Here is a 72,089-nt window from a genome sequence, read left to right on the forward strand (position 1 = left end):
GAAAAGATGTCACTGCGTTTCACTGTTCACTTCGCACGCAGTCACCTCTGCAGGGATGTGAAAGTGCCGTTCTAACAGAAGCGGGGGAAAAAAAGTCTGCCAGGAGTCGCAGGCATCTTTACTTTAAGAGCATCTATCTGCCTATTTACTCATCCACCATATTCTCTACGATTTCCTCCCATGTCCAAGGGATGAATTGGATAATATCAGATGTTCATCAACAGACAAATTGTACAAAATAGCCCGTTTTTATATTAACTAGATTTTCTTGTTACAGGCCATCAAATAATCTCACACTTTCTATTTTAGTTCCTGAATAATGGTAATTCTGACTTCATTTCATGTTTTATTTTTGCTGCTAAATCTCATAATTACTGATGCCAGCCTCAACGTTGATGTTGGTAAAGCTTTGGGATATTTATTTATACCACTGGACTGTGGGGGATGGGCTCGCCCTCCGATATGAGTGTATGACAGATGGTCTGCACAGTTTACCGCTCCACCTCTGAATGTGTGTCAGTCAGGATCTTGTTTATATATGGCTGCACCGCCCAGACCTTTATCCCTATCAAATGGTGTTGGCACTATGTGTGAGAAAGAACCGCTTTCATCGATGATGATGGTTTTCATCAGCTGCCTCTGTATGTACATCAGTCCAGAAACAAAGGTCATCCAATGCGAGTTTTCGATGATGACTGGAAAGTGAATGGAGCTAGTTCAAATAGAGCAGCGGCGCTGCAGACCAATATCGGTCAATGAACCACACGGGTAAATATTATGTCGCAGTGTGTGTGTAACTATGTAATAGTAATCTGTCACTCTGGTCATGAATGAAACTCGACAGGGTCTGGGGCCACTGACAGCAGTGAAAACTCCTCAAATAATTGCTCCCCATTAGACACAGAGAGACACAGAGAGACACAGTGACTCCCTCCTCCCCAGGGCAAAGAGGCTTTTCAGGCCCTGTCTGTGAATGCTGACCTGATTTTGAGTGTGTGTTTTTGTGTGTTTCAAGCCCATGTGTGTTTATGAGGAAGATTAGGATGGTGGCATGGCCAGACAGTTGTCTGGCAGTGGTGAGCAATTCTCTTTGATTGTAGACACGTGTGTGTCTCTGTGGGAATGTGGGGCATTTGTAGTGGGTTTTTTTTCTTCTCTTTTCTTCTGTTGCAGAGTAACAGAGCTACATTATAACGCAACACTCCTGTCACAACTCTTCAAAGGTTGATCCAGTGTCTGCATTTCTACCTTTTCACTCACTGCAATGATGGAGCAGTTTATTTTTCTTTGGAATGAATCTAATTAAAAATAATGTTCTTTGCTGTGGCTCTAAGTTTCTTTTAGGACCAGTGGATAGTCTTCGGTACAAAGGTTGTGTAATTGCTTTGCCTTCCTAAGCAGATGGGTTTTCTGTTCACCACGCTAGCCATCTGGATATCAGCAACTTTTCAATTTATAATATGCTAACACTTGCCAGATGGATGAAGCGTGCAGGTGCCTCAACGAACTCATGTACGCTTGTCACATGGCTGATTGGATTTGAATGACTCTAACTATGACTGAGAGTAAACAACGGTGTGTTCTTCCTCCGTTGGCTTTACATGCTGTACATTCACTGATCACACAGTGCTGGCTACTGTCCCAGCACTGGTTTTTCTTTGTCCCCCAGGCCCTGTCTATCTGTGTGCCCATGTTTATCCTTGGCGAGGCCTGTTGGCGCCAAATACTTTGAAATCTATGCCAGCAACAGGTCATGTCATGCGGGAAACATAATAAACGCCGGGTGTTAACTGGCTTTTCCTAATATCTACTGTTTTTTTTTATTAAAATTTTAAATTTTGTAAGTTTAGGTGTGACAGTTTCCTTGCGTACAAATAAATGAGAAATGGCAAGTAGTTGTATGTCATTGTTTTGTGTTGTTTGTGGTTATGAATATTTCTAATTGGGATTTTTTTTTTTTTTTAAAGGAAAAAGACAGAAGCATGAACTTGGTAATTTAGCCTTTGTGTCTCTCATGTGACCACATTACAGGATCACGGAATCTTGCTGGGACAAAGGCTCAAGTCACACTGTGAATGCTGTGAGCCTTCCAGATTAATCCTTAATGCTACACAGGGTCACCAATCAGGCAGACATGCAACTGCTGCAGCAGGTGGACAGGACTATCCAGTTTTTCTACAGTTCTTTTGTTGTTATTGCCGTTTTTCTATAATTACAATGCCATTACTGATGGGAAGGTGTGTTCACATGTTAGTGATTTTTAACTACTTTGAAATTTTAGTGTGTGCTGATGTTCTGAGCTGTTACACTATATTATACCATACTTACTACTGAAAATGAAAAAGTGAACTGATCAGGCTCGTGCTCCAGATATGTTGGACTGTGTTTTATTTGTTGAAATTGTGGAATTTTCAATAACGTCATGTGTCAGTGCCCTAATTTAATCTGAATTTAAATTATGACTTCAGATCTCATCTATTCTTTCTGTTCTTTCCCCAGTTGTGAATAATTCCATGCTCCTCCATGCCTTTGTTGGCATCTAATGGAAGAAAAAGCACCCATCAAGTCTGCCATGGTGTCAAGACTGCCTAAATTTGGTGGACGCTCCACAAGTAGTGGCACGAGCCCCCTGACCAATGGATCCTCTCAGTCAACCACTCCTTCCCAGGATGGGAAAACAACGCCTCCAGGAACACGCTCAAATGGCGCAATCCGAGCTTCTCCTTTTTCCCTGAAGTGGAAGAAAGATGCTGGAGTGACTCCCTCTCGCCCCACGACTCCAACCAGTCCCGTGGATGGAAGTGAAGACAGGGCCCAAATACTACCCTCACTTACAAAGGAAGTGAGAAATGGTTCTCCAGCAACGCCTAAAATGCGTAGGTCGGGTTCTTTGGCGGTGGCTGTCTCCAGCCCCAAAGCCATCCCTAAGTCTTTAAAAATGAGTCCTAAAGCAGGTACAAAACTAGGCCAAATCCCACTAAATGGAGGGTCTAAAATGAGTCCCAATGGCTCTATTTTGTCCATCCGAACCGCGTCGGAGTCTCGCCTTGCACGTCCAAAATTAAGCTCAATTTCTCCCAGAAGCAGTTCACAAGACAGTCTGTCCCAGTCCAATGAAAGCTTGAAGATATTGGCACTGGACAACATGGTTCGTTCAAACAGCTTCACTCATTTTAAACAAATTCCTTCGCCTACCAATGAGCCTATGACACGATCTTTCTCCTTTAATCGGGCTGTGGAGCTCGCCAAGCCTCTAGCCAATACTCAGCTTCAGCCTCCTCGGAGTAGTTTCCTCAAACCCCCCCAGCTGAGCAATGGCAGAGTGGGTTTGGGACTGAGTGGCAGCTTTGGAGGTTCAGGTGGTCTCAGTGGAGGACTTCAGCTCAGCAGAACTCCTCCGGCAGCTTCATCTGTATCCAGCTCTTCGATTCCTCCAGCACCTAACACTCCTCGGGCTCTAAAGAAACCTCTTCTCCCTAATTGTGTGTTGGCCAAATCGTTGGTTGGCAGCGTAGGATCATTGGGTTGCAAGCTTGCTCGACCTGGACAGAGCAGGCAGCAGAAGCCCCTTTTCCCAGGTGGTATCGCCAAGGAGGATGTCACATCTTCACCTGCCTCTGAATGCGGATGGCTGCTAGGAATAGCAACAGACATCGAGACAACTGGTGAGCCAGGTAGGGCAGACCCTCACAGTGACAGTGATGGAAGCTCTGGAGATAGAGGTGGAAAAGGAGGAGCAAGTGGCATATTTAAGCCGCGCTCAAGCCAGGCAGCAGGTGAGACCCTGGAGGACATGTCCTTATCTTCAGCCTCGTCGTTGGACAGAGGCGACACAAGTGAGGAGTTTCTAGATGACTTTGACAGTGGTGGCGACGTCCTCAGTGACGGAGACCTGCCGGATAACAGGAACAGGATGACGAGCAGGATTAACCAATTACCCCTGGAGAATTTTTTTGAAGAGACCATTGACTGGGACTCTGTGGATCAAGATGGTACATAAAAAAGCCAAATCTAAAATATAATTGATTCATGTTTAAAACGTGTGACTGTTGTTTAGTCCTGTTTATTTATGTCTACTCCAGAAAATAAAGACGACAGCCCTATGCAGGACTCCCAGGGACCACTGGTCAGTGACGACGCCCCCCATGTCTCATCTGTGGAATTGTCACCATCCAACAGCTCTGGTGGAACCTACATGTGGGACGAAGAGGGTCTTGAGCCCCTTGGGGGTCCTGGAACCCACCCATTAGACAGCTACGATGACTCAGACCTGAACAGCATGGTGAGTCTTCGTTTTGATGCATTTTGACCTCAAAATGTACAAGAAAAAAAATTTACATTTTTAATTCACCACCTTGTGATTTGGTCTTTCTTAAAAGACTGACTTGTCTTCTTCCGGTTTTGGGTTTTGATCTTGAAGTAGTCAAAGAAATGGTATATATCTTGTTTTATCCTCTGAGCAAATGCTTCAAAGTGGTGGAAAGTAAACAAACTGAATAAATTTGAATCAAGCTTCAAAACCTGTGGATGTATTAATAGTAAAGCCAACAAGAGTGCTAGCTCATACATTCTTATTTAAAAATGATATGAATTGTCTGTAGTGAACAGACCTTTACAGAAGACCCGCATTTGTTGCTTCTGCCAACAAACATTCATACTTATAACTCTCTTTTTTTATGTCGTCTTTGCTCAGAAGCATTTTTAGAAAATGAAAATGGTGGAGAGAAGCCAAAGCCCTTTAGCCCTTCTTTACTAAGGCTAAAAACCTCGGAGAACACTTCAAACCACTGTGGCTTTAGCTGATTGCAAGTTGGCAGAGTATGAACTTTGTGTGCCTGAAAACTGGGTTCATTTCCAAGAACTACTGTTTCAAAACAGGAGGGGATTAAATGATATGTGAAGTTTATGAGACTTGAGGTATGATCAGCTTAAGCCAAATATGTACTGCTGAATACAGACCGATTATATACATAAACGTGCTTAATATGCTTCATGTTGTATTGAGAAGGGTAAACCTCAGCTGAAAAATGTTGTTACTGTATAATATACAATGTTTTATATCTACAGATGTAATTGTCGATATGAAAGATCTTCGTCTGAATTTTATAATATGCACTTATGTGATCTCGACAATGCTGCTACACTTGCACTAGGCTTGAGGCTATCCTCTAACGGATTTAGCATCACTGGGTTTTTTTAATCAGTTCCACTTTCAAAATAGTTCCTCCTTTTGTGATTCGTGTTTGAACATGATGAACAAAAGCTGGACAAAAAGCAGCATTATCTGTCTACCAGTGTAATGCCAGGGCCTCTTTCTCTCCTTGAAAGGAATGCTGGCCTGCCCACCAACTGTCTTATTAGTATCTCTGGCCTTGCCTTGGTACATTATTCACCAGGGCACCTGATCCCAGGAATGCACAAAGAGCTTAAAATAAGCTGGATTAGAAATCATATCATAAGCTCTGTATGTTTACTGCTTTCATTATGCGTTGTTGATGCAAGCTTTGAGACATTGGAAATGCAATGTGGTTATCATGCAGTAATGAATTTGTAGCAAATACTAAAGCAAAGCATTAAGAAGACAGCGTGTTTGTATTTGTTCAGTGCTGTCATCCGTCCTAGCATGTGTGCTTTAGGCATGTGCATCTCATTAAGGGGCATTCAGTGTGTCTGTGTGAGCTGTGTTTGTATAGTAGATTAACTGGTCATGTGGGGGATTTGCTTAAGGTTTTGAAAAGCCATGTAAAATATACGTACTGTCAAATCTCTGCTTTTAAATTTCACCAGAATGTCACCTCCTCAAATCTGGGCTTGTTTACAGCATTTTAAATCAAAATCCTGTAAATATTTACAGAATTATATCAACACAGACATGTTAAACAGTGATGAAAACCTCTTTAACAGTCCTTGAACAGGATGTGTGTACTGTTGCTAATAATACTTAAATTATTCTACGAATAATACTTATACTACTGCTGAAGCTTTTTAAAAAGCTTCTCAATAGAAGACTCTCGCACTATTAGAACTTCAATAAATTCAAGTAAGAAAATCCCCCCCCCCCCCCCCCCCCCCAAAAAAAAAAGCAAACAAACCCCAAAACAAAAAAACAATAACAACAAAGAGCATTGAATTGAACAAAATATTAGTCACCCATCCATCTTCTCAACTTTTTCCAATTCATGGTAATTGGAGACAAACTGGAAGCGAAGGCAGGTCACATCCGCGACAAGTCGCAAGTCACACACATCACAGGGAAAACACTCACATTCACAACTACATCAATTTAGGATCATCACTTAACCTCACATTCCTGTTTTTGGACCGTGAGAGGAGTGCACAGGAAGAACATGTTGCTCCACACAGAAAGGCCAGATTGCAACTCCCAGCCTTCTCACTACTCCACGAAAAGCGTTATAAATGTGAATTATTGTGGGAAAACTACATGTTTGGTGTTCGTATGATGTTGTGTATCGAATGTTGTGTGCCTCCTGGTTCAAGCTGACTTTCTGTGTGAAGTTTGCATGTTTCTCTCGCCTGTCTCCCACAATGCAGAAAAACCTGTTTGTTATGTAATTGGTTACTACAGATTGCCTCTGTGTGTGAATGGTTGTCTGATCCTCGAACTGTCTGGGCTGTACCCTGCCTGTCACCACTTGCTCCCTAATCTGAAAATAAAAGCAGGCATAAATGAGGTTATTACCAGGGTGCACATAAATGTAACTGCATCAGTTTAAGCCACAATTTTCACCCTTGATTGCCGTGCTGAAGCTCAGCCCGCATGAAAAACCCATGGAAGTATATAATGCAGTGGCATATCTGGTTAGAAAAAAAGGGAATCCAACTCAAGCCTTCTGTTTCTGCCTGTCGCCTCCAAACCAGCTCCGTCTTGGACCACAGAGCAAAAGGGAAAGGACAAACCTAAAAAGGGGAGAGGGTGAGAGAATCAGTGGCTGATTGCTGATGTGTGAAGATTAGCTCCATGGGGACTCTGCCTTTGAGATATTTAACTGAGCTATTTGATTAGAGGAAATGAGCCCACTTACTGTAATTGGACGCACTGAGCTCCCTCTTTGCCACCTTTTTTTTTTTCTGCCATTTCCTCTCCATCTGTTTGTCTCTCACTACTAATTCTTCCCTTCTTCATTGAGTTCCCTGTAATGCGGTGGAGAAAACCCACAAACATAATCCTGTCACAAAGCAGCGTCCAAGTCCAAAATGATTAGTTGTTCATGGAGAGTCATCCTCCTTAATCTATGTGGCTTGTAGCAGCATCAAATATTATGTATCACAGTTTGCATAATGGCCGGTTGAATACGATTGTCATTCTCATCAGGACCTCATAAATAGCTTTTATCTTGGTTTTGCCTCATAAAGTAAAGCTGCTCTCAATTAGACGCTTAAAAAAAAGCAGAAAAGCAGGGTAGTTAAGCTTAATCTTAATGACAGATAAAAGCAACAGGCATTCAATCATAGTTCTGAAACAAATGCTGTTTGTTTGTTGCCCGTGTGAGAGGATGTGTGGCTCCCGTCTGGTTCAGACTGCTGCACTGCAGTAACAAGCTCAGTCCACTTGGTGGCACTGTGCATCCTTCACACAATACAATGTGGGAGTGCTTGCAGCGTCCACCCGTTTGTGTATGCCAGTATTTTTTCTGGCTATATGTGGCTCTCGCTGCATTCATATGCTTCTGTGCAGAATCGAGGAGTGGCTGCCTGAGCTCATAATAACATTCCCATGATGCACCGTGCGGCTCAGTACTGTGCCAGCTTTACAAAATCAGCATTGTGAAATGGAAGGCCACTTCTCGCAGTTAGTGTTTTTCCAGTCCCCAGCTCAATGGATCATAGAGAGCAACAGCCTCAGTATACCTGGGACAATTTTTATTTTTGAGTTTATTTTTATTTTTTTTTCAGATTTTCTCACAAACAATCATGAATGCAGAAGACAGGGCAAAAACGGAAGCTGAAATAGAAGGCATTCACGCTGAGACATGGCGTTTGCTATTTACACAGCAGTGGACACAATAGTAGCAACACCTGTGCTGTGTAATATCTCTCCAATACCTTAAACCTCTGTGAAGCTCAAAATATTCTCTGTTGCAGCTGTGTCAAGATGAGAAATTCCTCACTCGGCTTTTGTTTTGCGACTCGACTTATTTATCTCTTGTCTTTGGCTCTCCAAATACTTGATGCAAGTCCTATAGATGCACAGAAAAACAAAACAAAAACAAAGCACTGACATATGCCGAGATATATTTTCTTATCAATTATTAGCACATTAACCTTTGCAGTTGTGTCATGCGTGGCAGTTATTAGATTGTGTCTTCATCACAATTTGTTAAGATGTTATTTGGTTTAATTCACATTTGCATGAACTTTGCGGTCACATTTAAATGAATAAGTAAACTACTCCATTTGTTTGTCTGAAGTTCGGCTGATTCTATTAACCACGAGCCTTGGATTTTATTCAACCAGACTGAAAAAGATTTTTGTGACCCTGCACAGGATACGTTGTGGAGGCAGATGAATGGATAGATGGAGAAAAACATATTTCTCCCCGCTTGAGATTGCAGCCAAATACTTTCTCACAGGGCACGAAGCCTCAAACAAAAAATGTCTCACTGTTTACCTTTTTGGCTCTTATAATTAGTGCATTTATTTTCCTTCCTCTCTTTGGTTGCTTCTTATTGCAGTCCTCTTCATCTTAACTTTTATTTTTTCCTTTAAACATCCTGTCAACATGGAGCCTCTTCTCCCTCCCGAGTTTGTGTTTATATTTTCAAAGAAACTCCTGGTGGTTCTGTAATCCTTTGGTTTTTCCCTTTGCTTCCTCGCAGCAGCAGAATTACCTCCTTCTCTTATCCCTGATTTGTTTATTTTGCCTCTGATATGAGGTCTTTTACTTTTGTCGAGCCAAGTTGAGACAGGTCAATTCATTAGTGTTTAAATAGGTGAGGTGCTTAGGCCCTTTGCCTGCAGAGTGAAAAGCCATTTATGATTTGCTTCTGCATCCGTGAGACTCATAGCTCATCTGCTTTTGATTGTTTTGACTTTGAATTGACAGCAGCAGAGTTTAGTCGAGGAGAGTGGGCCAGATCAGTGAATAATAATCTTTAAATCACTAGAACTCCAAATCTGTTTGTTTTCATGCAACAACACATTACTATGTTATTAAGAAGTTCACATTTAATGAACCACGATTTTACAAAACACGACAAACCTGCAATTTTAATACAATAATTGCAATTTCAACTATATTATTCCTCAGTTCACCATGCGTTTCTTCAAAGGCATAAAACATTAAGCCACTGAATGCAAAACTATAGTTGGCTAGTTCATAATATGATAAGAATAACTCATCAAATTTGAGAAATTATCATTAATGTAGACACATTTATACATCTGTGTGGTGATCCTGATCACCTGAAGGGACTCACCACATCATACAGACTAAAGTGTAAAGAACATAAGTTATACATATGCTATATATTATGTACTTACTGTCATAGTTTCTGATGGTAAATTTGAAACACACCCCTAATGCGTTTTCACAGGGAATATTTGAATATGATGGAATACAGCAATACTCTGCCTTGATAAATGTAGAGGTAGTTTTAGTGTGAGCTCATTAATAAGAAGTTTGTGACACATTACCAACTCTGCAACTACACTTTCTCATCACTGGAAACTGAATGCTATAATGAGAGGAACATGTTACAAATATCACTACTGGTAAACATCAGTGTATTGTTTGTACTCGTCCATCAGTCCATTCATCTCATGCTGCAGTTTTAATTCTGGACATTTCACACACAGTGAGACTGACAGTCAAACACACCAACTTACACTGATTAGTGATTTAGAGTCACGATTAGCATAAAATGCCATGTTTTCGGACTGTGAGAATTATTACCTGGAGTAAACCCTTGCACACACAGGGAGAACATGCAGACTTCCAGAGAAAGGCCACTAAGCTCAGCCTCCACTTAAACCAAAGATTATGTTAAATGGTAAATGGACTTCACTCATGTAGCACCTTTCAACTGCGCGAGCAGTCCCAAAGGACTTTACATCATTAATCACTTTCACACGTTCACACACCAATGGAGGCTGCTGTCAAACCATTGGGAGCAATTTGAGGCTCAGTGTCTTGCTCAAGGACACTTGTGTTGCATAGAATGCTTCATAGTTCCTAAAAGTTGATTGGTGTTCTTTGTGATTGCTTTTGCACTATTTTGGACTCGACAAGCATTACCATTTCCCTTATTCACATATCCAAGTGAAGTGTGTCATTCATGTCATATCTTGTCTTCAAACAATTATTTGAGGTGAAATGCATTTTTTCAGCTGCAGGGTTCAAACTGCATAATAGTATTTTTTTTTTTTTCCTGGCCTCTTTCTGCTGCCAAGACATGCAGCCTTTTACATTATACAATCATGCCTTTTCTACATGAGGTGAAGCTGTGGTTTAGAACAACATAAAAAAAAAACATTTTTGACCTCAGTTTTCTCAGTTGTTTTGTTACATGGTGTAAATGATGCGATTGGAATATTTCCAAATTCTGGAATACTTCCAATATCCAATAATTCTCCAATTGTTCAGTGATTTTGAGAGATATTTTTCTTTCTTTCTCTGATCGTCTGTACTCTGGAGACTCTTGAACTCTGTAAGATGTTTCTATCCAAAGTCATGTCTGACATTCAGTTTTTTTCTTCATTTTATTTTGAGCGGTGCTCCGATAAAACGAAAAAGTAAAAAACATTCTTTATATTGCATGATAATACATTTTATAAACTTTGACATCTGGGACATTATATCCATACATTCTGTGTTAAATTTCTGAAAATTTCCCTTTATAATTATCATTACCATGTATCAACTTTGATGCAGATACCTCCCAATAATTTGGCAGTAATTTGCTTCTTTTTTCTTTCACTTTTCAATTTGAGCGACTGAAAGAAGGAAAATGCAAGATAACAGAGTAAAAATTCAAAATTCAAATGTAATTTTTTTTTTAGATAATTTCCATCCTGTATTTCTATTGTAAAGTGTGTAACTTTACACTAAAAACTATGTTTATATACAGCAAATCCAATAAAGTGGTAACTCAGGTGGGTTTTTATCACGTCTCTTTATATGCAGATACAGTTTATACATTATGACACACGTACAACTAATTGCTACTGAGTCAGCAATATAGGTGCCGTGAGCACCAAATGATATGAGAAATAGCTAATTCTCGGAAAAATATACTGCTGATTCTTAGAGTCTCCAACACTATTTTCTTCTTTTCTGCTCCTGTCGTCCCTGTGTGCATGCCTCCTCCACAGTGCCATCATTACTGTTTCTGAATGTTTACAAAAATACACCACACATATTTACATAAAGCACAATGCCATCTTTCGCAATACCTTTGTTTCTTTGACAAATGTGAACAGCCCAAATCTAAAATATATTGTGCCTGCTGCAACAGGCAGTTTTGTCAATGTATTTCAGTAAAGTTCAGTCCAATTATCTCTTAACTTACCTCACTGAATAATTGGAATTAATTAGAGTTTCCCCCTAAACATGATCCATTTGCAGCACGTTCCAGTAAGGCTTGGAGTGGGTGTACCAGATGGAAACTGTCCTACATTTCACACACCCTGCAGTTTATTCAGAGTGGACTTGTAAATGAGACTGACAAATGGATCACAATAGCTCGTGGATGATTAGAGGAGAGGACGTTTTCTCCATCAAAACCACCAGTAAGTCCCAAGATATAGAAGAGAAGGAATTATACTGCAGAGTGGGATTGTTAATGTCACACAGGAGACCGTCTGCTCGGCATCACCGTCTCTTTCTAACTCTCTCTCTCTCTCTCTCACACACACACACACACACACACACAGTAATATCGCAGCATCCAAACCACGCTTTTTTTCTGAGTAATGACACTGTATTTTGTACCATATTGAGTTGTTTATAGAAAATTTTGGGGGGAAGGTATTGGATCTTCAAAACCCAGTAACCCTGTCAGAAAATGTATATTTGTAAAGTTGTCAAACTAAGATTTCATTGGAAACAAATGGTGACATCTTGAGTTGAAAAGAGATTCTCATTTCATACAAGTTGGGAGAGAAGGCAACAAATTATCTCTTAGCAAGTACAGTCGGGATAGAAACTTCTCCCTGGCATGTATTGATTTTAGACTTTCATCTCCAGATCAAGTTTGTGCTTCTTATAGTTGCGCCAACTTTTTGCCTGACAGCGTGCCACAAAACTCATTCTATTCCGCATGACGTTTCAAGATGAATGCAGTGGCTGCGTTGAAGGTTCCTGTAATGAGATTTTGCTTAGTTTTGCGAGCCTTTTGTGAAGACATCACTCGGGTCGTTTTAGGGTCAACTGTAAAACAGAGTATTGCCCTGTGAATTTCCCTTTGGTTATGAGGGTTTTAATCAGTGTTTGTTTGGAGATTCAACCGAATCAGCTAATTATTAAACATTTTAAAAAGTGAAATGCATTCAAATAATTCACTTTTTGTGCACCAGCTTTTTCTTTCTCAGAGATGGACCAACTTTGTTCATGTCTTCTTGATGTTCTCACTCACAAATCTACCAAGAAACTAACCTGGGTTTTTAGACGCTCTAAGCTGTTGTTGTGAGACAGTGTGGAAAATAATTTCCTCTGGAAGCTCTCACACAGCAATGTAAGGACAGTCAATAAAAGGCAAAGCCCGAGACAGAAATTCAGTTATGAATAGAGCAAAAACACAGATTATTAAGTGGTTTCATGCCAATTTTATGGAAGTGGCTCACTGCAGGGTGCAACACTGTATTGCAATATTGAAAAGATAAATAATGGCTGCGGCGCAGCTCCCAGTCCCTCATGTTTGCATGTTGAATTGTCCTTTGGCAAGCGCTGATCCACAGTTCACTTCTGTTATTTGTTGAGTATATCAGGGGGAAACTTGTTTTATGTGTTGGACATAAGTAAAAAATAAAACAAAACAAAGAAATGCCATTAAAGTAGAACCTACAACCTTGATTGTTACTCAAAATAAGATACTATCACACCACGTTTGTGGAAAGTAAAGGCACCATGACAGGCGATTTGCAATAGTTAGTATTATTATTGTCCGTCATTATCTGGTAAAAGCATCCCTCAAATGGCAAATTTACTGTCATCACAATCACATTACATTTAGTTACTGGCTTTGTTTTAGGTTTTGGTGAATTTTCAAGACAAATGGGATATAATTATGGACATTACTGCTCAGATTTTGACAAAATGTATACACTGAATGTGCTTTAGTGCCATTTATGACAGTAAAAGGCGCAATTGATTTTAAAGCATCAGCAACATTTCCACAGGCAGCAGAGGTCCTTATGATTTATATGCAGGAGTTTGCCTCACTTTTTTTTTTTTCTGTAAGATTTTGTATTGAGTACTCTATCTGAACAAATCAGGGTAAATTCAGCTTTTGTTTTGTTCTTGGTGCAATTTAAATTGGTTCTTGGATCTTTTTTTTCCACACAAGGGAGCTGTGACAGCTAAATTGCTTGTAATTGTCCAAACTCAAGGATGGACATGGATACATCAGTTCTGGATCCACGTGTTCAAATTTCAATATCAATATTTTACACGATGCAACCACAGCATTGTGTTTTCTAGCATGGTTCTGAGAACTCTGCATCTTTTCTAAGAATAAATGTTTCTCAAACACATCTTGATTTGTTTCATCAAATATTTGTCTTACTTCTTGTAAGTAAGACAAATAGAATTTTTATTCAGAAGGTAAGAGTCATGACATTCAAGAAAAGAGAGCAACAGAGTGAAGAATAAAACCCAAGACAGAAATCACAGGATCTGATAGAATAAAAGAGAGGAGACAGGTTGATTTGTGCAAAGACTCTTCAAACAACAAATATTCCTCCCACGTCTTGGCTGATAATGTCTGGAAGACTGCAGATGTATGTTTTGTTTATTCTCTTTCCTTCATTATTCCTTCCTCATTAAGTCTGAAACACTGAATACTAGTCACTTATTGTGCAACGCATGAGATATTCAATAATGAGTATTTCTACGCCTGTGTGTTCTCGTCAAAGCCCTGTAAATTTAGTTTCGTAAACCACAAAATTGCTTTGAAAAATAAAGCTTTGAACTATCGATTCTTTTCTTTGCTGGTGGGTATGCTTTGAAATATTTGGTAGACAGCAAGGCAGCACTCAGAGTCGCTCCATATTTTGAGGTATGAAGTGTTTTTGCTGGGTTTTCCTGATGCTCTTCAGCTTTACCCTTCATGATTGTGTTGCCTTTCTCTAAAATCCCGTTACGGTTTTTGTGTTGTGATGTATGGAACGAGAGCGGCTTCTTCCTCGTTCAGGAGATGAAGAGAGAGGATAATCTGAGTCATCATCATAAAAAACAAACCAAAAATAAATCCGTACATGGTGTGTGCGATTGAATCACTAGGAAATAAACAAAAACACAGATGAGAGCTAACGTTTTAATGCATTTCACACCACTTTATATAACAACCTGTTGCATTTTTTCCCCCATTTATATATATTTAAACTCATTGATATGTTACTTCTCACATTGTGGGAATATGTATCGATTGATCTTAAGTTTAAATTGAACTGTTGTTCATGAGCTGCTCTCTCCGTCGTCCCCAGGATATCCTGAACAACCTGGACCCTCCGGGAAATGGAGAGTTGGATGATGACGACCTCATGCTGGATGTTGATCTCCCGGAAGACGGCTTGCATGGTCAGCAGCCACATTACACACATTCATCTACATGAACACACTTCGCTCTTTATGTAATTGAAGTTATCTGCCACAGGATTTACATATGTGAGGTTATTCTGTGGTTCATGATAGCAAATATTTCAGGGTCACTGGCTGAAGTTGGTCTCTTATTTCGTGTATGAGCTTGTACCTCCAGCAAATCATTGTCTGATCTTAATTGTAAATTAATGCCTTACCAAGGTCTTTGCTTTCTATTTTTAGCCGTATCCTCATATGCCACATATTGGCTTGAATAAATTGAATTATGCATGGCCTTGGGTGAAGATTTGCTTCTGCAACATCCATTAAACTCTATAAATAGGTACCTTATTGTCAATTATATGCTGTTTCTCTTTTACTATTTTGTTGTTGCAGAGTCCTTGCATTAAAACTCCATATACCTGCCACACAATTGGCTTTTGCATAGAAGCTATTCATTCAATTTGAAATATTGAGCCAGCTGTCTGTCTCTGTTTTCATGAACAGATGTGCTCAAGCTTGTATATGGAATCAACACCGCTTTGTGAAAGTGGCACATGCAATTGTTTTGCCTCACAATATGGGACATTTGCATGATAGTCCACTCAGTTAATATACCCCAACTTCTCTGTTATCTGTTGTAGAGTTAGGAGATTCTCACTTTACAGATCCAATCAAGTCCCAATCTTATTAAACCTGAAGAAAATAGCTTCTTTGTAGGTGTTGACATTAATCAGATGACATTTACACCATGTGACGGCAGAATTGACAATGTTATTAGGGTTTGTTGTGGCAGTCTTCTCACATATACGACAGCAGTTGGAGGAAGGAAGAAGGGATTGCGGTATGGGCTCTGCTGTCATGAAATGGAATGAATTCTCGGAAATGAAATTTTGCCACGTCGGTCTTCAAGTTAACCCTATCTAAGTACCAGTCAAGAGGAGACTATTGGAATCAGCACCAGAAACTGAAATGACACTTGCAGATATGCATGCTTTCTTGTACATGTACTAATGTGCTCACACATTCATGCAGATGTATTCGCACATGTTCCACAATTAATGGGTTCATAATAATATCTGATCATGGCGGCATAGAGCAGGCAATGTTGTATTAGTCTGCCTTTGTTTTAGCTTGGTCTGCCTACAAACCCTGCATCTAGGTATACTTGGTCTGTAAACACTTGTCCTTGTTTCGAAGAGAGACCTTGAGGGAGAGGAATGTTCGCTCTGGAGGAATGTGAATCGGAACGTCGTCCTTTCCGACTCCTATTCGGGAAGCAGCCATATTTATAGCTCACTATGTCATGAGAGGCAGAGTGAAAGCAAGATGGGCTTGAGAGCTCAGTTAGACCCAGCCCACAGGGCAGGCCGTGAGACGTGGACTAGAGAGAGACACCCCAAGTCTGCCACAAAGCAGGAAGAGGGACAAAAAAAAAAAGAGAGGCCTGGAAAAAAGGAGGGTTAAGGATGTCTTTGAGCATTTCTGAAAGCAGCTGCCCTATCCCCAGCTTTCCTTCCTTGACCGTCTCAGCTGGTGACTTTGAAGCTTGGACACAAACCAGCCACCTCGGCTGGTCTCCCACCACAGCAGTCCTCGCTCTCTCTCTCTCTCTCTCTGGCTCCGGCTCCAGTTCCTAGGGAGTTCCCAGAAAAACAAGGCTGTCAACAGAGACGGAGGCCGGGCGGGTGGGAGCAGGGTTGAGTCTCTCTCTCTGGTCCTTTAACAGTTCACCAGCTGACTCAAACAAGGAATTTCTCCCCGCTTATCGTCTAAGTTTCTTTATGGACCCCCCCCATTTGGAACATATTCTTGTACTTTTTGAGACTTCCTGACACAAATAGAGTCATCGGTAGCTTTTTTTCACTTTCCTGGAATGTACCACTCTCGGTATAAAACTGACACTGGCTCCTGTGCTTTGCAGAGACACTCTGGGTAAAGTATTTTTACCGGCACCATTGAATTACTATGTATTGTTCTTTGAATTAGCCAGTGTCTTATTTATTTCCCTTTGCCCTCTGTATCTGCTTTTCTCTCTCTTCTCTTTCAATCTGAGAGGTATCTGGCATGTAAATAGCGTCGGGCCCATTTGATTTCCTGGGGGTCGTGCTCTGTTAGCTGTCAATTTTGTTGCAGTCATAGTTCATTTCACAGCTATATACTATTGAGTGTTGCCAAATGCTGTCCTTTTACCTCCCTAAGAACGAAATGAACTATGACTGTGTATGTGATGGTGGAAATGATGCAGAGAATGAGATGGATGAGATGGTGATTTTTATGCCGACGATACCGAACCTCTAAAAAAAAACTTGGTAGGATTAATTCCCACAAGGTATTTGTAGTCGCGCATTATATATGCCTCTGAACCTGTTGTCCTCATGTTGTAGGGACATACATCGTATACACAGATTTGGTCACAAAAAAAGTAGTCGGTAATTATTTTAGTATTAAAACATGATTAACACAAAGATATGGGATTAGTCGGTCAAGCAGGGGCTCTCTAGGAAATGTTATTATTCATTGCATGTGACTGAATGTGTATGCATGTTTGAATTGTTGTAAAATAATAATTTAAAGGGCAAAACTGACATGGATCTTCCTCTATATCTCAACTTACAAACAGAGGTTTAAAAGAAGCGTTTTATCCACACAGTATAGATGACATCACATCACTATTGCTTATCTGCACAAACAATTATTTCTTTTTACAAACCAATTCAATTCTTTTAATTATCTTTAAGTATCTCTCTTGAACTTTTTTTGCTTGTTTTGATTAAGGAAGTCCTCTTTTATGATCGGACTATCTTTCATTTTGGTACACATATAACATATTGGACAGTTTATATTACTTTTGGTGGCTCATTTTCTTCTATCTTGTTTTCAGCAATGTCTTTCTCTCTGTTCATGTAGATGTTGACAGGATGTCCCATATTGAGAGATCAGAACGGGGCAGTCGCCATGGGCAACGACGCAAACACCATCGCTGGAGTGGACCAGATCACCTCCATCATGATGGCAGGTTGGTCAAAATATTAACAGTGTAAAAATATCTGTACCTTTGACACGAAGCAGCACAAAGTGTCTTTACTAATTTCAAACTAAAGTACACGCTGCTTTAAAAGCAAATGAAGGGTGCCCATCTGTGCACGTCTGGGCCAATTGATCATCAAATGAAGTGTGATCAGGTTCATTGGTGTCACTCGTTGAAGTAATGGCAAGTGGTTGCAAATGAACTGCCACCAGATTTCAGGTCAAGAAGGGGCAACTGTGCAAATTGTGAGGTTCACAAAAAAATCCTCCCTACCAGAGAGCCACATTCTGACTCAGCACCTCTAACACAAGGATGTAGGAGAATTATGCCAACAATTTAATGAGAAGATCTCACTGTCTGTTTTCAAATTCAAGTTTGACCACGAATATATTTGATAAATAACATTAAAAACATTTTAAGATGAATTGTGATTGATTTCAGGTTCAAATGTGGTTAAAGTAGCCTTCCTTCTTCTATAACTCATGAAACCAATACTTTGTCGATTTTGGGGAAATAACCTTGCAGGCTGTAAAAAAAACTAAATGAGCAATTCAGATATTTTTTTTATTTTTTGTAATTTCCAAGTGCATAGCACTGTACATGTACACATTCATGACCTGGAGCATATGTATATTTGTTTTACACATAAACATCATCAAAGGATGGAAGTTTGTTTTCAGCCTTGTGGCTGTCACCAGCTGCAGAATCGTTATGTCTCCAGAGTGGGATCGTGCACATTTTCATATGTGGCAGCAAGAAAGCCGTCATTTGTTCTCCAACATGAGTGTAGGATCAGTCACCATCTGACAGCACATGATATTGTGTGCTTTCCCTCATTTCAGACAGGTGAGCTGTCACAAAGTTTGTTTGTTCCACAGCAGCTGTATTTATTAGGTGGTGGAGACTCTGGATTTGTTTTGGTTTTCTTGCCGTTCACAATTTTTTTTCTCATTCCGTGCTGCAAATGTAGTAAGTTTACTCTTGTTTGTGTTCAAAGAACTTTATAAACTTTGTTTGTTTCAACAAAAGCAGTAGATTGCCCTTTAAAACTATCTCAATTCAGTGTTTCAATCTCCCTGATTGGCCTGTTTCTCTGCCTTGACTGCTGCATTTCGCTTTCAGGTCTCATGTCTTCCAGCACTACGATGGCCTCAAATCTTCAAGGATCGCTTCGCGGCCCACCCCGTCTGACGGCAGGCAGCATGGCTTTGCACCGACGTTGGATGAACTCACTCTGGAACACATGACTCAGGACTGCAGTTTGCTAAAGGACCAGCTGCTCAGGCTAAGAATGTTACTACAGGTCAGTACCCAGGTTTGCAGAAACACGAACTAACAAAAGGGTATAACTAAATATTTGTCCCAGACGGAAACCTCTGTGAATCCTTATGTTTGTTATTCTTCTAATGCTGCTGGTATTATCCCGCAAATATGTCACCCAGGCGTACCATGCTGATAATGTCGCATTTCGCAGGCTTTTCTTTCGAAGCTGCATACTGTTTACCGTCAGGATTTAGTACCTGATTTCAGCTGCTGTTCTGTCTATTAAAGGCAGCTTTTGTATGAGTTTGCTCTGGGTTTAGTTTGAATAATCTTCTTATGTTCGCTACGAGTGCGTTATATCAGTGTTCGCCGGTGTTCGCCAAGAGCTACATGAAAAGTATCTTCTAACTAACCCGGCTGAGCACATTTCGCTTGTTATTGTGGCTCAACTTTATGCCTTTCTATGTCTCATTACATTGGTTTAATAAATCCCGACATCACACAGTGCTGCTCCCTGTCGATAGATAAATCACATAAACTAGAAATTTGTTACCTCAGATTTGTTTTTTAATATACAAGATAAGCAGGCAGCTTTCATGTAGTGTATTTGTCACACAGCACTTGGTTTATTCAATGCTACTTGTACCTGTGTATACTGACTGTAGTGCTCATATGGTGTCCATCATTTACTGTCATTTACTATTGCCACTTACAGGGAAGAAAAAGATTGGATGACTTGAACAGACGTGACATGCAAAATATTGCCTATAGAAATGAGCACTTGTGTGTAAGAAACAAACATAAAATCTACACAAACCAAGCTCAGCCTTCTCGAGCACAGATACGCACCATGCGCAATCACTTCACTGTTTTCACTCCATGAAACATAATTATCTTGAAGACCTTGTCTCAATTTAGTCAGTACAGCATGAAAAGTAATATTTGCGTGAGCATTTCAATCAATTGCCTCATTCAGATGTGTTCGCTGAAATTGCGCAACTCCTTGGGCTGCATATCCTCTAGCATCTAGATGAATAAGAGTTGTTTTTTTATGCCATTTGATTGTGGGGTGAATTATCATTCATTCATTCATTCATTGAGCTCCAGACAGTGACTAACATGAGTTTGTAGCCTCACCGAGTCCTAATCGATATTTACTTCATTGGCTAATTGTTAGATACCCAACATAACTCTATTTATACTTGTAGTTTCAGACTTAATAATGTCAGTCCTTCTAATGATGATGACTTGGGTTGTAGTATTGAAATGCAACATATTTCATACTGAAGGAGTTTTCATTAAAAAATATCTTTACATGACTGTCAGATCAAATATGCAGTTTCATGATCTGTGTGTGCTATTTTTCATCATCCCGTGGCAATATATTCACTCATCAAACCACGCTATTATGTGTATAGGTTAACATAAAAGATAAACCTGCTTTCGGGGGGGGGGGGGGGGGGGAGGTAAAACCCCAAGTGCTGTACTTTATTAAAAGAGCCACACAAGTTGGGACATTTGTCTGAATTGCAAAAAAATGGAAGTATTGGATGTTAGAAACACACTCTGCCTAAGGTGTCTAACACTGGTGCCTGACAGTTCAGGGTCAGCAGAGTATATGTGCTAAAGAGTAAAATTATTCCACCACAGTGAGATATTGGTCTTGAGGCATGCCTAAGGCGATCGTCATTGATTCAGCTCTCTGTGTGTGCATGTGTGTGCGTGCGTGCTGCATATGTGTGTTTTTTTTTCTACTATAGCTCGAGGATACCGAGTCTCCAGCAGATGTTCCTGAGGAGATTGAAGAGAGTACCACTGCTTCACAGGTAAAAACTGCTTTGCCTTGGATTTACAGTACTGACTGAGTGGTTACACTGTATATATACTATATATAAAGGTTGGTTTTCCTCTTGTTTCCTCCCGAGGTAGTCTCTGACTGTCTCCACACTGCATATGTGTGTGTTTACAGATGGAGGTACTGATTAAAGAGGTCCAGGTGCTCAGAGAAGAGCTGAGGAGTCGAGACAAGACAATTGCTCAGCTCACGATACAGTGCCAACAGCTCCAACAGCAGCATCAGAGGGAGAAAACGGTGTGTTGGTGCCAACAGTATTGATACAAGTGAAGTGTTTCATGAGTGGATTGCATGATACAGGAAGAGGACATATTTATCTGTATTTTATACCTTTATTTATAAACTCCTGATTTTGTATAAAAAAAAACAACAAAGAAACTGGCTTTATGAAATTTTCTTTTGCCTATGTGATCAACTATTGAGGTTAACTGCAGGTTTGAGCAAATACTTTAATGCACTCAGGCTTCAGTAATGGGATTTCTATATGTGGCAAAATGCGTTTTAGGCATTTCAGGAGGCACTGGATAGGCTGGTGTCAAATTATCAACACTTGCTGCTATTGGCAGAAACACTGCTGTTGAGAGAAAGAGCAGCTTCCTCGAAGCTGGTTAATCTGAAGAAAACAGGTTTTCAAAAAAAAAAAGGTTTTGAATAACAATTGGTATGAATTGTCCTCATTTCATAAAAAGAAAGGCGGCTCTTCCAGGGCAGGCAGACGCATGTTTTATGGTGCCTCCTCAGACTCACAGAAAGCAATTGATCAGGGCTCATACCCAATGAATGTCAGTGCCGGATGTAGAATATCAATCAAGGCCCATCTTCTTGTCAAGCGTTTGGGGGGCGGGGGGGGGGGGGGGGTGTTCTTTGAGCATGTACAAACTGAGCTTCAACAGCTCCAGTGTTCATGTTTACTTATTGCTTTCACGTTGCTTTCATGGCATGTAGCTTCTGGTCAGATACGGTTACCTCCTTGACTCCAATTCTCTTCATAGATCTGAGATAGTTGAGCTTCTCCCGGCACTGTGACTGCCTTTCTATATCTTTTATTTACACCACTTCCAGCATTATCGGATCTTGCAAAGAGACATGGTGAAAATACAAAGATGGATTGATAAAAAAAAAAAAAAAACCCAACGTGAGAGGGTATTGGTGTATACGTGGCCTGCTGCTCAGTCCGCTTGTGGTCAGGGAAGAATTGCTGTAATACCCTTCATTGTATGTGGGAGTTCAGTTTCTGCTGGGCATGCTGCTCCACTCCCACATGCACTCCAGTGTGTTACTTCTGCCCGCTCAACAACTTCCATTTTGTTTGCCTTAAAGCTGGCTCTGCCTTCCCTCTAACATTCATTAGTGTATTGACTGAGCTTCCTTGTTAGCCAAACAACCATATGCCAGAATGACATTATTCAAATCCCAGCCATATCGAGAAATACCAAAATGTCAAAGCGAGGCCTGTCCGCCAGCCTTACTGCCACGCACCGTCCATCCAATTAGAATTAGCACAGTGGGTCCTTCAGTCAGCACAATACTCTTACACTCGCGGCAAGCGAAGACTGGGAAATAGCAACGGCATGTTTACAAATACATGGCAAGCTTTCATCGATGTATAGACTGGAATAAATGAAATGATGGGAAAAGTGAAAGTAAAATAGTGGAGCGCAGCAAACAATAGTGCAATAATGGCCATAATAATGACTACCAATAATGTAATAAAGCCAGTAAAGTACTAACTTGCCAATGATGTAAGAAAACATTTGAACCAATATCGATAAGATTTTGCCAATAATTTATGAACTTTTTACATTGTGAACTGGTTGTTAAAGTGGCTTTTTTAATGTAAGGAACGGCAACTGTGAATGCAAAAATACATCAGTAGATCTGCATCTCTTGAGTTCTGCAGTTCTATAATCAATAATGGGTAAAAATGGCAATGTGTTTCAATCACATTCATTGATTGATGATAGCTACTTTTTATGTTCACTCTTTTATTACAGTAATGAGACGTCATTAGGTTATTGGCTTCACTACATTTACAAGAGCCAATGTGATTACTTTATTGGTAGGTGTTACAGTCTTGGAGAATTTGTGATATTTTTGTGACTCTGCACTGCAGAAGTTTGGGGAATATAAAATGCGGTTCTCGCTTTGACATCCTGGCAGTGCCTGAAAGAATAATCAAACTATATCAACAAACACAAAGCAGTCAGGTACAATTAGTTCCGAGTCCGTAGAGATTGCTGACCGTCGGGTCTTTATTACATCAAGATTTAGACAGTCAGAGGCGACTGGATTAATAGATGGGATTAAAGAACCAGGTAAGCAGACAAAGGCGAAGTACAACAGAGAAACTGTTGAGAGATACATAAGTGGGCAACAGCGAACTGTACTGAACATAATGTAGTAATGAGAAAACTTGTGTGTGTATGTGTGTGTGTGGTTGTGTGTGCGTGTGCAATAATGGGAGAGAGAAATGTGGAGCTATCAAAAATAGAAAACTGATTTCTGAGTCCTACTCGACAGACTGCAGCTTTCGATGCTGCTCTCACCGCCATTGAGGCAGACTTCTCCTGATTATGCACTAGTCTTGTGTTTGAGCCGCGTTGAAGTCGTCACCAAAACAACCTCAAGTGCGAGTGAGAAGTGTGTGGCTTCACACCGAGTTCTGACTTTCAGAATGATTCAGTGCACGTAATTACCTGCTTTGACATTCTGTTTCAATAATGGATTGAGCTAATCGTTTGCGTTTATTAAAAGGTCAGTCAAAGTGGTTTGCCACTGAACATTTTGACTGATGAAAAAGAAAGTACCATCAGGTGAACATGTGGCTAAGGTAAATGCCAACCAGTTCAATTTTCTTTAATGTGAAGGGAGTAGTATCAAGTCATTTCTAACCTTGGCTTGATTTAACCTAACTTCCAAGGCAGTCGCAACCATACATTGCTCTGTGTGGAGAATGTCCCGCAAGTTTTGAAGCTGCACAACTCTTTTGTTTATGCATATGCGTTCCACCTTTTTTTTTTTTTTTTCAGAACATCCTACGTTTTGTCTCTTATCACCTTTCCCATTGCTTCTTTTGAAGGTGGTTTGTTTCCAAATAATCCATCAATATAAAGTGTAAAGATACATTCAGTGATCTTTTTCTCTCTTCCTCTCTTTCCTGTTATTGCACCCCAGCCTGCTCAAGGACGGCCAATGAGATGTCAGTGCCACCACCAGAGGGCGCCCTCTTCAATGCGACACGGTGACAGGCAGATGGATAAACGGACACAGCACCATTATGACAAGGCCACACAGACATACTGGAGACCACCAAACCACGCAGTAAGCTCACACATTGTTTTTACTTTGTCACGTAAAAAGAAGGGAAGAAAAAAGTAAACGATGATCAAAATCACTGATTTTGTTATCTGATATCAAATGTTGGATAACAAAAAGATGTGAAATGGGCAATTTTCATATCTGGAGACACCTTGCATGGTTGAATGATCCGCACCATGTATCTTTCATGGACCACAGTTTATTAGCTTGTTCGTGTGCTTGTCGAACTGCCTTCCTCTCCTAATGTCCAGATCTCAGTGAGCAGGCTGTGGTTAGTTTTGGAGTGAGAGAGAGAGATTTATATAAGAGAGGAATTAGCCTGGCAGTAAGAGTGATAGGAAATAGATAGATATGTGCTCAATATCTTCAGTATCATGCCACAGTAGGACACAGCGTGGTAGCCAAGTATTGATTCAGTAGCAGCAGTGCCACAGGCAGGGTGCCTAGTAAACACTCTGATAATTGACCTGCTCTCAGCTTAAAGGGTGACAAACTTTTCTACTCACAGACATAAGAAGTATAAGCACAGCGAAAACAGGGTTGAACATCGGTCTTGTACAAAAAAGGGCATTTTTCAATATCATTTTATCCACAGATGCATTTTTTTTATGCAGTACACATGCTACAAGTAAAAAAAAAAAAAAAACAAGCAAACAAAAGAACAAAATAAGCAAGTCGACAATCTGCTGAAAGCCCCTGCTCTCCACAACAGCATATGGTTTAACAGTTTCTATGGCAACCATCAAAGCAGGGCAGGCTGTCCTCGACGGGAATCATCTCCATAGTGGGAACATCTATCTGTGACCTGTAGCACCTGATGCATAATGACGCACTCAACCACAAAAACACAGTCAGGTTTTTTTTTTCCTTTTACTTTTGTCTCTGTTCACTTTGTAGAAATGTCTTTCATTCCACTTTTTTCCCCACTGTCTTGTCCTTTAATCCATATTACAGTGTCATTGCGAGAGCAGAGAACATTTCCTTTTGTAAAGATAAACCTGTTATATTACAATGATTTATTTTTGGGGGCATGCAATCTCTCTCGCAGGTTAGGAGAGAGTTCGATTTTTGTAGTTTTTGAGTCGCAAAAAGAGAAGAGGACGGTGAAGAAATATCAGAAGATGAAAAATCTTTCTTTCTCTGGCTTTAATACTTTGAATTTAGTAGAGAACGTGACGGATCGTGCATCTTTTGTGAACTTGAGTTATATACGGGTGGCCTTTTGAAAATGTATTTACAATGGTTTGTATTTTTCCTTGTGCTTTTCACATTTTTCTTATTTTTCCCCAGTCACGCATTCATCCAGTCTGTTTTAAACATTCCTTCTCTAACACACACAAAATCATAATCTGGTATCTTTATTTATTTATTTATTTTTTTCCCTCTTCATTTTAGCTCTCTGAAATGACCTTTTCTGTTGATTTTCTCCTCCTCTGACATTTAAAGTGCTGCCGTATCGGAGCACTGTGCAGTAGCTCTCACCCTTTGATGGTATTTTTGAATACTTGACTGAAAGGAGCAGCCGGGATTAATTTTGATGTCAAAGGCCACAAGCTGTACTCGTCTTAAAGGTTTAATGTAGCCTTATCAGCATCCCGGAGGGTAAATTGTGCACCCTGATGCTGGGAGATCGGGAGCCCCTTGCAAGCTGCTGCCAACATTGTGGATATGGACTTCAGATTAACCTGCAACCTGTGACCCTTGGATATGATTATCGAAGTCTTCGACTGTTGTATCTACAGTTTCATTACGCATGCTTCTTTGTGGAAGCAGCTCATCCATTTTGTTTGGTTCAATGCGACTAAAACGATGGTTTGTTGCTCTGAAGGCAGCTTTAACCCATCTCATCACCCATCTCCTAACTTCTCTTTTCAGTCTGTAGGAAGTGTTTCGCTACGTATTCTAACCAACTGCTTTAGGCGCACGTTCCTGTGGTGTCTCGGCTTAATCTGCTTCCAATCCAATTTTGTCCAAAAGCATGCTGAGGAGAAGAAAAAAAAGCAGTCTCGCATTATGAGGCGAGTTTATGTTTGTCGTTGTACAAAATATCAGACATGTTTCTCGCAGCAAGACGCACATGTAGTGTGACATTAAAAAAAAAAAACCCACTTAAATGTCAGTTGTAGGAAAATAATCTTTGCGAAAAGCTCCCCCGTGGCAATCACAGCAGCGGCGCTGTTTTCTCTGCCCCCTCTTCCTGTTGTAGCAAATAAAACACGAGCAGTATGATTTCAGTCATTTCAGATGAATGCAGCACAATTGAAAGCCGCGGAGCTTTGTGTTTGTCTGTTTGCGGTTCGTGTTTTGTATGCGTGCGACAGCGAGACCCCGATTGTCCGAGCTTATTTGTTTGGGTGTAAGTGGGACGAGCCACATGCATCTCTTTATGCTCAAGTGCCGGACACACTCGGTGTGACGGAACAATGAGTTCAGCCGACTGAGGACCGCGAAGCCGACCTTGTTAATAACCAAGATAAACAAACATGCAGATGAACAGCAGCAGTGAAACAATGGCAACACAATAGGCTGTGTTTCATCAGTGGAAGACAGAGAGGATCATTACAGCTATCCTCCTACTCGCCCTCTCTCTTTAACATCCTCTTCTTCATTTACACTTCTTTTCTCACACCTCCCTTTATGTCCTTTTTATCATCCCTGCTCTCACTCTGTTTCAGTCTTTTCATCCTGCGTCAGTGATTTTTCTGTTTTCCCACCCATCATTTTCTATCTGTCATTCTTCCCTTGACATCACTACTACTCTCAGCTCGGCCCCTTCGGTTGTAATTAGATCAATTCGCCGTCACTCGGAGACAGAGTACAGACGAGATGGTTAGTGATCAGTGTAAAGCCGGAGGAGTTTTCCCCTCGCAGATCCCGACGTTCTCTCTCCACCTGCATCCACGCCGTCTGCTCCCGTCCATCAGACGTCGCGTTACAAATTACACTTTCATTGCTACACACTCATGTGGCGGAGTAATCTTGGACAGGTGAGGATTTAATTGCCAAAGTCACTGATGTGAGACAACGTGGTCAGACCTGGAGTATTAGTGGGCGCTCTGCGCAGTGGATTATGGGATAGGAGCGGACAGAAGTCCTTTCCTTGGCACAACAGTGTCTTCTAAACACTGTTGTTATTTGATGAAAGGGTTGTTGGATCACAAAGAGTAACTTTCACTTGACTTTTAAATACTTGTCCTACTTTGCCAAGTTCCGCCATCTGCTCTCGAGACTCCACACAGAAGAAATAGATTAACAAATCCTGAGAGTGTGTTTCAGTGCGAGATGGGCCTCCAGTGAAAACGCTGCCACCACCAGTGTCGATATGGAAGTTATTACTGTTTAGGATAGACTTTATTGTCACAAAATGATCTACGATTATTCTGTTCCTTCAGTTCTCTTTTTATTCTCAGTAAAATGTACCTAATGTTCTCTCTATGTAACAATGCAATTCTATTGACCTCTCTTAAGCCATTGCTAGTCACCACATGTTGTGTTTACTTTAAAACGTTAACCTAAAATGATATTTTTTTGGTCCTGACTGCACATAAAAACAATCATCACAATGAAACGAGGTAAAAAACACCAGCCTTTAGACTTTTTGCACATGCGGTATATTGTTATTACTTTTTGCTCCCCATTTTAACTTGCAGTACGACACCCTGGTGTTTTAACTTGTTGTCACACAGACATATTTTTTATTCAATACCCTGTGTGCTGAACTAAGTGAATAAAACCATTGTTTTTCAAACAATCTCCTCCAGTGCCAGTGTCATAGTTCACTCCACTGTAAATGCTTGGTCAAACAGAAAGTGCAGGAACAAAAGGGAGAGAAATGTTGCTTGCTTTTCCAGCAACAGTTGCTGAAAAGAATTAAGCGGGGAAGTATTGTTCTCCATTGGATTCTGCGCCGGTGGGTGAGAGATTAAATACGTTTGGATGAAATTGATGAATGGACAATAGAAAATCAACCTTTTGTATTTTCCCAATTTAAGTCTTGCTACCTTTGTGAAGATCTCAGCCCTTCATTGGAGAGCCTTAACGGTGAAAGAAAATAGTTTCTGGTGGGGGAAAAAAGAAAGCAGCCTGACAGGCTAAGCTGCTGCAGCGTTCTAATAAAGCTGCCAGATACTGTCAGAATTGAGCCCTCTAACATACAGTCTTGTTCTCATCGCTCAAAGTATTTTCGCTCTGCAAATGAAGCCTCGGCGGGAGTCTTCTGCTGAGACCTCCTGCAGTCCTGGTTGTTGGTCTTCAAGGAAGGACACGGACCAGGGAAACTCATTCCTCCCCCTTTCAACGCTCTCAGTAGGGGGGCTCTGAGTCCGGGCCAGGCCTGCTCAGAAGGTGCAGCCTCCGCCTCCTTGTCATCAGTCTCTCCCCCATCTCTCTTTCTCTCTTCATTTTGTGTTCCCTTTGACAAATTTAGTGGGTTTTTTTTCAAGTAACAGACATTTTTGAGAGGTAGTCTCCCTCTTGGCCAAGGAAGTAGTAGCAATTGATACCGTTTCAATCTGTCTGTCGACTTAACACGATGACCGCACTGGTCCTTCACTTTGCTTCTCCCAGCGGGAGACAAAAGATCTCAGAATTGTTTAACCCGAAGATAACTGTGGTGTAAACAATGGCTGGCTCAGGGTTATGCACAGAATTACAGGTGTGTGAGCAAAATTTCCATGAAACAAACGTAGTGTGACAAGTGTGGCAAGGAAACATCGTGCAATTTGTGGTTGTTCACAGAACAAATTGATTTGTTCAAACTGGAGGAAAAACAACATGGCGATTATCAGAAGTGTATAGGTACTGGATAATGATCGCAGTCAGGAAATACTCACGATTTCTTTCCTTGGTGATGATACTCTAACCGCTGAACTCTCGGTGGTCCATTGATCCTAACAATAATGATTAGAAATAGAATTCACCAGATAGGTGCAAGAATATCTGAATCCTGCAATCATGAACAGGCAGATCATTTCATGTCGTCTCTTTAAAAGGGAAATCAATATGTCAGCATTCCCATGTGAGTGGAACCTGAAACCCAAGTGGCATGGATGCAGGGAATGAATATTTAATCCAGCATTATGTATGTTATTTAGCTTCAGTCACACTTTTTCATTTAAAACACATTTTCAAAACAGAAAAATGAACGATAAGGTCTTTCTATTAACACAAAAGCTTTTTTGTTTGTTTGTTGCATTCAAACCCTATTAATGTTGCATTTAACACACGTATGATGCATCGTGTGTTTGCTGGTGTGTGTGTGTGCGTGCCTGCATGTCATTAACTCTGTGTGCGTGTGCTCTGGTATGTCATGCCTTTTGTCCTTTGTGTTTTTCTCTGCGTAGGGTGTGCTGCCCACCCCTCTGCTGTCCCCGTGGCAGGCACAGCACCAGGGCTTGACCCGTACCAGCATGCCCCAGCGCAGACAGAGTGAGTCACTAACACCCTCTGCAGCCTTTTTTCTCTATCCTTCCATAACACAGCATATTCAGAGGCTCGCAAATAGCCTGAGAACTTTGTCTCTAAATAAAGCCATTAATCATGGAACATCTTGGTTGCAATGAGTAAGTGCGCTCCCTAACTGGGTGGTTTGTGGTGTACGTTGACTCTGATTCACAAGAGAACACGATTGCGAACGAGCAAACGAGTTTACGTCTTTGTTTCTCCAACTAAACATAATCTGACATCTTGTCTTACAACTTACACTTGTCATTGTTGCCCAGCTTTGGTTTCAGTTCTACTTTCGTACCTAACTATTCTTGTCACACCCCTAACTGACATGCATTCGCAGTTTGGATAATATTTGATTTTTCATGCGCAAATGATGAAATGTTCTTTCTATCCCGAGGAAGCCTGTTATGTTGTAAGAAATGAAACTAGTGTTGCATCAGCTTTGCTTTTATTATAAGTAATGCCTTAGATAGCAAAAGACAGTAGTGTAGACGGTGACAAAACCGTCACAACAACCTCACATTTATCTCATTGTTTCAAAAAAAAAAAAAAAAAGGCTCTTGTATAATGCTGTGAGACTTGGTACCAAGCAGGTGAGGTAGATAAAAACGTGACAATGGGTAAATAGAAAATGCACATATGTTAGAGTGAGGAGCACAAAATGACACAAAAAAATAAAACAAAGAGAGCCCATGCTGTGTTCCTGTGATCTGTCCCAGTGGGACTCAGGTCTGTGTCAAGAGGCAAGGTGAAAAAATTGTAGTTTTTTTCTTTTTTGGTGGGGGGGGTGGGGTATACTTCAAGTTATTCCAAAATCAAATCTGCCTTTTGACTATTTTGATATAAATGTGCAGCGCAGCACAGACTGTGTCAAAGTGCAGTTTCCCCTTGAAGCAGATTACATGTGGTTAATTAACAAAAACACTGAGTATCAAACAAAAGTCTGCGCTGTGAAGAAGACAAGTGGGAGAGTAGAGTAGGAGGTAAGTGTATGAGGTAATGACTCTGAAACGAGCAATAATAAAGTGGATATGCTTTCATATTCTGATAAGACAAAAAACAATGATTGTAAGAAAAACAAGCGTGTTTCTGTTCCACCAGATAAACCACTAATGCTCTGACCCCCCACAGGGAGCCCTGGCTGTAAATAAACCAGAAAAACAGTTCTTGCTAGTAATAAGTCTTATGGGTAGAACATAGAGATGATACCCAAATGAATGCAGTTGCAGCAATTATATTTTTTCATTAAATTGGGTTGTTTGTCGAGCTAATGTTTGACCTTTTCGTCCAAGCATGAGCTTCATCCCAAATCCGCATTTAGAATGTGTGAAGCACAGGAAGCGCCCATCTTTCCATGTCTGCAGTCCTCTTGTTCTCTCACTTTCTCTCCCTCATGCATCTCTCTCTGTCCTGTAAGCTGTCTCTGGGAAAATCTGAAAATGAATCTCGCACATGTCTCACCTCTGCCTTTGCCTTCTCTCGCATAATACCCGTGGCAAGGAGTGGAGCACCTTGTGCAGTACTTCACTGACACGGCGTGGTACAGTAACCATTTTCTTTAACATGAGATGCCCATGCTGCCCCCTCAGGCCTCGCCTTGGTGGCCAGGTGGAATGTGGCATGACACCAGCATGTCCGCCTACTTTTACGTTTGCATGATTTTGGGGTTTTAACTTCTTGTATTACTTATTTGAACTTTTGGTACATTCTTCATTTTGTGGTCAGAGTGGCTCCTTTTTGCTTATGATTTCTGTTAATGTGTCAATTTCTTTTGTGTGTGTTATTTCATTTGTTTTCTTTGTACCTTAATCTTAGTAATAAATAATAAGTCTTTTTTTTCATTAAGTTTCCTGTACAACAACTGCATGCTTTGGTAAATCCTGTGTGAATTTGTTTTTCAATATTCTATTGAATCAACAGGTGTTTTACTATTTTTAGCAGTTTTCACCTTGAAAGATTGTGCATATCTTAAAAGACTCATCCTATATTACTGCCCCTGAATATATATCCATGCTGTCCTGTAGTCAATCAAATCAGTTTATCACTGCAGGTATAACACAAATAAAAGTAATCTCACATCCTCTCGGTCTTCTCACAGCTCATATTTAGACACGATTCACATGGTAAGTTCAATCTAGCTTTTGAATGCGAGCCAGCATTTTGAAAATCTAGTCTGCTTTCGTGCCGCAATCAAAGTCTCCCTGCAAACTAAATGGGGATTATTTACATCCGTTCAATCCATCCATTCACATCCTGGCGTGTTGCTTTTCTAATCACAGACCGTTCTTCATGGCAGGAGAAGCAGGAGAGGAGATTTATCACGGTGGGCCATGACGTCTTCCAGGTGCCACAAATTAGCTCGTTTCTTGAACGATAACAATAAAATGATAGCTATCATTAGTGGCGGGGATATTTAACTCTTGACAGCACCCTCGCAGAATGATCACTGCTAATTATTAGTGCCTGCTGCAGACAGCTGGAGATGCAAATAATTGCCCAGTGTGGCCCTTATAGAGCCGACATGTCACCGTCACTGACTGGCATCTCCCAGCTGGGAAGGCTATTAATACATCGGATAATTCCAAGCATTGCATTGGAAAATGTCCTATGTCATGGCCTGAAAGCACAAAAATAATTCAAAGTGTTTCATATTTTCTTTGTGTGATATTGTTTTTTCTGTCAATCACTCAAGAAACAATGATGTGATAAGACAGGTGGTGAAGGGTTTTGCAAGAGTTTTCTCAAACGCACTTTGACATGGGACCAGGAGATGGAGCTGTGGCCCCGGACATCCACCCACACTCGCAAGACAAATGAGCTGTGGTGAAAACGGACACTGCGGTCTGGCCAGTACGGCTATATATTCATGTCCTTTGAGACTCAGCATGGCTCAAACAGAGTTCAGAGTTTTTAGCAGGTTTTGATGGGAAATGATAGATTTTAGATCTTGGAGGTCCTGCGAAAAGGTCAGGGATCCTTAAAGACCAGCCATCTGACTTCTGCACAGACTAACAGAGCCACCGGCTTTGCAAAGTAAACAAACATCCCTGTGCGGAAATCTCAGCAAGCCGTTTTGTATACCTGTTTTTAAAATGTCTTGCTGCACTGGGCATGATGTTCATATTGCAGGAGCAGAATATTGACTTTCCCGATGTGAGCGATTCATCTCCTTCTGCCGGTTTGATACATGCAATCACTGTCTCTCTGGTTTTGTAATCGGCTGCTTATCTGGAAAAAAGGTTGTTGTAAATAGGTTTTAGTTATCTTTTGGCTCTATGCATTCTCCTGTAAGAACAGGAATATCTGCATTCCTTCACAGAATGTGTGTTGTGCAGAATAAAGCCTGCTATCTGTTTGTTTTCAACTACACCAGAAAAGACAAAACAAGGACAAGGTAGATATGTTTCCAACAAAACAGAAGAGTTTCTGTCAAGTTCTGTTGTTGCTGGATAAATAGTTGGCTTTTTTTTCTCTAACATGCCAAGTAGTGGACATGATGAGCTTCCCAGCAATTGATGCAGCTGTGTAAAGGATTGTCGGGTTTAATCAGGTGTCGCCTATAAAGTGTGCGTCACTGAGTGGAGGACGGCGCCACGGTGGGTCTTACTTTCACGCGGTTCAGTGGCTCAGCATGTTCTCACACATGCAGCAGGCATTGAAGCCTTCAGTTTGAATGTTTTGAAGCGTCACTGCAGCAGCGATCACGAAGTGATTCAAATACTTCTGTGGATTTCAGACACTCGCATGGCAAGGTTATTCTGCCCCGCTTGTTTTTTAGTGCTGAATCAGGGCTTCTTCTGTGCCTTCGCCTCTCCTGTTCTGCGAATAGTTCAGTGACTGGCAGGCTAAACGGGTTGTAGTGTGAAAGTGAAGAAAACAAGTCAATGAAAAACAGGATTTACAGTTTTTTTTAAAGGTTAAAAACAAAAACAAGGGGGGAAAATGGATCTTATGAGTTTTAAAGAAAAATATAATAATATGGAAGCATTAAGCTCTTGCTTCTGACACAGTTTAAAATGATTTGTGTTTCTTTTTTTCTGCAGCCTCGAATACTACAACCTTTCAGCCCTCCTCTCAACGATCACCTCCACAAGGAAAGACTAGTAAAAACTCCCCACACCGAGGGCCTCAGTAACCTCACAAGGAGCAGATCAGAGGAAGCAGCCCATATAGATGCTGAGCATCCTCTCGAAGCTCTCGTGGCGGACACGTCTGGGCCAGCAGGTCCTGCCAAGCTGAGTCATCCCCCAAGCAGCAACCCGCACTGTCTGGATTCCGGGGCTCCACAGGGGATAACTGCCAGAGAGGGTCCGGCATCAGGAGCTCAGTCTGCGACGCAGCATGAGCAGAAAGCCCAGACACTGCACAACTCCATCACTCCCGGATCAGCTGCTACGACTTGCCCTCGCATGCTGCAGCCTCCCCGCCTTCACAAGCGCTTGTCCCTCCCTGCTCTCAAGCCAGGGGGCACTGGTGGCTTTGCCTCTCCGAAGCCCGGGCATTTCCTCGGGCCTCTGGCGAACCAGAGCAAGCAGCTGCCGCCTCCGTCCAGAGGCCTGCCCTGCTTTAATACTGGACCCCAGGTGCAGTCTCCAAGTCCGTGTCGTACTTCACTGCTTCAGCCTCGCAGAATATCGCAGCCTTGCAGGGACCCCCAGTCCCACAGCTCCACCTCGGAGGAGCCCAGCCAGGGAATGCTCAAAGACGCGGGGTCAGCCAAGACCCTGAACCCTTTGAGCCGCTCATGCCTCCCCAAGCCAAAGATTCCCTGAGGAGCGCAAGTCTGCCCATCAAAACTTCAAACTGGAATCACTGTCATACTGACATTCAGCCCCTTTCTCATCCCGGCCATAAAAATAGTCATTATGTCAAGAAGCCAATACTGAGCTCATTACTACCCACACAGACTATTCAGGGACTGCCTGTGTCTGAGACAGTGGTGGCTGGTGTAACTTTGATTTTTCATTTCTTTCTTTTTTTGGTCAATTGAGCTTCTATCGCTCCGTCACAATTGTAGTACGTAGCGGGATCTTTACGGACAGTGACGTCCGTTTTCAGATGAAGAGTGTTTTATTTGTCTCGGTTGTTAACTTTGCACATCGACATAAATGCTGCGGATGGAAGAAAAAAAGTTACCGTCTTGGGGAAGAAAAAAACAACAAAAAAAAGAAGTCAGTGTTCTGATTTCTTTTGAGGCACCCACAGGCTGATGTCACATTTTCAAGTCTTAGTTCACTTATTCTCACACAGCTGTGCCCTCTGACACACAGGTGCATTTGGTTTTAAGCATAGCGGTGGCATGATCGTGACCTTTTGGTAATGGAAGGCCCAGAGGAAAGTAGAGGCAAAAATAAAAAGTGGGAAAGCTTGGGGGATAAAAAAAAATATAAAGTATATAAAGAGTGGCTTGGGACTGAGAAGTAAATTTGGCAGAGCACATCAGGGCTGTCACTTTCAGAAAGAAATATGGGTTTTGTTCAGATGTGCGTGTCCATACACGTGTCTTTCTGTAGAAAAAAAAGAGTGATAGTGGTGAGAGGTAAAAGCAGCTCCTGGAAATGTAAACATCCTTTCAGTCAAGCTCGCCATGCTTGCAACCAAAGTGAACCCTCAAACCTTTTGTGTGAACGCATCGGTGATGGAAATATAGGCTCATAAAAAAATAATGCCAAGCCGGTGCTGGAGATGTAATTAGGAGAAAGCTTGTGCAAGTGAGGAATTAGCTTCTATAATGTAGTGGAAAGTCGAGGTGTAATAAAGCACTCACACACTTATGAGTGCTCAGGTACAATGGAACTCACTCTGATTCATGTGCACGTAACACATTGATGCGTCTATGTTTTCAGGGGTGCTTTTCTGCAGTCGTAGAGAAAAAATACTGTTGAGTTAAAGGACGTATGATGAGAAAGAGGAAGTTGGATGTTTAAAAAGCTATTTTATCATATTAGATAAGAAAATCTTCCATTTAAGATCAAAACACACCCAAAATATGGCCATTTGTTGTGTTTATTTGACTGTTTTCTGGCTGGATTGCTTGTGACTTTGAGGTGAAAAGAGGCAGATTAGTGAGTGATGCGTCTGAATTAAGACATTTTCATATGATTAAAGAAAATCGAGCAAGTCGGGTTGAAAGAAGTCATGAGATTTGGGACAGAAATTGAATATCCTGGGAAGACGAATGTACACAGACTTTGTTGAACTGAATTCTCCGTTAATCCCTCACACTTAGAAACACCAGCTAACAGGAATTCATTAGACGTGTGTGTGTGGTTTTTTTTTTCTTCTCCTCCTCGCTGTCACCCCTCCTCTCGCTCACTCGCTCGCGTGTCTCCTTGGGAACATCAAAGGTATTAGTGTGGTATTTTCAGGTACGGAGCCTTCGGGGCTTTAGTGGCGCGTCTTTGGGACTTTTTGGAGAATTGTGTTTATCGCTCCTTTGCGGAGCCCCTTTTTTCTTTTTTTTCTTTTTTGCAGGGCAAACGGTCCCGAAATGTCCCCGATCGGGGAGCAGCAGCGTGTTAAAAAGGCCTTCTGACAGCAGCTCTGCTCTCTTCTCTGTCACGCCGCGTGACCGCTCGGTGTACGCCTCTGGCAGTGTCCGGTCTACTGCGCCCAATAATGCACCCTACATAGACAGAGTGAGACAGAGTGAGAGAGAAAGGGAGACGTGTATGCGTCCGGACACAAGTTCTACGGAGGCGCACATGTACAGAAAGCTCTGACAAAAAGTCAAAGAGACAGCCGGAAGGAGCGCACACATCGGTTCACACTCTCAAGCGGCCGCACACTCACTTTGCAATTCATAACAAAGTGACTATAAGTATGTTTGTGCTGTGTCGGGAGCCCATCGCGCGGCGATCTGTCTGTCCCCCACAGCCGGAAAATACGACTTCCCTCTCTGGATCCATGTGGCTGATGAAGCGCGTTTACCTGGTTGATGGCTCAAACGTGGTGCCAAACTTGCCGAGCTGTCAACACCGCTCCTCCGAGCCAAAAAGAAAAAAAGAAAAGCCCATTTCTGCTAATGAAAACTGGAGACCGAGAGATACAAATGCCGGCGGAACGGCGCAGAGAGACGGGGGCAGGATGAGGAGTGACTGAAATAGTGATGATGGCAGTGATTAAGATAAGCTGCTTCAGTTGGAATTTTGTGTTTGGGAATGTTTGTCTGTAAAATGTCGTGACAGTGCGTCTGGAGGAAGAGGGAGCGAGATGGAAAGAGAGAGAGAGGAATGTTTGCCTGCAGTGTTGTCCAGAGAGTGGCCCAATCTCCTCAGCAGTGTCACTCAATGCAAAGTAATGCCAAACAGGAAATCGATGTTGCCCACTGTGTGTATTTGAGTGTGTGTATGGACGTCTCCAGATATCTCTGACGCTGTGAGTGAGTGAGCGAGCGAGAGAGAGAGAGTGATGGGTCTGCCCAGACCAAAGGCATTGAGAGCCTTGCCAGGGAAAACGGGGCACTGCCATCCTTCTCTGGCTGTGTTTGCCCCCCCCCCACCACCACCACCACCACCACCAAATCAATGTCCCTGCTCAGTTCAACAGTGAAGCCAATCAGTCCTGCTACAGACGCTATAACAAAACCACAACTGAGCTGAAAACTCTGCAGCAAACTTGGATCAATTCTACTGCGGGAACTTCATTTGCTTTATTTATTTATTTTATTTTGCGAGACGAATCCACAAATGATTAAGCTGCACTGTACAAGAGAGGAAAAAGACACTTACTGATAGACGATTGCACCCGTTACTTATTATATTTAAGCAGATGTTTACCGACATGTTGAAGGAACCAAAAATAGAGAGGAAACCGCTTTACACTGTGATTAATACAAGTGTATTGATGTGGGATCAGAAGACTGTATGTAAAAGCAGTCGATAACATTGACAATCCTGCTGGGAAATTAACATCAACCTCTGCGTCATTACGCATTTCAGCTCGTGTCTCGCCCATTGTTGTGGTTTCAGTCTGAGATTTCACTCTTTGGACCACTGGCTTCAAGTTTTCTTCACAAGTGAAAGAAAGAAACGCTGCTTAACGCAGAGTTGTCAGACTCCACCACGTGCGCCCTCCAATTACTTTAAATCTAATATACCGGATATTTCTTTTTTTTGAGAGAGTCTGTTTCCAAACCCTTTTGCCACAGGCTGCAGTTTGCATTTCTTCACAACCTCGTGTTCACAGTAGGGATTTTATCCTAATGCAATCTTCTCTTAAATTAATTATCTCAAACAGGGCAGCCCATAAAGGGACAAAGTTTGTGAAAAACATGCATAATGCAACAGCTATAGGAGAAGTTTTTTGGAGAATTCCCTGTATATTGCATCAGGAGTTTTCATTAAAATTGGCTTTATTTTGAGATTGAAGTAATTGTTTGGTTTTGCAAAACTATAGACATTTCCATTATGCATACTCTGCATCACAACAAAGAAAAACTTGAAAATTCAAAGGTTATTATGGCACTCTTTTACCGGTCTGGCCCAACGTCACCTCAACTAGCTGCTGTTACGCTTCTGACATCCTGCAAGTTACTGTTTAACTCGAGGTGATATTGTTGGTGTTCTTGTTTGTTTTTACTGCCAAGTTACTCGCGAGAAAGTCGACCAATATGGTTGTACAGTTCAACTCAAAGCTTGAAGACGAAGAAATGCTTCCCGTCTATTTCTGGACTAACTACATTGTTATACTTGACTTGTGGATTTGTGTGTCTGTTTGTCCACAGGGAGCACGGCACGGTACTGCATCATTGTAGTTTAACAAGCGCGTCAGATTAATCACCCAAGTGTTAGCTCATCATGTTCATCAGCTCTGATTTACCACCTACCAATTTACAGTGTTTCGCACATTAAAGCATCAGTGAAGCTGTTGCTTCTTTCCATAACAGGTTCAATGTATTTAATCACTGCAGCATCTCTTACGTCAGCTGTTCAGCACTGTCTCAAGTATACCGTGCAATATTGTTTGAAGAACATTGAGGGAGTGCTGCGCACTATATATTCAGCAACCTATTATGCAAATAAGGAAGAAAAAAAAAGCAAATGGAAGCTTTTTAGGAATTCTAATCTGAAGCACTTTAAATGACATTAGTTGTTGATGCTAAAAGGACGTTCAACTGGATTTAGAAGCAACTTTGAATTGATTTGGTTGTTATAGTGTCTATTCCAATTTTTATGGAGGCTTTCATCTCTCTGCTCATCTTTGTTTGCAAAATTGTATTTTTCTAGGGAGCGATGTGAGACAGCAATAAAGGTTTGAACTGAGGAGGAAAAAAAAGATGTTTTTGCTAATCTTCTGTTGCAGATTTGTCACCTCTGGGTTATTTAATGCCTACTTTATATTGGGATTAATTTCATGTAAAACAAATATTTTCCACCTTAAACTGGAGGTCGAATGCAAAGAGATGTTGAAAAGACGGGGCGAGAGGACGAGAGGTTAAAATGCTGCTGATCTCCATACAAGATAAAAGAGAAGCCTCCTCATTTTCTTCCACTTGTTTTCACTGTTTGTTGGTTCTGTTACTGTGGAAATAAAGTATATTTGTGACAAATGTTTTGCTATTTTTGGAGAGTTTTTTTTTGTTTTTTGCATCATTTTGTTTAAAAGGGCTGTGTGTGCTTTCAAGTAACAAAAAAAAAAATGTCATGAGGTAATGTTTGAAAATGCAGGAATTATTCAACATCCATTATCAGAGACTTCAAGGAACTGGAGTAGAATACAAACCAAGGTTGGAGGTGTCCACTACAAATACAGACACACTCGTTTAGAAAGAAAAAAAGAGACGTTCTCAGACTTGGATGTGACATTATTGTGGTTTCTGTGAAGGAAAAGGCCTTTTTTGTCAAATTAAAGTAAGTAGAAGTAGCTCATGTTTATTCATTGCAAAGCGCGCAGCCGCTGTACAGCCCTGCATACAGTCCACTTAATAATGAGGTTACATGCTTCAGAGAGGACAGGTGAATAACAGTCCGCCGAAGCGGGGAGGAGTGTGACACTGTCATTAACTTGGAAAAGTGGAAGATGGAGTGCAAAAGGTTTTCTCCTGAAATTCCTTTCAGGAGAAAGGGGGGGCTCTTTCATCACGGACTGTCAAATGTATGTTTTAAGACTTTCTCCACTGTAATTTCCCCGAGTGCGACAGGTTGCCACAAGCCTAATGGAGGAGATTTTTTTTCTCTAAAGGATAACATTCAAAAAGAGAAAATATACAAGGGGAATATTCATGTGAACAAATGTGAAAACACATTAAAATCCCCTTAAGCTCATCTACACATTACAGCTCCTCATTAGAGTATTCAGACACAAATTGTTGAATGAAATGTTAAAATACTGTGAGCTTTCTTAGTTTTATCTAGATTTGCCCCAAATAGATCTTGACATATTTCCAATCTTATGTAATTCAAACCGCAACTTAGAATTTAGGACTGTGTCAGCGCTGAGGTTACCGAGAGGCCGCCGAGTTTTTGTTGCCGTCTTTTCCCATCTCTCAGCCCTCTATTTACCAAGTGATCGCCGATTAAAGGCCCCAGAAGCCCGATGTACTGAGCTTTGGGTTTAAATAATGAATGACCCAAAGTGAAAATTAATTTAAACAAGCATGTCACAGATTTAGCAATACATTTCTATCATGTTGGTGCAGTCAGAGTAGTCACCTCAGACAATAAAAAAAAAAAAAAAAAAAATCAATGCTGAGGGAGACGAAAAATCTTATTTACAACACTTATTCTTCTCCACTCTCAATGTGTGGCACTGATATTACCTACAAAACACAATAAACTGCAGTCCTGTGGTATAGATGGGAATTTATTTTTATTTTTCTGTTCAAACTGGCTACACAGAAATGTGTTTAGGTAAAGATAAAATAAGATAATCCTTTAATAATCTCACAGATGGAGACATTTACATTGTCACAGCAGCAGCAAAGCAGGATAGGAGAATAAAATCACACATTGTACAGGGTAAAAATGAAATAAAATCACACAGTGCACAATAAAATTGGTAAACATATAGTACAGGAAAGTGAATCCAAAAACAGTTAGGAAAGAGCCAGTAACTTAAGATCTGTGAGTGCCATCATGCACGCCGCGCATATAAGGGGAGATGTGCTATTGCACAGTAAATAAATAAATTCTGCAGGTGACCGTTGGACGTGTTGTGGGAGAAGTCTGCAGTGTACAGGATGAAGAGGAAGGGAGCCAGGACAGTACCCTGTGGGGCTCCTGTACTGCAGAGGACCAGGTCAGAAACACAGACCCCTGTCCTCACAAACTGCGGCCGGTTGGTCAGGTAATCCTAAAGCCACGATGTGAGGTGCAGGTCAACTCCTGTGCATTGCAGCTTGTCCCTCAGGACAAGACGCTGCAGTTTATAACATGAGCCCCATAAATGCTAATATTTACCAAGAAAACCTCTTTTTTCAACCCCATAAATCAAAACGTGCCCTTCTACACAGAGTTCACTCTGACGTAAATCTAGGACGAGTTGAATGGATGACACAGCACATTTTAGTTACCTGGATCGAGGAACACAAAGATGAAATGGATAAAAAGAAAAAGAGAAAAATAAGAAATTACATAAACTTTCATTTCCCAACCAGGTTTTCAATAACATAACAACCCATTTTCAAAGAAAACATTTTAACATTGCATATCTGAAAAAAAGCCTCCTGTTGATGTGCACTGACATGAAATACTGGATTATTAATGGGAATTAATAAAAATTTCTGTTGTGTATTATGTTTTTGTCATGTTTTTCTTCTCTGGAATTATATACCTCAGTATTCACGGATTGATACCAGAATAAATCTATTCTTTACATTCCAAGCACCCCTGAAGTGGACCTTATGTTTTGACCCCTGGAACAGATCTTGTGCGTGTCAGCCAGTGTTGCCAGATTGGATCACAGCCCAATGTAGCCTGTTTGGAACATGCCACATTGGGTTCTTTGTGGAAATTCTGGCCTGCTTTTAACAACATTATGCTGGATTTTGGGATAATAGCTCAGAGTTGCTGTCATAGAGGAATAAAAAGGGAAAAAAATCATATTCATGATACCAAAAAACCTCATAAACAATGACAAAACAAAAATCCAAGCAAATAAAGAACAGTTACAATTTAAAGCCTATTTTGTAATTAAAGAACTGGGCTGGAAACTATCAGTCAGACCTGGCAACACTTCTTCCCAGTGTAGGTGGAATAGCTGTCTCAGTTGATCCAGTCTACTTTATTACCTTAAAACCATTTTCAGAATCGATTGTGTTGTGTGCTCGTCGATTTTTTATCATTAAAAAGAAACCAAAAAAACTTTGGTCTTATTTACGAGAAACAGCGTATTGGACCTGGCTATGATCTTGCTGAATTGACTTTATAAACTGATGGCACAGATGCTGTCAATCTGTCATACTTCCATGACCGGTGCACTCACCATCCCACACATTTGGTTCGGCCCCGACTGGATCTACAAATGAAGCTGTCATTGCTGAATAAAGTGGAGAACATGTGCATGGTGAAAACATTGCTGCTGCAGGCTCATTAAAGAGCAGACAGCTGGAATGAAATTGGTGCTTTTACATGCTCTTGTGAATACATTTTTTTGAAGGGTTTCCTGTGCACAGATATTTGCTTTTAAACTTTTAATGCATTAAAAAAGAAAGAAAGAATACAATAGTTGCTTCGCGAAATGAGGTGTATTTGTCTACTTTGCCTATTTACACTTGTGATACTATACAGGTACAGTATACATATATTATACCGAAACACTTTGTTTTTGTAATATTACAAAGAATTTCTTTTTTTTTGGGTGAGGCGGTGGGGGAACGCCCCAAGAAATGTGATTTTTGTTTTTTTTTAGTGGTTTATTTCAATGTTTTTTGATGTGTGAAGATTAGAATGTTTTGCCTGGTTAATTAAAAATGTATTCCAATAGAACATTTATTTTATTTTACTTTTTTTTTTTTTTTAAAAGCCGTGTGATGTGATTCGGCCAATCGCTGCAGGGCATGCATTGACATTTGACCCACAACTTCCTGTTATTAGGAGCACGTTTATCCAGGTGGCTGCAACTTACTTAATGAAACATGGAGCGCTTTTTGCAAAAATAAATAAGTAAATAAAAGGGAAACAATCACGGATGCCTTCGCTCTGAACAACAACAATCGACGTCTCGTTTTATTCTGACATCTCAAGGTGAGTAACGTCTGTTGTGTATTTGGTGTTTGAGATTAGAGATCTGACTCCTGGTTATCTATTGTTAATATAATCAGATCCATTGACGCAGACAGGTTTCTTTCTGTGGCGTTTTGGCGGCTGTCAGCAGGAGTCATTTGTCTTTGTGTTTGAGGCCGAAATGGAAACTTGCTGTGGTTTTGCTTCCTGCTGCTGTTCAGTATCAGTGACAATCTTGTGTTAAAGTTTACATTCAGTGGCGTGTTTAAATAACAGGCATGTGAACCTTTCATCTTTATCACTCTGGCTAATTATTTTCTGTTTTTTTGTTGTTGCATAATATTGTTTTAAATAGCGGAGCTCTCTGACTGATCCCTTAATTCCCCAGCAAGTTACTGAAAGATAAGGAAACCGTAGCACCAACAAAAGCAAAAACAAAAAAATCTCTGACGGGGATGTATAAATGCAGACCCAAATGCAGAGATATATCATCGTTTTGTAAACACCTGGGTACATGTAAATGTGGCCTTTATTTTGTTAAATATTGTGTCGGTTTGTGTTTGATCTGCTGTTTCACTTGATGATTGGTGGCGCGTGACTCCAGGATCGTGAGCTCTTACTTCAGTGAAGCCTGCGCTCCTTTAGTTTGTTTGTTTGTTTTTTTTGCTTGATCCCTATTTGCAACTGTAGAATTTCACTTAAATATGTGAGCAAACTACTGAGGCCATGTCAACTTATTAACACTTTAAATAAAGCTGTACACAACGCTGCAGACATCCGCTGCTCATCTGTGTAGATGCAAAAGTCAGAAGTATGTTTATTCTACTGTTGACTTGTTTACTTTTGTAAGGCATTGTGTTAATCTCTGTTTGAACAAATGCTTTCCTGTTCTTCTGCATAAGTGCATGTAGAATAATTGGAAATGGATGCCTGTGGGTTCGTGTGCCAAGAGCTGCTGTAATGTATTTGCTTTATCATCATTAATGGCTGTAAATATGTTAAAGATGGTCAAATGTGCTACAGCTCGGCCTCTGCTGAATTACATTGTCCCCCCCCCCCCCCCCCCCCCCCCCCCCCCTGTGATTCTATGGGTCAAAATATTGCCCAAGAGAGGGGAGGTGTTGAACTGAGGCAAAAAAACCCAACTAACTGAAGGATCAGTTGTTTCACTAATTAAGTCCAAAGAGCAGTTAAACAACCTTTTCATCCCATTTACTTTCTTTTTCAACAACCAAAATGTAAAAAAAAAAAAAATCTTCTCATATTTATTAGCTGACGAGACATTTGGTCGTAATTATCTGCTCGGATGTTGGAGAAAGGAAGGCACTTGTGCTGCAGATCTCTGTTGGTTTGACTTTAATCACGCTGGCTGAGGCCTCCAGCGGCACTTCAGGCTCCAAACAGCAGCACCAAGCCTGAAAATCACAGCTTCTCTTCATCAAGGTGAGTTTTTGTGCTGTTTGTGCTGCCGGCTGCGTGCGCACTGGATGTATTGTGCTGTTCCGTGATTTCGCTTGTTTATCATCTAATTTTTCTCTTTTCTCCGAGCGGTATCAGGAGTGTTCATGTTGGCTCTCTTGGTATGGGCGGCCATAAATAGTGTCGTAGTTTGAGGGATGATGGAAAAAGGGTGTGAGCTGCATGTTTTTATATTGTAACATTTGATTTGGACGCACACATTTTGGTTGCATTCCAGATTTTGTGGCGTCTTCAAAACAAAAGATTTACATTGGTTGAAATCTGCTGCACAATAAAAGGTGCGAGTTAAGTTCTTTTACTGAAAGTGAAATCTTTTAGTTTAGCTAGCATTTTGTAATACAATTCTTGAATGTATTTTCTCACAAACATTGTTCATTTTGTAATAACTTGGTACATATTGCAACAGTTATTACAAAATGTGGGTGCTCCACTTTTTTTTTTTTAAAGAATTTTATAATTTGGCGCATTTGTTTGTATACATTGTTCTATGTTTAATAATGAGAAAATATTTTTGATTATGCTCACGTCCTGTCAACATATTAATGGTTGAATCAAGGGCTCTAAATCAGGATTAACTTCTTGGATCACCTGCTATTGTCGCTGCTCGATTTTTAATCAATCAGTATTCCCACCATTTCTTTTTTCTTGAAGAAATGAAACCAGATTCTTTAATGCCACGGAGTGCATTTTCATTTAACCTGCATTTTGTAATAACTGTTGCAATATGTAACAAGTTATTACAAAATGCTGCATTATTACACAATGAGTTGAACTATTACATATTGCACCATTATTACATAATGTGGCAAGTCCAATGCACCTGTAACTTTTATTGTTGTCTTCCATTTCATTTTGCATTGAAGCAGAACATTTATCATGTTGGTTTTCACTGGAACAGGAAGTTGGTTAGTCTCTCATTTTATAGAATATTGATGATACTCTTTGATCTGATGTCCCTTTGCCTCCCATCATCAAAAACATTCTCCCTCTTGCTTTTATCACAAATTGCACTATGGATATAAACCCTCTTGTCCTCAACACAACTTGAGTATTCTCTGCGGGCTCATCAGTGTTGCGGGCTGAGTGTATTTTTGCGGTAGAAGGAGCCACGTGCATCTTTGATGGACACGCTCCTGACAAAATATTTTTGCTCATGTCAACAGGTTCACTGTCGCACCTTCCTTTGATGTTTCCTTGTGGAATTTCCTCAGTTGATTAACGTTTGCTACTGCCGCCGTCATTACTCTGGGCTCCGTCTGTTTACTGCACTGCACAGCGTAAGACGGCCACGCCAGTCGAGTAAATTAATTTTCTGCTGTTGCAAATTAATAGATCTTACAACTTTAAAGACTTTGATGAGGCACATGGCGACGGTTCATGATGACTGATGTGTTTTGGTTTCGTGGTTCAAAATATATTGAAAGTAATATTTTCATGATTGGTGAATGGTGTAAAAAACATATTTCATCATTACCAGTGCCAGAGTACAATTACCTGACTACTTAACTTCAGTATTTCCATAGTTGTTTTTGTATTTTTATGCACAAAACAAAATTTTGGTTTCAGCTTGAGGATACTTATTGTTTGAAGAACAATATTCTCTCTCGCTTTCTTTCTTTGGTGACCTGCACCACACGAAGACTCCTGAATAGATATGATAATGACATATATAGAGGATAAAAACGGCAATACAGTATTGTGAAATGAGGAGACAAAATGGATAATTGGGATTTAAAAACAGCCAAACATACTGGGACTTTAAGACTTTCAGGTTGGGAACAGTCAGAGGACAGGAGAAAATGACTATTTCTGAGCCCATGCCATCGCCTGTACTTTTACTCAGGCAGGATTTGAATCAGTATTTGTTATTTTCTGAATCACCTGCACTTCGACTCGAGTGAAGAATTGTGGTACTTCTGTCCGTTTCTTCTCTCTGCTTAGGTTGCCTGGCAACAGATAAGCATCAGGGTAGGGAAACGGCTGGATGGATCACGCTGGGTGATGATCCTGTATGTGAGTCATGAAAAACAGGGTTGATGCTATCATGTGAAATTGTCAGACCTTGATCTAAAACATTAGATAAAATGTGTTTGTTTGTTAGTTTATTTTTTTATTACTGTAATGGATCTATCTGATATGATCAGTGCTGTTTGTCCTTGATACTTGTTGCCTTTCTGCTTTTAGCTGCAGTTATGAAGATTCCACAAAGTGATTGTCATGCTTTAAATGAGGAGAGTCATCATCCACAAGAGAAAAAGCTCATTTAGAACAACACACATGTTAAACTCCCGGGCAAGGCTCAAGTACAACTGCAGATAAATCATAGTTGATTTGCTTTGGGACAAACAAATCCCATATCTCCTTTCGACAGGTAGACCAGTCCGGCAGGTAATCTGTGCAGCTTGAAGGCTGATAAACAGCTACTTTTATGGTGCAGTGCAGATTGTCACGAGGGGCACCTGGAAAACTACTCAACAATACCTTCAACAAGTGATGCACTTTAAATACATTTCATTGCAATGGCGACTACAGGTTAGAATGCTGCTAATTGCAATCATCAAATGTTGCAGTACTGCACTTTAGGTTTTCTTGCTCATTAGAATAGAAGTATTTTATTTATCCCAGAGGAAAATTCTTCATTGTATCTGTTACTGCAGGAGGTGCTGTGCGTGTTGCATAAGAGGTTAGCAGGATAATTGAACAGTATGTGATTTCAGTCTCTGGTGTGTTTTAGTAGTGTTAATGCAGGGATGAGGCTTGGCTAAATGAGTGGTTTCACAGCGGAGAGGATAGAGTTGCAGAGTGTCTTCGCTGAGGCCGAAGTTGACAGCTGGTGTTTTGCATCTCAACTCATCTTAAAGGGGTTATTATGATAATGCAGTATACTGTCTTTGCATCAAGTCATAATGATAAAGCTTATACAGATAATAGTTGGCGATTACGAACTGATTTTACGAGGGGAAACTTGAAGGGAAGAAGTACAATAAGTAATTGAATACCAGGGAAGTTATCATTTACAGCTGGAAAGACAAAGAACCGAAACTGTTTTGTTATCATTCTCTTGGCATGTTGGTAGCGATGAGCGATGTGTGGGAGGTAGCTTTTGTGAGAAAGTAAAGTTCACTGCTTGTATTAATACGGTTATGTCACAAAGCAACATAATCTCTCTTTTGTTTTGGACTGTCTTCACACATTGAAAAATATTAAGTCACGAGTCTTCATCTGCTTCACTGAGTTGTCGCTGGTGATTAATGTGTTTTGTTTTAGGGATCAGTCAGAAATGAAAAAAAAATACACTCACAAACACACAGCATATGTCTTTACTGGCTGAGCCTCAAATTAAAGATTTGTTTGTATTTTTGGCTCCTTCTTCCCACTCGGTCTCTGTCACAGTAGCTCATCATCATGTGTCAACGCGCCGTAGAGTTTCTTAAACGCTCTCACAGTGACAAAAGCACAGACGACCTTTTTGTATTTGACTTTTATTATGTTTTCCAGCGGCGACTTCCTGCCACCTGGGCACACACGACTCCTCTTGAAGGAGAAATGCCAGCGCCGTTCTTTTCCTCGGGCAAAACCTTCAAATATTATAAAATGCTGCAGGCGATGGGGCATAACTCGAGTCTAAGGCAAAATTTTGCTGGTGGTTGTGGAGGACGGAGGGGTGGGGAAAGCAACGTTTGGGTATATGCGGTGCGATGGCAGATGAACATGACCATAATTGGATCCCCTGACAGTTGTTTGACTTCCACCTCCTTTAGGACAGGACCCGCTCCCTCTGATGCTTTAATTTACTCGCACACACTCATTGCTCTGCATATCTGTATTCATCAGACTGAAGTATACTGGGAAAATCCCCTTTAATGACCTACAGATCATCCATCCACTGAATGCTTGGTGTCAAGAGTATTTACTGGCTTTGCAAGGTAGCAAATATATATATATATATATATATATATATTAGAAAAAATACATTGAAGTAGTCAAAACATGAAAAAACCTAGCCCTCGTGTTAGTTGTCGGTAGAATATTTAAGTAGCAGGGTTTATTCCAGCAATTAAAAGAAAATCCATTGTTTGTTGTTGCGTGAGCGCACATATCACATGTGAACCACTGTGTTGACTCAAAATTCCAACAAACAAACCTGTCGACAAACTGTGATTTGATGCCTTTTTGATAATCAGTCCAACATCTTAAACGCACAAAAAAATCCAAAGCTCATCAGAACACTGATGCATATCCTCAGATTAATCTCATAAAAAAGTCCTTCAGCTGCTCTGTAATCCCAAAATCTTGTGATGAATATATAAAAGTTGTATGAAATGGTTCCATGGCACGCCACAGATGCTTGCTAGTCAGTGGTGCAAAAGCAAATTTGAATGTGAACCGCACTAATAGCAATGAATCAAATTCTTATTATGTTCCACCTGGTCTGAACTAACAACAGGTGTGCAAGCGACTCGTGACAACAGCCGCAGTTTTGCATTTGTCGCAAAAGTTTATATTTTGTCACATGTTTTAGATAAGTGGGTTTGTCATGTTGTGATTGCACACACAGTTTGTCACAGATGGCCACAGAAGCCTGCCTGCGTATCAAACCAGACCCAGTTTGTGCAGCAGATGACAAAAGTCGTTTCGTGTGTTAGAGCATTCTTTAAAAAACCCCACAAAAAACCCTCCACCAAACAATAGAATAAATAAATCCTACAACTCCTAAGATAACTGGTATACTTAGAAATGAAAGAATTGTTACATTAAAAATGAAGAAAACTTCATACATTATGAAAGGATCAATGCTTATTGCTTTCTCTGAATTGAAAACCTTTAAGGTACAAAGGTTCAAAAATGTTGCAGAAGGGACCTGAAGAAGTCTCTCATGTCTGCAATCATGGTAAAGACCTCTGACCTATCTGTAGCCCTGATGGCCAACGGTGTACTAACGTAAAGAATGGTAATCCTTGAGAAGATCGTTGAGCGCTGGCGATATTGATGAAAAGTTGAATTAAAAGCCAAAGTGGAAAAGGAAGAAAAAGACCAAGCATAGGCATTGACCTCGGCTTGTTTCAAGATCATGATTGTGTAAATGCATGACAAGCCACCGTGCATAGTTTGCCCATGAACTGGTCTACAGATAATCACCATGTCAAACTACTCCCAGACTGGAGGAGACGACTGGACCTCTAACCAAGGCTGAGGATAATAGAGTAGCGGCACCATTGTTACGTGGTCAAAAGTCCTGCTCTCATGTGAGATTCCACGATCTCTGAATGTGGAAGCTGAATGAAGCGGCTTGGTGTCTAAGCTGCTCCAAGGCCGCTGTGAAGCGTCCACAGTCAGTGATTTGAAGGTCCCATATCGTATAGTTTTTCTACAATTTCACAAAGGTGTCAGAGGTCCAAGAGCATTGCATTCGGTGTTTTGCTCCAAATCTAGCTTTGGTCCAGGATGTCAGGAAGTCTAAAAGCCCCTCTAGTGAGCTCTAATGAGAACCGGTTGTTTCTTTGTCTGTACAAATAACTGTATGTCTCTTACATTTGATTTCATTTATTCGGACGGGACAGCGCTTATTAATGAACAAACAAGCTTTTGAGTTTTCACCAGGTCACTGTAAATGAGTCGGATACAGCACAAGGCCATTCCAGTCTCTGGGAGAAGATCAATGTTGCCAGATTGAGCAGGTTTTTGCCCAACTGGGCTTCCTGAAGAGCCTGTTTGTGAAACCTTTTTTCTTTGTTTAATTAGATTGTTTGATTATGACATTTTCTTTATAATCCATATAATAGTTTTGGTGGTTAAGATTTGGGCTGTTTATTTTTGTATTTTTCTATTGAGGTGGGTGGGTGTTAGGTTTTGTTTGGGCTGGAAACAGTGTGTCAGATGTGGCAACCCTTGAGAAGCTGTACCTTTACGGTAGATTTATTGTTATGGCTCGGAGAAATACTGTTTTTCCAACCATGCCAGTTGGAACCAGGATTTGAAACGGAAAGACCTCTTGAAGAAGAACTCTTTGGCTGCAGTAGGACTGAATATGTTTTTTAGTTTGGTCGTATGTTTTGTTGCAGTTACTATTAAGTTGGTAATGTTCCTGCTAACTGTTGGGTTTTTCATATTATACTGCATTTATTCAGTTCATCAGCAATCTTGGTAAGTTTTCATCTTCCTTTTGGGAGGGTCAAAGTGAGTATCCACTACCACAGGGGGTGTTTTTTTCCTCCACTATGAGGTCATCAAGGGGAAATCTCAAAATAGCCTGTACGAGCACACATTCGCTAAAAAGTTGAGCAAGCAAGTGAGAGAGATGACTGACTTTCTTCACTTCTAGGGCCTCATACATAGGCGGCGATGACACGTATTACTGTTAGAAAACCATTATGAAGTGAATTTACCATAATATGTGACCTTCAATGCCAACTGATCTTTTGTTTTTAATTTTCTAGTTTGCAATGTAAAGATGCCGGGTGGAAAGGGGAAAAGACCATAGAACTCAGAGAACATGGAAAGTGAGGATGATTCTTGTTTCTCTCCTCATTTACTCATAATGGTAAAAATTAAATATTACGATTGTCCTTTTCCTTGAAATTCTTTGGTTATTTTCCTTCCAGTGCATCTTGTTATTGTAACAATAAGAGAATATGTACAAATTGACTGCTCATTAAACAACTTGGCTCACATGGTTTGACTCAAGGACCAATCATTTATTCTCAACAAAAACCTTGAAATAGAGAAACTGTCTTTCTTATCTGGAGTGGCTCTGTCTGCCCTTTAGTTGGAAATGTGGAGCTTTTTTCTTTGTGTATCAGAATTTTTTTTATATCGGCATTATGTAATTTATTTTGCTGATTGTACAGCAATCGTTTTGTCGTGTCTGGTTCTTGGTGTTGCGATGAAGGACACAGAAATAGGCTTGTGGTGTATTCTACAACACATTAGACTTTTGCTATAGGGAAGGGCACCGGGAGACGAAGCGCAGCTGAACAAAACAGTCCAGGACACAGCCTGAACCTCCCCATCTCCTCGTTTTTGATAGAGGCAAAGTTTTAAAGGGCATCGAGTTGCATCAAAAGCCAATGTGGCTACTTTCACATGAAGTGTGCATAAACCCCAACTTCACTAAACACAACTAATCTCTTAAGTTATACTTACAAGTTTAGATAATGTCTTCAGAGCTGCTGATGTGTTTAACCTCAAACATGTCAACATCTCATCCCAAGTGCTTTGCAAAGATGGAAGGAAAAAGACACAAGAAAAGCAATAAACCCCTTCGCCTGAAGCCAGACCATGATTCCTTCGCCTTCAGTTGCAGAGTGCAAGTCGAGAAGTGAAGGTATTTAACAACTGTGGCTCTTCTGGGATGAGCAGACACGTGCAGGGTTAAACGAGAACCGCACCTGTCCTTGAGGCCGTGTCATTGTTTTTTTTACATTTTAAACTTTTTTTTTATGAGCGTTAAGAGTTTCTGCTTCACAGTAAAGATCACCGCCTCTGCGGGAAGTGCGGGCTTAAGTGGTCAGTAACCCTTGCACTCTGTAAAGTCACATCTTTGTCCTCCTACTTTTGTAGTTCCACCTTGTTATTCTTTTCTCAAGTGTCGGAGTGTTGTCCTTGTACTCTCCAGCCGACATATTGCAGATGACAGCGGGTGATGTAAATACTGGTATACTTGTATTTATAGCTGGCCTTTCTTAATGACATATGTAAATGGAAAGTGGTCTAATGAGTTGTTCTCACTTCACAGACTATATCTTGACTATTGCTGAAGGTTGTCAGGACCAGAAAGTCACTTCCAGTGCCCGTGTTAAATGTTACATTTATCTACCGTGTCTTCACGTTCCCAGTTCGGCGAAAAAACTCTGTGAAAATATTCCACTGAGATTGAGGCAATGTGCCTGTAACTGTCTTGTATATAGCTTTGTGATAATTGGCCCACAATGGCCCGTATCGTCTCACAGCTGTCAAATTAAAGCTTCAAACCTACATTTACGGACCTAAACTCATCTTTTCTTTTTCGACAATGCAACGAAGCTTCACCCACACAGCCACCCACGGATGGTAAAGTGCGTTCAAGGCTCGGATTACAAACAGGCAGCAGCTAACAACATGAAGAGAAAGAGGGGGGGGGGGGGGGTAGACTGACAGTATGAGGAAGTTGGAAAAGAAGAGCTGAAGAAGGAAAACATGGTTTGAGCAATCATGTCAAAGACCTGACGAATATGAAAATATGACTGTAGAACTCATGAACATATGCAGCCAAAAAAATGAGTCATCGATCTATTGCATACTTTAACGTACCATTTGAGCGAATGACATGAATTCATTTTTACAGGAGATTCAGAGTCCTCCTCGAATTCAGGAGTTTCAACCTATTTTGGATGCACAACACAGCCGGGTTGGATTTCTAATGTTAAGTGCCCGAAGCCTTGAATAATTAGTTTAAGATGAGATGAGTTGCCTTGCTCTTTTAGCAGTGGCTGCAGAGTTTGTTTCTCTGTGAGGTGACTCCCTACCTTCCTACTTGCTTGATTTATTTAGCTTTATTTCATTTTGAAAAGGAAGTGTCTTGGTTTCTCTGAGATGTTGACATTTTATGACTTGGGTCTTTAATTCTCAAGCTTCTGTCTGCCTGTGTGTATTAAGCAAACTCAAAATTGACCTACTATAAATCCTCATGGTGACGAGTTTGAAGCGGACTAGCGGAGGAAGTATCATTGAACCGAAGGCACTTTATATGTACACAGAGCTTTTTTTTTTTGTGGCAAATAATAAATCACTTGTGGTTGGCGACAGGACTTTGTGACATTGTGTTAATGTGTCTGCTCTTTCTTTTATATAATTGCGTCACTGGTTCAATTTGCACCGCTGTTGCTGCTTATTCAACCTGACACTGTTCTTGTGCTGCTTTACGTGTTTTCAGCTAAAGTAGCTGCTCGTTCCCAGACATCCGTCTCCCACTCCGACCTGACGGATCTGAACAACTTTTCATCGAAATGTCAGGTTATCAAATTTAGCACAGATGTTGCTGTACTCCACAGAACACAAGCATATTCACTTGGGTGTTTATACGAGGTTTTCGCTCATAAACTTTCAGATACCTGCAAAGCTAACGTTGTTCACAGATTTTACCATATGGTGTGGCTTTAGTTTTTCATTAAGGGAAATGTCTGCCACTTTTTTGGGATCATCTACGCTGACGTTGCAAGCAAAGTGAGCAGATGTCGAAAATGAAATGGAAATCCACTGAACACAGAATCAAGTCAACACTACATCATTGTTTTGCATCATGGGACATTGAGCACAAACTTGTCACTACTTGATTAATAGAAACCTGAGGAACCACACTGTGATCAATGGAGAAAATGCAGAAAGATTACCTGAAGTTAAAGGATTCTTTATGTCCTCGCAATGGCTCAGCTACAGTAATTGCTGTTGGCAGCTGGAGACAAAGCGTCGACCATCATAAGGAATTGGTAATTAGCACTTTAGTAAGGTGGGCCATATAGTAGACAACTTCAGTTGTATAGTGTGTTAATTGTAGTTCCCCTGAAGGGGTTTTGACCCGTGAAACATTAGGTAGGATTAGTCCTCGGCAAGAACAGGAGCAAAATTAGTTCTGGCCAAGAGATTTCAAGTGCATAACTCCTCGGAGGGCGTTGAAAAAAGAAAAAAAAAAAAGACTAAATGTAAGTGGCAAGTTATCAACCACACCTACTTCAGATTTGTCCTCAATCACACAAAAAGTATTTCATCATGTGAGGAAAAAAGTTCTACTGGAGTACACACTGAGCGAACTCCCAAATCAGGGCCACTGGAAACAACCACAAGCGGGATTTGGCATTTAAATTTGCATATTTCACTAGGTATTTAATTTTTATTTGGTTTGATTCATTGTTTAGCGTTGTTAAGACAGTGACCTTTGGATGGAAAATTGGCTTGAGGGCAAAAATGTATTGTTCTTTGCCTTTTTGTTTCAGGAAGCTTTTGCGTTTACGTGACAATGTTTTGAAAATGATGTCCATTTCCATGGAAACGGTAGAAAAGCTTCGAACAATGTAAATGTCATATCGGGCCACTAGTGCTGCTGGTTATGTAATAAAACTGGGCTGACAACAATACGCTATGAACAAACTTTCTCATGGATGGATGTTCATTCACATGTTCTCTGCTCACATGTATGTGCTTTCCTTATAAATCCACTAACTGTCAATTCATGGTCTGGCATGCTATCCACTGTACATAATATTTGGCATTTCTGCCATTTACATGGAAACAGACATCTTTTTCAAAACGTTGTCGCGCACACATGAAACCTTTCTGAAACAAAAATGCCAAACCGATATGTTTTCACTTGAAAGGTGTAAATGGGGCATTCATTTCCATGGTATTCCCTGCTTCACGCTAAAGATGGGTTGAAGGATAGTTGAAGGTTTTTATTTGTTATTTTACAAAACCTCTTGAAGTTGGATTTTTTTTTTTTTCCCTCCAGTAATCTAAGATGGCCTCTTTCAAGCTAAAACCCGAAGGTGCTCCTTTAACAATGATGTAAAACGTTGAAACAGAAGATGTAGCGTCTCTCCCACTTTCATGGGATTCAGATTTAAAAAAAATTTCTTTTTTTTAGCCAGTGTCAATTGTGCCAGTTGATGAATCGATTCAGTGACTGTTTGCTTTCGCACGGCTGTGAGTGAGGGTTTAATGGAGCGTTTATGGCGGGATTTCATGTGCTACATATTTCTTCATTAACGAAGGAGGCGGTTAAATACTTTTATTGCCACCTCTTGTCATTAAGTTTGACCTTGAGCATGTTGCCAGTGGCCAGCAGGTGAGTAATTAGTGTAACCATCTGAAGCCATCACAACACATTGAACCCTCCGGTTTGAATACATTTCAGCAAAATAAACACTAACCTGTTTTTAATCTCAAATTAAATTAAACACAATGACCGCAGTGGGTGAGGGAGTTAGTAAGTCACTATTTATTGATTTTTCTCAATATCTTTTATGTCAGCCTTGACAGGACGATGTCAGCGGTTGCTCTGTGAAGAAGATTAGGTGTCTCTGTCGAAGGTGCAGGGTACACATTTGTAACCGTCACCTTTATAAAAACGAAAAAGGAAAAAAAAAAAGCAGCTTTTAGTCTGCACACACACTGTGTAGGACTGATCGGCACAAAGGAAAACAAAAAGCCTCATGTTTCTAATTTAAAGTAAGCCTTTTCTACTGTGGGTAGCCATGGGAAGTGCACTTATCCAGTCATGGAGCAGATGGGGGGGAAATGGAAGCTGGATGATAAACATAACATAATCTTGGTGGGGGCAATGTGCAAGATTCATCCTCCACATTGCTAATGCAAGCTGCCTGACATGTTGAACCTTTTTGTAAAATGGGGTATGTGCAGGTGGTCGTGCGTTTTGTGTGCAGGCTGAGCTGCAAAGCTGTTGAGTTGGCAAAGGGGCGCCTGCTGAGCGCTTAACTGCTCCAGACATGGTAAATGTTTCACGTTCTACTCAATAGAACGTTCTTATATGTTCCTTCAGAGCCCATGCGCTCGTGTTGTTGTGTGGTTCATTGTACATTGGATGTAAACAAATGACATTGTGGACATCTGAATGTTCAGCAACGTTTTATAAGCACCATGATATTACTGTTTGATTGTATAAATGAACGTCAATTTGAGATTCATCATCATCATCATCATCACCGCAGTATTTTTACCAGCTGAGAACTCACTTGAAAGTTTCTAAAATGTCAAAAGGAGTGAAAACAGTGAAGATCACTGATGATCAGTGACAGGCTGCTGGCAGCTCTAAAGCCTGTCACGTCCTTCTGTCTGTGTGGTTGCATCAGTGTTTGTTTGGAAATGGGTTTCTGTGTGCATTTAGTCAATTACACCAGCGTTTGTTTGAAGAGAACTGAATCAGCCAAGTGTGAACACTTCTCCTGTGTTTGGCATTTGTACTGACTGGCTTTATTTCGTCATGATTTCATTTCCCGGTGGTTTTTACTTCACTCGGATGATTTGAAAAGCTGCTGAGGAAGGGAGCGTCTTCAGTAAGTGGCAAAAAGAAAGAACATGTTTGAATTTATTATGGATGGGTAAAAAAAAAAAAAAAAATCTCCAGCTACCACATTTATCTAATCAACTCAGACTTGTGGAACTCAACTTGATTCACTGCATTAACATATAAACTTTTGATTAGAAAAATCTTCTAAATAAACCATAAAATTACTTCAAGTCCATCAAACCACACAGGATTTAAAAATCAGCTTGTTCCGTGTCGATTTCTTTTAATGCATGACAAAGGCAGATTGCATGTGGCCACACAAACCCGAAGACAGGAAATTGAGGCAAATTCTAAGGGGACTCGAGGGGCCATCAAAAAAGGAATTCATCTTCATTATAAATATACAAAAACCAATTATTTCTATGAGCTCTTAAAATATAAAAGCTTACATCGATTCCCCGGCTTATTTGTTTTCAGAAATACATTTCTCAGAACTGTTTCACCAATAAAATAGAAAGTTTGTTTCCAAGCCGCCATGTTGGCTCGGCTTTAACTACTGGAGCTGACAGCTTTCAGTGATGCATTCAGGTGCATCACTGAACTCCGACATATTAGCAAGCTGCGGGGCTCATTCGGTAGTGACATTATATGCTAAACATGATTAAAATATGACACAGTCATTCGCGAGCTGGAACACACATGCGCAAGCACACAGGAAATTTCTCTGGCGGAAGAAAATGCAGAACTTTCTTCTTGTTCTTATGGAGGATAAATCGGGGTTTGGTTTCTCTCTGTGTCACTCACCGGACCACAAAGGCCTCAAACGCTCCGCTCCGCAGTCATATTGTCTTCCCCCTGTTAAGTTTGCACCATGGGCAGCCGTCCACTTTGTCCATAGCAAAATCACTGCTTATGGATACAGTTATTTTATTTAGTTTTCAAATAAAGATATTGCATAGTGTAAATGTAGCTTATGCAGCGATTGTCTTTATTTAAATGTAATTTGTTAAGCATGTAAATCGGTGGGCATGTTATGTTATAGATTAAAGACAATGACAAAAGCACTGTTATTCAATTTCTTTTGTAAGGGTATGTAAATTGCTGGCGCCATGGAAAATCTCGCCTGTGGCGACACACTGGAAAGAGCCGGCTCTGCCACGCCACAATAATGGCACATGCATCCGTTTAATGCCACTATAAAAATCACGAACTTTGTTCATTAAAGATTCTTTTCATACTGGAATACCAGTCCGACCTTGAAACTTTGGTTTAAGCTGGACACGCTGCCAAATGTTGGACTTTTTTTCTTCCTATTATATCCTTTCTGAGTGAACCCTCTCCGTCTTTCTCTCTTGGTCCGCTCCGGCTCAGCTAGAGGGATCCAGAGGAGATTCATGTCCCAGGGAGAGTATTTGTCAGTAACAGATCAGCCGATGCTGCTGCAGTGGCAGGTATCTCCATCACCTCTGTGGTGCCTTTCCTCCCCTCCATTGATCAACCCCCAGTGTCTGGCTAAGTGGGGTCTGGAAACACATCTGCTGCCTGAGAGACCCTCTAACAACTGGGGACTCTGTGAAGATCTATACTTAAAGCTCTGCGGGGGCTTGGCCGATAGCTCAGATTGAGTGTGGCTGCTTTATCTCCAGCTTCGAGTCTCAGAGAGCGGCATCTGGCCAAAAAAACAGAGGGCACTTGGAAACAGGGCTCAGCCAGTGGAGACCGTGATTTGTTGTGGACAAAAACCTGCGAGATACACTTTGCTACGGCCCCTCCACCGAGCATTAGATGTCATTTCACAATCCTCTTCTGTCTCAGTACACATAATAGACTTGTCCAATATTCAGAAACAAAGTCATGTCAGCCTCGGCACACACTAACGCACTGCGACACGGACTCTACAGCTCGCCCCGGGTCTCTTGGCTGAGGCCGTTAAACAACGTGTCCCATGATGGACAGACACAATCACACCGTGTTTTTCTTGGCAGCGCACATCTGTCAAGCACCTTTCCATTTTTTTCAGATGCGTTGGTACACCATTTGACAGGAGATGGGATACAGATTCTCGGGGTATTGGCTGAACAATGGCGCCGCTTGGAAACTGTGTTGTGGTTGAAAGTTTATATTGTAAAATTGACGTCTCTGTGTGTCAGAAATGTAACTTCAGGGCAGTGAATATAATGCATACGCCCATTTCTCAGGTGACATTGTGTGGTTGTCACTGACTATCGCAATTTTGAATGTGTAAATAACACAATAGTAACAAAACGCATAACCAAGAAAGAGGTTTTGAATTAATTATCTACGATATTACATTATGTCATGTTCATGTTGACCCTTTTATATTGTTTATGTAATTGGATGTTCTGTTTTTTTTTTTTTTGGGGGGGGGGGGTTGTTTTTTACATGGTCAAAATAAACTTCAAATCAAATCAAACCATAGGATTATATTTCTGAATAACAATGTGAAATTATGGGCACAAAAAAACAAAACAAAACTTGAGCTCAGAAAAACTCACATAAATACATATTTATATTGTCCAGCCAGGTCACTACTTCGGCCGCGTCTCAGAAGTGATGATAACAATCATACCTAAATCAACGGCAGTTTTCCGGCTTGTACTGGATTGCGACGCAAGTATTTTTTTCTAATCATTGAATTTCATAAACTAAAGGAGTAGTTTGTTTATTGTGTTGAAGTGCAACCATCTTGTTTTGGCCCGGTTTTGCAAAAAATTCAGTCCTGCTTCCGCAAAAAGAAAAGAAAGGATTTTTGATTTAACCAATGCGCCAGGTGAACTTTTGACTCAACAGCACCCACTTCATTATTTTCATTTTTTTATGCTGTTGCCGTGTAAATGCGAATGTTTTCTGGAACAAATCGTAAATGTAAAGTCGCTGGTTGAGGTGCAGTACATGTTGACTGACAAGTGATGATGATGATGGAAAAGTGTGTGTGTGTGTGTGTGTGTGTGTGTGTGTGTGTGTGTGTGTCTATATATATATATATATATATATATATATATATATGTGTGTGTATGTATATATATATATATATATGTGTGTGTATGTATATATATATATATATATATATATATATATATGTGTGTATGTATATATATATGTGTATGTATATATATATGTGTATGTATATATATATGTGTATGTATGTATAGTTCAGAAAGGGTTGGTGCAGATGCTTCAGCAGTGCTCCCCTGATTACCCTGACTGGCGTAAACACTGCGCTCCTGCCTGCAGCCCTCTAATGCAAAAAGATCGGACAGTGATCCACCAAGGCCAAATAGATCGATGCGGGTCATTCCAAACATGCTAAACCGGGCCTTGGCTGTAATGAAGCTCTGCCTCCTCGCTCTCCTGCACCCCACGGAGGCCAACGCAGAACACGGTGAGAAGGAGAGGAGGGCGATTGACTCCCCACATGAACCAGCATAGAAAATGCTCCTCACTTCATTGACCTGTGTAAGTGGAATGGCCCAGCACTAAGAGTTCATACATGCTGGAACAAAAGACTTTTTGAATATTTCTTCAGGCATGCAGAAATCTTTGAATGATATCTTTTCAGAACGAGAGAAACCTTCAGCCAGCGAGCTAAGTGCTTTTCTCCCGCTGCTCATCTATACTCTTAATAGGCGGATAATATTGTGCTGGTGAACCCGGCTGTAGGGTTAGTAATTCTTTAACTTTCTTATGAAATGATGGGCAAGAGGAGTTATTGGACTTAAACATTGCTCACGCAAACTGAAATAGCTATTTCAAGACTGTGATTTTCATGTTTTCAAGCTGTTGATTAGGTTTCTATTCAGGCTATTCTGAGGTTAAGTTTAAAATCAAGGTGACAAAATAAATGATTAATTTTTGTACTTTTTTTTTTTTTTTTTTCTCTTCTTCTGCGTTACATGATATGAGCCACAAAAGCGCCCAGGCCACCATTGTGGTTCAAGGAAAAGGACTGCGACACATTTCTCTCTCCTTTGTGGGAAACCAAATAAAGTTTATTCTCATGAGATTTAAAAACTTGCACATCACATCACATATTGGATTTTTCTGAAACTCGGGGAAGCTTTCAGCTTGAAGGCTGAACTTTGGAGGACAGCTTCTGTGTCAGATAGACATCGCACATACCACAGCGAATGTTGTCACTTGTGCACTGAATACCTGCTCTGATAGTTCATGAATATCAAGATTATTGGCAATTTTCGAGCCTTTCAGGGAATGCAAATTTGTGAAATCCAGCTCTGGTTTCAAGGGGAATAGCTGAGATTTCCAATATTCATCTTTTCTCAGTTGCTGTTTCACCCGAGATAGCCTGTTTTGGATTTGAGGCGGACGTCCTCGGTTGGTCACATCGGCCTCGGCTTTCCACATTTTTGTCAATTATCCGGAAATGGTGTGGGACACATTGGAGAGGTTGAGGTGGGGTCTTTTTTTTTTTTTTGTGGCTAAAGTGGGAATCGCTGATATAGACTGACGCTTGGCATAAAGTGCCCTCACAGAAATGGCACTGAGGTAGGGAGGTGTCAACTCCATCAGGCTGTGGAGGAAATCCCTATCAGGCCTGTTTAAGGGAGCTCGGCTTCTTCCTGGTTTGCATTTGGAGTGACAGACGACGACTCGCTCGGCCACCGCGCTGCTCGTACAAACTCTGCTGCTTAGGTGGAAATGACTCAGCATCCACATCTTTCTTTTTTCCTCTTTTTACTTTTTGCTCCGTCATTATGTCTCTTTGTGGTGTGAAATCCGAGCCTCGGGGTTGCTTTTTTTTATCAGTGAGTTTTGGCAGCTGTGGACCAGTTGTACATTGACTTCCTGTCAAGTGTCGACATGTTCGGACTTGAAATGATTCCATGATAAATTGATTAGTTGATGGACAGAGTATTAATCCCTAGCAGGAAAAGCGCAAGTCACTTTTGAGGCTTAAATATATACACACAGTCTGTCTGGTAACTTTTCACCAAGTTCTGCATTTGAGAAATGTGCTCAGATTAATGCAGTCATTTATTTAGTTTAGTTACTATTTTGATGTAGGTTTGAGTAAATTCAGAGAGATTTCTATTGGGACCATTGGCTTGCCTTGCAGTGAATGAACTCTTGATGTGATGGGAAAACCTGAAAGAATAATTTCTGTAGTTTCACAAGTATTTTTGCTCGGAAAGTTGACATTTTTTCATGAAATATCAATTTATACTAATGATATAAAATGTAGGATCAGTTACAGAGGAAATAAAGATAGATTAAAACAACCCAGCCTCCCCTTTATCAGACCCAGGACCACCGATTGAGGCTTGGGGGTTAGTTAACAGGGACTGGCAGGCAATTATATATTAGTATTCATATGTGTCGAGAGTAAATGTGGAGGTTTTCAGCACTTGGCCTCCACTTTTTAAAAAGTGGGATCTGTATCCTAATGCCTTTGTTAACAAAAAGTAGGTTTGTCAATGTTCCAAAAGTACCTTTTCTTCCTGTATCCATTGGCATTTTCATTTCCCAATTGAATTATCTGAAGAGAAATAAGTCATGTCAACATAATCGATTTTATTTTTCCTGTTGTGGTCTTGTTTATCTTCTCATTGTTTACGTTGTGACTTGTGTGTTCTATTGCTGAGCCTTTCTCTTTCAATGCTTGGTTCGAGATGAGCGATTTCTAGTTGTCATGCACATTTCAGTTCAGGGGCCACATTCAGCCCAATTTCACTGTGAGTGGATCCGACTGATAAAGTAATGCCATGATAACCATTTAATTTAAACTTTTTCTTTCTTGTGAGATTTTGACAAAACCAGACAATTACTGCAATCCCAACATGAATCCAATTTTAATGAAACCTTCTGATGCAAAATACAGTGAAATGTCCCAAAAACTTCTCCAATAGCTGTTGCATTATGCATGTTTTTGCAAACTCTCCCTGACAGCAAGGCTTTGAGGCTGATCCTAGTTTGCTATCTTTCATGGAAGCATCACTGATATCCCAGCTCAGGCTTCAGTGTTGCGTCTCCTATCCTTAAGAAATCTTTTCAAAAATGGATGCTTTATTGGAAATGTTTATACTTTGCTTGGTGGTTTGGCGGCCAGATTGGAGCCTCTTGCGGGTTGGTCTTGGCCCACGGGCCTCAAGTTTGACACGGGTGTGCTACATACTTGTCTCCACACTGTTATATATTGAATTATTAAATAAAAAAGAAACAACTTGGGGAACATTGGTATTTTCACTTTATAATTGCTATATGCTACACATTCAAGTACCATCCGCACCTCGTCTGGCCTCACTATTTTTCCTCGACAGTAATGTTTTATTAATCCCTGTGCATATCAACATTTTCATTTGTTAATATTTCTGAGCTCATTCAAACAAAAATTATGAGATTGCATTTCAATTTGTTGTTTAACTGCTCTTTCACACCTCGCAGCATCTAATAGAAACTGCACGAGCAAAAGCCGACAAAGACAGAGCCTCAACCGGAATAATAAAATGACAGGAATGTAATCAGAGTAATATTTTGTTTTTGTTATAGATATTTCTATTTGAGATGGATTTCAGGCAACCTACAGTACCACAGGAAATGTGCAACCTTTAATATTGGACATGTTGAATAAGAATTCAACAAGCCAACTTATTTTATTGTGACCATGTTTGTGATTTAAGTCAATTAATGAATTAATTATCACAAAATTATTCTTTTTTGATGTCATTTTATTCAATCAGAAAAGATTTATTCTGTCTTTTCTCATTTAAAAAAAGTCTTTATTTCCCCCCTCTGGCACGTTGATATGCAAATTGTTCTGAATGTGATGTCTATCAAACTGAACAGAAGATGTTCTATTTTCACAATTTGTCACAACTTAGAAACTTTCTTCAGGGTTCTTAACTGTGTTTCTCTATCATTTTATCTTCATAGCTGTCTCCGCATTACGTACTGATATTATCTGTCCTTTTAACACGAAGATAATCTTTTTTTCCAATTATGCATCTATATTCAAATGATCAGAATTGTCTTTGAATCGCATAAAACACCTTATATAATTTGATCAAAACTCAAATTGTATCATAGATATTTATTCATTGTTTTGGATACAGTTATCCTTTTAAATGAAAATGTGATTGAAACATTCAGAGAGTGACTATATTTAAGTTAATTTACAGTTGCAGATAGTGATTTTAGGATGTTTTCACATCCATTGCTCTTAAAAAAGCAAGTTTTAATTTGCTGCATTATGTACAATGACAATGCAGACTTTCGACTTGATTCTACACTGTTGTTAAGTATTCTATTCTTGGTTTCTTTCCTTTATGCGTATCTTTGGCTGACTAATTAGAGTGAATTGTAAAAATGAAGGACACTAAACGTATTCATTAGCTGCAGTCCTATAGAAAGTATTTAGCTGGAATTAGAAGCATTTTATGGGACACTGCCCATCAATACTGCTTGTGTTTGCTTTCACAGCATCAAAGTCAGAGTTTAACTTTCTTTTATTGGAATTGAGTCACATTGTCTCTCATTACACTTGGGCTGAACTTGTTGGTTGTCCGCTCCGCTTCCACAAAGCCTGTCCTCTCCCCTCAGGCTCCGGCTGTAACTATGGCTCAGGAGCGGCTGCAGCTGGCGCAACAGCAGTGGGCAGCAGAAAAAGGTTACCTGTCGACCGCAGCGCTTTAATGCAACTTGTCTTCGTGAGTATGTTTGCCTGTTTGTGTGGCTGCGCCGGGCGTGTGCGAGAGGAACCGGGGCCTGTGAAGTGATGCAGAGAGACGAGGCAAAGTTCTTCCGCTGAAATATTTATCAGGCCTGGGAACGACATCTCCCTAACTTTCACACTCATCTTCTCTCACAAAGGGCAAAGGGGCCATGTAGCAGCCTCATGTGTATTAAATGATGTCTTCCAATCCAGCTGCTCGCCCCGTTTCCTTTCCTCTTTCCATTGTGGGCACTGACAGAGGGCGAGCAGCCACGGTAGACATGGGACATTCAAATGTGCGGTAAACTTTTCTGCTATGTGAGCAAATTGTCTCCTTTTTTATTCTCTATAAGACAATAGGATAAACTATACACATAATGTATATGGTAACAGTTTTTGCTTGACGTTATATTGACATTTAAACATGAAAATCTACAGATTTAGGTATGGCAATGTCATTATGGTATTTAAAATGTATCTATCTATCGATCTATCGATCTATCAATCGATCGATCTTTCTATCTACAAAATAACTAAATCTATACCCAATGTACACACACCTATCTATACATACACATAGTGATACATATATCTAATATAGCTAACTGACACATATCTAATTGAACATTTGGAGGAAGAGTCTGAAAAGTTGGAGGAAGAAGTAAAACTTATTTACTCCTACCCCCTTCTCCAATATTAATGGAGAATAATCAATATTTAAATTACATACAATATTAATTGCAACCCGAGCAACAGACATATTGCGAATTACAATTAAAGATCAAATTTATTCTTTTAATCCAGCATTTATTCCAAAATCAATCAATCAATAAAAATCAAAACAGGATGAATTTAAGTCATTATTTCTTTTTAAATCATTCATCCCGCTGCAGGTTAACATTAATTGGTTGTGATCACAGAAAGCAAACAGCTTCAAGATGTAAGGACACGGCTTCCAATTATAAATGCATGAATTTATAAATTGCTTTTGAAAACTTGTGCGGTTAATGCAAGGGTGACATAATTGTTCATTTTATCAATTAATTGTTCTTCCATCAATAAAGAGAACATATGAAGAGAAACATGAAAGCGTTTAATTTGAGGAGCTGGCTTTTATTCTGCCACCTGTGAAATGTCAGTAAAAAACATTGACTTGAAAAAAAACATCAATTTGAAAAGAAGTATTTATAAAATGAAGGAAAAAAACAATTAAAACAATTACATTTGTGTGTGTCCAGCAGTCATCATCTGTAGGTGTTATAGATTGCTGCCTATAAAATGTATTTCTTAATTGTATTCTTAAAGTTTTGTGATGTAATTGGTTTGTTGTGTAATTTTGTTTTGCTCCGGGATGACCTCTGCCTTGTTGACAAGGAGGATTTATTCAACAGGCTCCCATTTAAAATGTCATTGAATGCAAAACATGGACGGCTTTTGTACTGTACAGCAAATTAAACCACTCTCACCCAAGTGTTAAAAGCATCACAATTCATACATTACATCAAACCAGAAACAGAAGCATTTATCAGACACATTGTAATGAAGTATTGATGGCTGAAAATGGGATGAAAGTACTATATTTATTACCAGCTCTATTGCCACTTCATATAGAAAAAACATATTATTAACTACTTCTTAAATTATAACTATTATCAACTAAAGCTATTAAATTATTTTAACAAATCTAGCAAATTGTTGTTACAGCAACATTATATTTAGGTGGGTTTGCATAAATGTACAAAACAAATAAGCTTTAACGACACGAGAACAACCCAACAACCAGCATGAGAAACTGCAACTAAATCACTTTTCCTTAGCCTGAAATCTGTAAATTGGCATGCTACGTAAAAATGAACCGATTGAAGCAGTAAACCAGTGCTCGAACTGCGTTCAAAGGAAAGTTGATATAATTAATTGTGGGCTTTATGTCAGATTAATAGCAATTATTTCATACAAAAAAAAAAAGCTTTTTTAAAAATTCAACCTTGGTTGAATCGACAAGCTTACATATACAATAAAATCTAAAAACTTATTTCTTGGTCTTTTTAACTTTTGATGTGGACGGTTGTGTTGTTTAAAGGTAACACTACTTATCACCTTTACTTTAAATAACTTTTGACGTAACATTAAATTCGCTCATGTGCTACTTGCAACTCCATGCTCAGCATTGAGATTTTGTTGTTGGATTGGTGCTTTTGGATTGTTATTACGGAGACTGTCAACTTTTCAGTGGCTCTGAGCAAAGTTGTTGTGCAACAAATGTTTTCAGTTTTCAAAAACTGTAGCATTCAATACTTAGGACCTGTTTACACAACTTTCATTGCATTTTGGGGGTCTGTTAACATGATGTGTCTCCAGTTCACCCAAACACAACCCCTCTAGCCCTTCTACCAAATTAACAGTTTTACCCAGCATAGGTAATAGAAACAACATTTCATCTCAGTGAAAAACAGGATATTATCACTCAACACATTGTTATCATTGAAGTAATATTTTCAATGCATGATTGTTTTTCTGCATTCAATTAATCAGAATTAATACATTTTATGGTCCCTGCACTGATTAAACATAAACTCTCAAATATAATTGATCAAAATTAAAAGTTTCCGAAGGTAGATTTGCCCTAAAATTAAGTAAATGTGGTTGGTGAATGATTAATTTATTGTGAAGATTTGGTAAAAGGATATCATGGCAGCTCGCTGTGACTGTCTGCAAACAGTCTGTTCTGTTCTTTCTGGGCACTGAGCTGTCGGCCATGTCATCCGCAAACCTCAACTGCATCTCTGCCTATGGTTCCTAAGAGCTGACAGGATGAGGAAATGTTCTTTTTGGAACTCCCACATTGCAGCCCGTCTCTGACATCCTGTGTTATATGGAGCTTGGGATTCATTTTGCAGCTGGTACCAGAGATCACTCCAAAGAATGCAGCAACTTGGTTTGCATGAAGTTACTCTATTGCATAGTGCCCAGTGGAAACTCGCATACTCAGCTCTGCAGAGTGAGTATAAATACAGAAAAACTTTCAAAAATGGGTTTGCTGGAATATAAGCCTGTTAGAATTCTACAATGGTTACACAGAATGATGAATTAACATTGTATAACAGCGCAAGAGATTTGGATTATCGGGCGGCTTATGTTAAACATGTTCAAATCAAACACTTGAAGTTTGGTTTGAAGGAAGCGCGGTTGAGAGAGAATCTGTTACAAACCACTAGACAAATGAGCGCAGTCTAATGAGATGCACTCTAGATATAGGTTATCTATTAATTAATCTGCCACAAGGATTTACTTGTGTACACACGCACACACACACACACACACACACACACACACACACACACACACACACACACACACACACACACACACACACACACACACACACACACACACACACACACACAAGCACACACAAGCTGCCACTTTTTAAAAATCATGGCATCCTACTTTAATTACGTCTCCGGAAAACTCAGTTCATTCCAATTTCTTTGGCTCTTCACGATAGTTTAATGCTTTGTCAGTTAATGCTGCTTGCCTCGTGTTTTTAATTTTCAAATTTTTTTTTGTTGCTCGTTTTCTAATAAGTGAGGCACGTCTGTGTGGGAGGGAGGAGATTGGAAAAGAGAGAAAGGCAGCCTTTAAGCCACTTTGCCTCGACTCCGCCACACCCGCGGGGACCGGAAACATGCCGGTTGTTGACCGGCAGGAGTTCAGCGGCAGGACTGTGGCGGAGCAGCGCACAAGCGAGCAATATTTCTCACGTAATGATCTGTGAGAGAGCGACAACGGGAGGAAGAGAGCGACAATAAGAGATTGAGATGGAGAGAACTGCATCGTCAGGGGAGGCAGAAAGCAACAGCTTCGCAAACTACTTCAAAGGAATAATTTGGGATTCAGTGTGACACAGAACGCAGCTGCCTGACAAATTATTGATACCCAGAACAGACAATTTTGCTGCAGACCTTGGAAATAATTTGCCGTTGTTGCAACATCACTTAACCAAAGAGAGTTTAACTTCGGGCAAGGCATCTAATACCGGCTCAGATAATGTGCTGTGCAACGGTGCTGAGTAATTATAACCAAACTATTGCTTTTAAAGTACCAGCAAGGTAATGAGATGGTTAAACTGAAGCGCACCATGACTGCCAAAGTGATTTTCTGAAAGCCAAATGGAGTGGGACATGCATATTTGAAGTCTCATCACTGGAGAGCTTTGCACATTGTGATCTGCAAATGGCTCTGAGAGGGCTTAAAAAGAGTTATCCTTTGTGTGTTTTTTTTTAATCCCAGAAGGGTTTTGTAGCATGAGGACAACAGTCACAAAAGATCTGACTGATTTGTCTCCTTCTCGCACATTGATTTTTATTTACACGTATTTCAGATAAAAAGAAATTCCCCATTCATCACCTAAAATATTCAGGAAAGACTAATTACTATGTATTTACATTTATCTCAAGCAAATTGCACAATTTGGTTTTTCGGGTGTTTGTCCCCAGGAAATGTTTTCCAGTCACGGTTGAGCAACCGCGCACAAGTAAAGGCTTAGTGTCAAGCTTGATAACAATTTCAAGGAAAAAAAATTATGTGAGTAATCAATAGAACAAGTGGAAAAAACAAAAACAAAGCATGGTTTATATTTTTCATTTTTTCTATATTATTTCCAAGAAAAGATGAATGTTTACTGAGTAGGTGTATATAGTATTCTTTCTGTGGATATTAACAGGAGCTACCAACAATGTTGAATGGGGGACACTAACATGTCTGAAAATGTAACTCATGACTGCAGCATTTTTACTTTTAAGGTGAAGGAGCTCAAACTCTAAATGTTATTCCAAGTTTTGTGCCTTTTTTTTTTTTTTTTTAAAGGTCCAGTGCTGGAATTAACATTTGCAGTGCCGACCTTTACTGACTATTAAATCATAAATGTTCATTTACTTAACTGCGTATAGGCATAGGTCATCCCAGATAATCACTTCTACTCTCTTTGGTCTTTTCAGTTGTTGACATTGAAGGTGTTGCCTGTGTATCCGCCCTTCTGACAAGAGTTGATTTCCTCTTCATGCAGAGAATCTGAGGATGAAGTACTTCTCACTGCTGAGCTGGACTGTCTTGAACTGAATAATTTCATTATCAACAAGTGTTTTCGGTGCCACGGTGAGTTACTACTGCTGTGAAAGGGGAGAAACTGTTCTTCCCCCCCCCCCCCCCCCCCCCAATAACCTGGCAGGACATCTGACACATAGCTGTTTTTGTTTGTTTCTGATAAAGTAATTTGGTCTCTTGCCGCTCTCTCAGAAATCTGTCAGGTTGCTGGTGAGGTGAAACAAGGCACGGCCTGAGGACAGATGAATCGCGTTGCACTGATGCATTCTGTACGCCCTGCAAAAGGCAAGAGCAGCTCCTCTAGGACTTCTAATTTTTGCCATTTGCTGGCAAGTAAAACAGTCGTTGGTTAGCCAACTTGCATGGTGTGCTTCTGTGACCTGAAGGAAGCCAAAACCCATGTTGATGTTGTCCAACCATCTGGTGGGGGCAGTCACTGAGGAGAAACCACAGACCTCCTGCAGCTCCTCTGCAGATTTGGAAGCATTAGTGAATCTACTTATAAAGACTTATGTTTGGTCCAACAGACTTTTCTTTTCTTTTTCAAATATCGTCCATCTCGTGGGTAAAGCTCCCACTGAGGCTAAACTCAAGTGCCCAACATGGGAACTGAAATTTGTTTTACTGATCAATGCAAAATAAAGGCAAGTGTCAGATGGCTTTTGGTTGGGGAGCCTGGCATCCCTGACACACAAACGTGAGGTTGCAATATGTACACTGACTGAGCTTTTGGCATCAGGAGTTTCACATGACTGTACGGTTAATCCATCGTAGTGTGCAAACGTCTGTCAGTCGCCGGGTGAGGAAAGTTTGGCCAATGGAAATGGAGCTCACTGGTCCTGCGAGGGAGAGCACGGGCATTAAAGATTGGGGCGACATTGATGATTGAGCTATACATATTTATAAGTTTCGTAATTTGGGACCACTTTTATCGGTATTCTTTATTTAAATGTTTAATGGTCTTATTGTGTTTCTGTTCAGAGGAAGAGAATCCAATCAATCTTCTCAATATTCAACTTTGAGTCGTGTGGCACTTCAACTAATCCCAGTTGACTGGACAAAAGCACATTTTATCTCCATTGGGAGAAAATTTGCCCTGGCAAGAAATTACATGCAGCATAGACAATACAAAGAGACAATCTGCAAAGCGATGGTAAAAACAAAGTGAAAGAACACAAATAGAGCAGCAAAAGTATGAATGCAAAAACATAAACAATAAACTGTAAGGCAATAGAATGGAGACAGAGAAGACCTAAAATCTTCCCAGCATAGTATAAAAAAAGACATTGTGGTAATAAGATCGGCCAATGTGCAAAGATTGCCGTGTAAATTATTATAAGTCTCAGTGGGTATACAGTCAGTGATGCCTCTGGGATCTGCTGTGTAACAGCTCTTCATCTGCCATTTGTTGATTTATTAATTTAGTTTAGAGAGGGATGAAATAATGTTTGTCGCGGTTATGATTCCACAGAGGCACCGTCTATCCTCCTCTTGAGTTGAGTAGGATGTTTTTCCTGGGTATAGCACATGGGACATTACATTGTTATTGGCTTTTCCAATGGTCATCTGCTCAAAGAAATCCTAAGGGTATGAGAGGGGCACAATCTTGGCTGCTGTCTTAACTACCCTGAGGGTCTGACGTTTTAGATTTGACTGTTACAGTAGATTACTGATGTTTCTGGTGATGCCAAAGACCTTCAGCTCCTGAAGTGAGTGGTGAATTTTGGTACCCGTGAACACTGCCCGCAATAAACTGTCACCAGTTCATCACAAAGTTGAAATCAATCTTTTCTACAAGAGTACCAGGACAATCAAAGGAAAGAACAACAGAGGAGCTTCGTGGTATTGGGTGATCAGTCCCATTATGATTTACACTTCAACTAGAAATGTGTAATTACAGATCAACCTCATATACTGTGGAGAGCCCTTCATGAATTACTGATACAGAGCCAGAAATTAGTCTGTGCATTGGGGATCATTCATGACAGTGATGTTGACTGCTGGTCTTGGAGACCCACAGTCCTGCGTACTTTCAGTATCCCAGAGCTTCAACACACCTGATTGTAATGAGTGCCTCATTATACGGCTCTCTGCAGAGTTTAATCTAATGCTGAATTGATTAGACTCAGGTGTGTAAGACAGTGAAACATGCCGTGCTGTGGAAAGGAAATGAATATTGACTGAGGTGGAGGTTAGAGAGCACACACTTCTGTGGACCTCACAGGGAGAATATGACCAAAGAAACACAAAGTGTGTTTATATCTGTTGGGGTACATGCAGCTGTCACCCTTGGAAACCTGAAAGGCCTCTGTGTTGGGGGAACAGGCCTGTGTGGCAGCTTTAGCACAATGTCTACAGTGTCTGTCAGCAGCACAGTGTGCAATTAACATTTAATCACTCAGTTAATGTGTTCGAGGAAACAATAGCTTTGTAGCTACAGTATATTCACTCTTAAAATCGATAAATGGCAGCCAGGTGAATCTGGTGAATCTTCCCACATCGTCTGAGGTTTCAAAAGCCGCCCTCAAACTCAACTCACTCACATCAGTGGCAACCTGGCCTTCTCCTCCTCGGTGCTCTGGGGGTCAGATGAACAGACAGTGCTGATGAAATATTGAATGGAATCTGACTTTAGATTTCAGTTTTATATTTTGCGAGTATAATGTTTTATAGAGCATGGCTGCATAGCATGAGCACAACCAACACTACTGGTTTTGAATGTTTAGTATTATAGGAACTTAATAATTATTTATACTATACAATTCTTTTCAACATACATCAACCCTTGATATTGACAATTCCCCCTTCTGCCATATATTTATCTTAATAGGTAAGAGTTACCATACATTACATACACACGTTTTTAAATCGAGTTTGTTTTTATGTATTAAAAACATGCCTCCCGGCCTATTGCCCGGGAGGCAGTTTGCACAGTATTTAAGCCTTTATATTGTGTTTATTGAAATAAGGCCCAAAACCTTCACTGTCC

At 40.4% G+C, this 72,089-nt stretch overlaps 1 protein-coding gene across 1 annotated transcript; it reads left to right on the forward strand.

The window, feature by feature from the left end:
* Positions 1–2,542: 2,542 nt before the first annotated feature.
* Positions 2,543–39,220, forward strand: ccser2a (coiled-coil serine-rich protein 2a; the record flags this gene model as incomplete). The annotated part of the gene is given in 10 exon segments (XM_080507639.1): positions 2,543–3,992; positions 4,083–4,282; positions 14,662–14,755; positions 17,666–17,774; positions 18,909–19,089; positions 20,810–20,875; positions 21,019–21,141; positions 24,079–24,225; positions 33,714–34,370; positions 34,373–39,220. Coding segments are annotated over 10 exon segments (3,315 nt in total). The 3' UTR covers positions 34,661–39,220.
* Positions 39,221–72,089: the final 32,869 nt, after the last annotated feature.

The sequence above is a fragment of the Blennius ocellaris genome (assembly GCF_963422515.1).
Source record: "Blennius ocellaris genome assembly, chromosome: 13".
Taxonomy (NCBI): domain Eukaryota; kingdom Metazoa; phylum Chordata; class Actinopteri; order Blenniiformes; family Blenniidae; genus Blennius; species Blennius ocellaris.